Genomic DNA, 72,089 nt, shown 5'->3' on the forward strand with positions numbered 1-72,089 from the left:
TTGGCGCTCTTTTTATTTAGCGCATTTTTTCATATCACATATTGAGTAAACATCATAAATTAGGTATCATTTGCTTTATCATAGAAACTCAAAATTCTTTTAGCAGGCTCCTCCCCTAGGGGGTGGTGTCAGGTTTCATATCATCATCAAAAAAAACTACTTTATATTTAAAACTTTTTCTAATCTTGAAAACACACATATCGTCGGAAAGGTCTGAGTCTCAAGGTTCCATATTTGGTGATTGTTTTGTGATAGAAGTGACATTTGGATATAAATTTATAAATTTGTTACAGGAGAGTGCATCAAAAAATGTCAATGGAATGTGGGTGACACCCGGTGGATATTTTTGGGACAGTGCCTAAACAAAATCTCATGGGAACTTCAATTTTTGTGATATCAACTTCAAATTTGGAACAAAACTTGTTTAGACATATGGCTTTGATTTGATAGCAATTTTATAGTAAAAAATATTTTATAAAATATATATTTTATATAAAATTATATAAAAAGTAAAGTGCATTTAGTGTAGTACATTTGATTTACAGTAAATATAAACTTTCTGAAGGCTTTCACTTCAGGAATAATCTGCTGAGTGTCTTCTTTAAAATGTGACCAACCTTATGTCTATATTCCAAAGAATTCTTGAATTACAACCTTTTAGGTTTGGATAGTGCATTTTCATGTCTATGCTCAAAAAGGGGGTTGACAGTTAAGCAATAACATGAGAAGTGCTAGCAATACAGTTTCCGTTTCATCCACCAGCTGGATTTCCACTAGAGGGCATGCCTCTCGACTCCTGTGCTATCTCATCACAAACTGCATTTCCCATAATCCATTGCCTGGACTCATTATGTGTCACTACTTTCAGCTGTGTCTCATTACCTTGTTGACTCTGTCTTTATAAGCCATGTGTTTTCAGTCATTCTTTGCGAAGTCTTGTTAGTGTCGCACTACATTTCTGAGTGCTCTCTCGTCTCATGTGTTATGGTTATGGTTATTGTTTGCCCTGTGGTTTTGGCCCTTCACTTGTATTTTGGACTACGATTCTGGGTTACTCTAAAGGCGACGAAAGCAGACTGTGGGGTTGGCTCACGTCGGCAGTGTCTGGGTCCAAAGTTGCCCTGACACACCAAACCAACGCTCGACACCCGATGGCCAAGTAGCATGTTCATTCTGTGCCTGCGTAAGATGAAGTGCCTTTCCGTACCAGCAGGTGGCAGTAGCTGAACAGCCAATCAGAATGATCAGATGGCCAGACGGACCGACGAGCTCCGACGCCAATTCAACATGTCGAATCGGCCGAAAAAAAGCAGATGAGGACCAACTTCAGCCGACCGTCGGCTTGGTGTGTTCCTGCCTTAATAAAGCTGCATTTGGATTCTCAACCTGTGTGTGTCAGAGCAGTTTGTGACGGTTACAAACATTGTCCAGAAATAAATATGACTTGATTTGACAAACCGGGGGAGTTTTTGTTATGTGACTGTATCTCTGAATCAGAAAAGTTTTGATGGCATTTTCCTTTTATCTTACCTCTGAATAATGTGTCCTAAAGTGTTGTGTCCAAGATTAACCATGGTACCTACTGTATTTCTGCTTCTCCATAAACATCACCTACTGTCAAACAGTGAATTTGCATTTTTTTTTTTTTTTTTTTCCCAGCCTGTCTACCATTTTTGTTCAGACCAGTTATGTATACTGTATCATACATAATCATTTATAAGGCTCAAATGTGAGATTTATCATTTTATAAAACTTATTTATTTTTGTCAAAACATTTGAACTGCAAAGTTGTTTAAAACATCACTTTACTGGTCATTTTACAGTTTAGGATGTTACAGACATTGGTGTTGTTTCAGAACAAAGCTGCTTCCTAAACATGTTGTTCAATTAGAATTTTTCCAAAATGATTTCAACTGCTTTTCTTCTAAATTTTTAGAAGGAAAAATATAAAAATCACCTTTTTCGCCCATCTGATGTTTGCAGGTATGATTTATTAATTTCACAGAGTATGCATTAAACAAGATTAGTTTATTCTGATGAAAATGTGAGTTGTGCTCTAGTATGTGTCTATGCGGTTGCTAGGGTGTCCTTTGTGTTGCTAGGGAGTTACTAGTGAACCACATCCATGCCAATGTATAATAATCCCCTAAAAATGACAAATGTAGTGATGCTTGGCTTGACTTGGAACGCAGTGAATTGCAATGCACAATATATATATATATATATATATATATATATATATATATTAAATATTAAAATTATAAAATATTTTAAAACTGTAAGATTTCAACATTTACTTGGTTACAGGCAGTAAGAAGCACTTCAGAGCAGTTTGATCCCTGACTGCAGACTGATCTCCTCAAAATCTCCCACCTATTGTGCATCCGATCCTACACACCACAATCCTGCTGTATCCGTGAGTAGGAACATGATTCTCCTTACTGTTCCTGCATTCCTCTCACAGTTTCTCACACTCAATCACTCTCTGCTTTCTGCTTTGGATTCTTTCTCTATTAGAAAAAGGTTGAAAGAATACTTCACATAAAAAAAATAAATAAATAAATAAATAAATGACATCACTTCACCCTCATGTCATTCTAAATCAATGACTTTCTTTTGCCAGAACACAACCGGAATTTGTCCAGCTCTTTTCTATACAATGGAATTGAATGGGGATGGATGCTGTTGAGCTTTAAAAATGACAAAAAAGTACTATAAAAATATCATAAAAGTAGTCTAGATTACTTGTGTGCTATATTACAAGTCCTTTTTTTTAAAGACAAACCAAAATTTCAACAGCAGCTTAATGCATAGTGATTGGTCACATGACATGCAAGAACCAATTGTATTTGGTATCATTGTTATTGAAGTGAATTGAATCAACATTTAACTACATTGAGCTAAATAATGAAACGATTGTCTTCTGTAGAGCTGCTTTACAGCTTGAAATGAAGTTGGTTCATAATTGATTAATTTTGCAACATTAACACTGTTACTTTTCTGCTTAATTACGGTGAAGCTGCTTTGAAACCATCTGTATAGCATAAAGAGCTATTTAAATAAAGTGACTTCACTTAGTTAAAACCTGTCACGATGCATTTAGATGAGTATATATGATGGAGGGGAATTTTTGTATGAACTTCTTTAAAAGGTGCTTGTATTCATTTTTAAAGCACAACTAATGCATCTCACAATTACTGTAATTATAAGATGGCAACTCGTTCTTCGATTCAGAAATTGTTTATTTCTATGGCAACGCACAAAATGGATCCATTTTTGTCGGTAAGTGCAGTACATTAATTTACCTCCTTGAAAAACTCTGAAGAACAAAGAAAACACCTGGTAACACTGGCTAAAAAAAAGACAAAATGAGTAGAGATACTATCTATAGATGTTGAAGCTTCTGCCATTTTGTTTTTTGTTTTTTGTTGTCACAATAGTCAAGTGAGAGAATTTGGTGCTTTCATAGTTGCAGTTTACAGTTTTATCGAAAGACATGAATATTTTTTTAATTCGAACATACTGCAACATAAAGTTTTTGTAACTGTTTTACATTTTGGCGAATTGGTGGCTAAATCGTATGAATTCATACTATCTTATTTTCAAATCTTATTTCATGACAATTAGGTTTAGGGGTCGACCTTTAATGCTTCCATTTTTTTCTAAAAATCGTGCGCTTTTTTGTTGTATAAAATGATGTGAACTCACCACCCATGGGAATTGCACATTCCCATGTTTGATTGAGAGATCAATCAAAAAAACTTTGGAACATGTGCTTTTCCAAGTGCTAATGGTCTCCACTGGCTCAGTGCACAGACCTTACACTATATTTATTGAAAGTGTAACATAGATACAGCTCAAGAGTCCTGCTGTCAGTCAAGCTTTGTGTCGAGGTGCTGTGGAAGATCTCTCTCTAATTACACACCATGAGTGACGGGGAGACGAGAGGAAGGGTTAGAGAGGCAGAAGGGTGACTGCTACAGCGGCACAATTAAAACAAAAAAGGGGGAGCACACAAGATCTGCCGCTTCGACCACACACACATACACACATTCGCTCAATCCATCACTCACAGAAACCCTCACTATTCACTCCTTTGAGACCTTAGCTCTCAATGGCTGAAGGCTTTCTGTGGCTATGAGAAGGAAGACACCACCTGGTGCCTGATCTGACAACTTCCTCCACTCCTGAGAGTCTTCCACTTTTGATTGGATGGAAACGACAAGGGAGATATTGTTTTCTTGACATATGTCATGGTCAGGCACAAAGATATTTAATAACAGTTCTGTCCTGAGATCCAAAGAAACTAACTTTTGATATGCAGGTATTTTACTGTTGAATTCCTCCAAGATTAGAGTTTAAAAGACAGAAAAGATCAGGCATTTATGGACCTGTGGCATCGATACCTGGGGAACACATGGCACCAGGATGCACTATGGAAACAATGCGGAGGCAGTGTGATGCTTTGGGCAATGTTCTGCTGGGAAACCTTGGGTCCTGCCATCCATGTGGATGTTACTTTGACACGTACCACCTACCTAAGCATTGTTGCAGACCATGTACACCCTTTCATGGAAACGATATTCCCTGGATAATGCGCCCTGCCACAAAGCAAAAATGGTTCAGGAATGGTTTGAGGAGCACAACAACGAGTTTGAGGTGTTGACTTGGCCTCCAATTTCCCCAGATCTCAATCCAATCCAGCATCTGTGGGATGTGCTGAACAAACAAGTCTGATCCATTGAGGCCCCACCTCACAACAGGACTTAAAGGATCTGCTGCTAACATCTTGGTGCCAGATACCACAGCACACCTTCAGGGGTCTAGTGGAGACCATGCCTCGATGGGTCAGGGCTGTTTTGGCAGCAAAAACGGGACCAACACAATATTAGGAAGGTGGTCATAATGTTATGCCTGATCGGTGTATATTCATTGCTGGAATATATAAAGACCACTATTGGCATCTTTTTGTTCATCTCTGATGTTTTAATGTAATTGTGGGAGTCTATTTCTGAAGGAAGTGATCCTTAGCACATTGCAAAACAATACAAACACTACCATTACATCCTGAGATGTGTTTTATAGCACTATTATGAAGCCAACATTCACACTTAGGGTCTTGATGTGCTCACAGCCGAAAATTCTCTTTATTACCAAGTGCAATAACAGGAGGAGAAAAAATGAAGCCATGTGACAGAAAAACACATTAACTTCATAAATTAATCTCTCTCCAACCCATTTTAATGATTTAAATAAAAAGAGAGATCAATCTGCTAATGGTGCATAGCCATTTTTATTCATTATGGAGATTCACAGCAACAAAACAACACAGCCATCTTTCACTCTGACAATTAATCCCAATTTGGGACTCGGGGAAGAACAGGGAAGAAAGCCCCCGACCAACCCCATAACAGGGCAAGTAATAGCATTTCATTTGCTGTATAAATTTTATCCTGCGCGACAGCGTTTGCTCTCAGGTCTCTGATTACAGCCTGACCACAACGCCATAAATCTCGTTTGCACGTGCTCCCTATCAGCACTAAAATCTGTGTCTTATGCTAATGTATGGGCGGGGCTGAGGAATGAAAGTCTGGGTCAGAGACCTCTGGTCTCTTTCTGATTTCTGAATGTAATCTACTGCTCTGCACAGTGAATGCTAATTAGATTCAGTGTTGAATATACATGACAGGGAGTGCTGTTTACTGAGAGAGCGAGGGTCCGGTATTTAAATTCAGCTCACGTCGGTGGAGACAATAACACAAACACACACGCTCATGCGCATTTGTGTATCTTTCCCTATAATTTTTTGGGCAATTCTGTGACTGTAGCTCATTTGATGGAGTCATAGAGATGATTGGAGCTCAAACTGCAGTTTAAATGTCAGATACTGGATTTGACTATAAAACACCGTAGCCTATAGAGGCAGGATTCCAATCAACAAAGATGTCTCTATAAATAACTAATGGGTGAGCCATGGTAACGGCGTTCTGCAACTACTATCAGTTTTCTCTAAGGGAAATTTTCTAAAAAGCGAACGTTTATTGCTTGGAGGTTCCAACTGAAGGTCCAAGTGAAAATAGTTCCAAATGAAGGTCTTAGAGTAACACACAATACTGAATTAATCAGTGCTTTGAACAAATCTGTTGATTCAATAATTCATGAATGCATTCGAGGCACACTTGTTTCGTTCCTGAATGAATTGTGTTTTTTCCCATTGATGAGTGGCAGTAACGTTTGTACTTGACTTTTTTTGAGTTAATAAAGTTATTAAACTGCCCGAAAACAAAACAGGGTTCACAAACTGTCTAAATATGTTCACCGTGATCCATTTTTGTAATAAAGAGTATAAACTATCGCATCTCAGTAAGATATCTCAACATTTAAACTGCCTTATTTTTTTTTTTTTTTTTTTTTTTACATTTGTATCATTAACTATTAGAGTAAGTTGAAACCCAATACTTACGTTTAAAAGTGTAACTCAGCAATTTTTTAAAAACAATTCTGTCGTCATTGGCGCGAAATGAATTCTGGGGTAGGCAAGGCCGTGAAGGATCTGTTGTGTCCTTCATTGCATGGGAAACGAAGGATGTATTTGGAGGCTGCATTTGAGGGAGCCTTTGAATTGGGACAGCCTTTGTCGTGCCACGGTGATGCAATCGTCCTTCGAATGCAGCCTTCGAAGGATGGAGATCAGGGTTGCCAGGTTTTCACAACAAAATCCGCCCAATTGCTACTCAAAAACTAGCCCAATCGCATTTCAGGGGGGGTAAAATTCCTGGTAAAATTCACGTTCCGGAAGTTAAAATCAACGTTTTTGGCGGGGTTCCCCTGGTAAAATTCGCATTCCAGGGGCTAAATTTCATGTTATTTGGGGTCATTTCAACCTGCGGACATGAAAAACAACCCGCGATAACAGTGTTAAAGTAGCCCAATTCCGTGGAATAAAAAACGCACACTTTGGCAACACTGCTCCGAATTGGGACGCAGCAATTGACTCTCCAATATAAAACAGTCACTTCTCGCCACCTACTGGTGTATGTATGTAACCCGCAGAATGATTAACTGAAAAATCCCCACCAACACTCAAAAAAATGAATTGTTGGATTTACTTAAAAAAGAAGTGTCAAGTGGTTCCACACAACTATATTGAGTAATTTGTACAAATAACAATTTTGTTGTATGAACAAAAGAAATTTAAGTAAAGCTGACAAAATTTCTTTGAGTAAATACAAATAATTTGAATGTCACTGTCACATAATATTTATATGTGCAGTTTACTAAATAATGTTATGTTTATTACGTAAGGTGAACGCATTTATTGACTTAATGGTAATAGTTTATTTTAGGGTAGTTTAACTAGTTGCTTATTAGCATGCATATTACTAGAATATTGGCTATTTATTAGTGCTTATTAAGCCTATATTAATGCCATATTCTGCATGACCATGTTCTACATTCTTAGTCCTACCCAATACCTAAACTTAACAACTACCTTACTAACTATTAATAAGCAGTAAATTAGGAGTTTATTAAGGGAAAAGTTGTAGTTAATAGTTTATATGTGTTCCCTATACTAAAGTGTTACCAACTTAATTTACCTTATTAAATGAACTATTTTCTCTACAAAATGCACTCAAAAAAAAAAACCGCATTGAACAAACTCAATTGAATTGACAGCAGCAATTCCATCCTAAACAAATGTATATGAGTGTGCACAGCCTAAACAAAGGCGACACTCTTCTTCATAATGGTAACCACAAAATTAAAAAAAAACATTACAGAAACTCCTCTAAATGTCGAACATAACTGAACATTAAACACTAACATAAACTAACAACATCTTTCCCTTTACTGAAAAACACATAAAATAACACTTCAATCCCTAAATTTACTCTCCTAATGGAGTCCCTTGCAAAGCATGCTGGGAACTACGGATCCACTGCTCAGTTAGTTATGTCAACATTAATTTGTGCGTTTCACTCAGCAATGTTAAGTTGACTGAACAAACACTTACTAAGTAAAGCTGACAATACTCATTTTTAGTAGAAACAACGCAGTTAAATTACGTTCATGTAGTTACATGAGTTTTTTTAGTAATGAGGACAAGGGTGGTTTGAGTGAAACTAACAACAGTAAAAGTAATTTTTTTTGAGTGAATGCTCACATTGAATGTTACATTGTAATGAACTTGATCCAAACTTATTTTTGGCTGGACTAAGCCCTCTTATTTTTCAGCCTCTCCTTTCCAACCATGTGTTAGAGAGATCACTTTTCATAATCCAAACAACTCCCAATGAATAAAATAAAAGTAATTTTCTACATTTTATATTAAAATATTTTCTCTTATCCCAGCTTAGTATGCAAAGACAACAATCAATCATTTGTATTTATCCTCAGGGGAGATAAACATCTAAGTTTGGTGCAGAACTGTTTCCCTAACCAGTGACGGGGAACATTCAGGAAACCAGTTTGAAAACAGTCATCATTTTTCCATTTGCTGTCCATTTAATCTAATTACTGTTTAGAAGAATGTCAAACACTCTATCTTCCCCTCTTCTCTATTCTTGTCTTATGATAAACACACAAGCCATTTAGTTGGCCTGGGTACAGTAAGAAGACCAAAGGTCCCATCCAGCAGGGAATTGAGGGGAAAGGGTGGACAATATGACATATATCATAATCATATAGGGAAACAGCAGTGTCGTCCCATAGGAGCCATTTCTATTCCTCTCTCTAACACACATGCAGTTCTTCCACTCTGCCATTGAACAATTAGCAGAGATGGGTCACTAATGAGCCTGAACATTTGATGAATAAGACTTGTTTATGCTAATTAAAAAATGGCTAACGAAGCGACACAGCCAATTATGTACCGGTTCCCTCCAGTTCCTCCATCACCAGAAAAGAGACATGGGAACATGGCCCATTACCACAATCACCTAATGAGTATCTTTTCTCCCAGAGATTTATACTGTTATTTGCGCAAATGAAAACCCTGCTCATGAACATGCTGCACAAACACCCATGAACAAGTCGAAATAAATCATCACGCATGGTTACAAGTTCATTAATGATATGCCTTTAGATTTGAATTCAGAGCTACTCAGATGTACCCATGTAGTCAGTCCTAAGTGGCTGAAGTGTTTGTGCAAATTGTTTTTATCCAGCTCATTGCAAAGACTAAATTAGAGTGTTCGAAGTCAGCTTAAAGCTCCGTTATGGTCTTCTGTGCTCACTTTCTTTGCTCTGAAGTAGCCAAACTTTTTAAGAGCCCAGGAAAACAGAAGTGAAACTGCACGAATAATTATCTGTGGCCGAGGGCAAAAACACGAGGAAGGTTGTTCAAATGTATGGAGATCCTCTGGGGAGCGTAGATGATGGTCTCTTGTGGAACGTCCTCAGGCTGTGTTGTGCTCTCATTACATAATTTGCATGATTTTAAATGCTGTAGATATGTGGGATTCAGGCTGCAAGACTAGGGGTGAAAAAATGAGGACTAGAATATGCATAACATACATAACATATGTTTAGGGGTGCCACACGAGGGGAGTGAAAAACAAACATCAAACATGTTTATAATCAAACATGTTGATAATGCATGTCATATACATCCTAAAATAACCCAAAACACCAAGTTAAATAGCAAAAAACATTTCGTGTTCATTTATTTCTATCACAATATTCTTTTTTTAGCCTAACAGAAGACTGAAGAAATGAGTGGAATCTGCCCCTTTCACATAGAGATTCTGGAAAATACACTGATAATGTGTATTTTGGATCATTCACACTGTCAGTGATTTTCTGGAATCTGTGCATGCGTTCATGCACATCCCGTAAAGATCCTGTAAAGACACGAGACATCGGGATGTGATGTGTAATGTCTCTGCAGCGTCTTAAAGGGTTAGTTCACCCAAAAATGAAAATTATGTCATTTATTACTCACCCTCATGTCGTTCCACACCCGTAAGACCTTCGTTCATCTTCAGAACACAAATTAAGATATTTTTGATAAAATCCGATGGCTCAGTGAGGCCTGCATTTCCAGCAAGACAATTAACACTTTCATATGTCCAGAAAGCTACTAAAGACGTATTTAAAACAGTTCATGTGACTACAGTGGTTCAACCTTAATGTTATGAAAACAAAATAAAAAAACAAAATAACGACTTTATTCAACAATATCTAGTGATGGGTCATTTCAAAACACTGCTTCATGAAGCTTTACAAATCTTTTGTTTCGAATCAGTGGTTCGGAGCGTGTATCAAACTGCCAAAATCATGCCCCCCAGTGGTTAACCATTGAAATTTCGAAACATTTATGACATAAGGAAGCCTAGTTTACTGAAATCACGTGACTTTGGCAGTTTGATGCATGCTCCAAACCACTGATTTGAAACAAAGGATTCGTAAAGCTTCGAAGCTTCATGAAGCAGTGTTTTGAAATCGCCCTTCACTAGATATTGTTGAATAAAGTTGTTTTTTTTGTTTTTTTGGTGCACAAAAAGTATTCTCGTCATGTCATAACATTGAGGTTGAACCACTGTAGTCACATGAACTGTTTTAAATATGTTTTTTAGTAGCTTTCTAGGCATTGAAAGTGTTAATTGTCTTGCTGGCAATGCAGGCCTCACTGAGCCATCGGATTTCATCAAAAATATCTTAATTTGTGTTCTGAAGATGAACGAAGGTCTTACAGGTGTGGAACGACATGAGGGTGAGTAATAAATGACAGAAATTTCTTTTTTGGGTGAACTAACCCTTTAAGTTTGCTTATGATCTGCGATTTCTCTCTCAAGAAACCACGCTCGTGCATTTTTTTCCTCTGATTCAATCATAAACTACTACATCGCGAACCATTCCACTAAGCTGGTGAACAATCTCAGCTTTAGCGTCATCACTACGACGCACCCCTTACGTCATTGGTCCTGCCTTTTGTTCACACAGGGCATGTTCCGGGACTGATCCCTGCAATGTTACTAGGTCCCCATTCCGGGATCAATCCTGGGATGTGTTTGTGTTCACACAGCAGGCACTCTAGAAATTTTCTGAGATCAACACTCTGTGTGACTAATAAGTGCTGAATATTTCAGAGATGTAACTCTGAAAACAAAAGCAGATGGTGCTATGGGAATTTGTGGGCACATGTTTAAGACAAAAGCCTGGCCATTTGCAGATCCATTTGCAAAATCAAATCCAGCTATTTTTTTTTTTTTTTTTTCTAAAAGCTCTCATTGTAACTGTGTGCTAACATCTAAACAATACTTAAAAACCCCTGGGATGTCTTTCATCTAATCTATGTGCAATGTGCATGTGCATGCAATATGATAAATATTTAGATAGATAGATAGATAGATAGATAGATAGAGAGATAGATAGAAAGCTCTAAAGTGGTGAACATGGAGGGCAAATTATGTGCTGTAGTGAACATCTTTTTGTTTCACTCCCTTTATCTTTTTTTCCTTGGGAAAGTAAAACAGCAACCTCAAAGATTCTCCATTCCCATAGCATTTTTTTTTTCTTGAGAAATTCAGAGGTGGATTATACAAGCAGAGGAAGAAAAAGGCGAGGATGTGATTTGTGTTTTAATAGGTCTGTGCTGATGAGGCTGGTTTCTTTGAGAGAGTTTTAGGATTTTGTTTCTCCTGTGAGACGGAGCCTCTAGGGTGATGTAGTATTCTGTTCCACTGACTACACAACCGTACAGTATGCACACTCATCTCAGCCTCAGAGTTTAATAATAAAATGCTTCTTTTTCTTGTGAAAATACTTGCTTCTTTTAAGAGTTTCATTCAAGCAGGGTATTTCTGAGCTTTTAGCCCATAAATTTTAAATGAGCTGTGAAAATGCCATGGAAATTCCAATTGTTCAAGAAAAGACCTTCACTCATGAGTACACTTGGTTTTTATTAAAATGTGTTATAGTAATAGTCCCTCAAATTTTCTACACTTGTTGCAGTGATGTCATAAGTTTCCTCAACAACAGCAGAGGACAGCAAAATGAACATTACAAAAAATAAACCCTTCCCCATTTTTTTCTTGTGGTTTGCCACATGCACAGGGTGCATTTTCCTGCTGAAAGGATAAAGACAGATATATTTTTACTTTAAAAAGCTGTGTAGAGAAGCAGAAGTCAGCACATTCAGCCAGCAGACGCAGCACTGATGTGATCCCGGCCCGTCTCACAGCTAAATGAACACCAGAATGTGCAGCTCTCTGGTGAGTGGGAGTGGATGATGGTTTGGTGCAGTGATCTTTATGTAATCCTCTTCATATTACCTCTTATGAGGAAAAATGCACATCTAAAAGCCGTAATGGAAAGATATGATGGAACTGCAGAATCATGGTTTTTCTGGTGGTTTATGTGATCATATATTTAAAATAAAAAACTCTTGTCTTACCTATACAGCTGAACGTCTCACTCTCAATTTTTGTTTGTTTCAATTTTATTGGTTTGACAAAAACTGTGCTTTTATAATGAACAGTAAACAGTAAATTTAGCAACAACAGTAAACAAGAGGTATTAAGAATTAAAACAAAAAGTTATGAAACATGTTTTGAGTCATAAGCCATGTGACCATTCACTCTGTCCATTTCATTCTTTTAAATAAATAAAACAATCAGATAATAAAAATAATAATGCACCATCTACCAGCTGAGGCTAACTGACCCATGCTAACCAGCTAAACCTTGACCGGTGTAGTGACAATTTGGGACCCCAAAATCGGGTCTCCATTAGGATCCCACGCGATCCCATTGGTTCGAATTTCTTTTCATAGGCACTCTCTTTAGCGCCTGTTTACAATTCCTACAAAATCATCTTATTATAAATGCTGTTTCAACTACATTATAATGACCATTTATGTTGTATTATGTACAAGCGTGGCATACAGGACCGATTAGCATTATTATCATTGTTAATTTCAACTATCAGTATATGTTAATGGCTTGAATGTTAATTGTTGTTACTTGCAAACTGTTCATTAAAAAAAAAAAAAAAAAAAAAAAAAAAAACCAGATACCCGATTAGCCAGACAGCTTAGTTTATACACGCATTTGCACTTTCCCTACATGTATTTACAATCATATTTAAAGGATTAGTCCACTTTTAAATAAACTTTTCCTGCTGATTTACTCACCCCCATGTCATCCAAGATGTTCATGTCTTTCTTTCTTCAGTCGAAAAGAAATGAATGTTTTTGACGAAAACATTCCAGGATTATTCTCCTTATAGTCGACTTCAATAGCCTCCAAACGGTTGAAGGTCAAAATGACAGTTTCAGTGCAGCTTTAAAGGGCTTTAAACGATACCAGACGAGGAATAAGGGTCTTATCTAGCGAAACGATCGGTCATTTTCGAAAAAAAAAAAAAATGTAAATGTACATGATTTATATAAACAAATGTTCGCCTTCTAAGTGCTTCCGCCAAAACCGCATTTCTGTATTCTCCAAAAAGTTTACGCTGTATGTCCTACGCAGAGCCGTTAAATATTTCAACGGCTCTGGTCCTACGTCTTCCCTATTCTACTTACGGAACGAACGCAGCGCCAGTTACATTTTTTCCGTAAGTTGAATAGGGAAGGCGTAGGACATACAGCGTAAACTTTTTGGAGAATACGGAAATGCGGTTTTGGCGGAAGCACTTAGAAGACGAACATTTGTTTATATAAAGCATGTACATTTACATATTTTTTCGAAAATGACCGATCGTTTCGCTAGATAAGACCCTTATTCTTCGTCTGGTATCGTTTAAAGCCCTTTGAAGCTGCACTGAAACTGTCATTTGGACTTTGAAACGTTTGGCGTCCATTGAAGTCCATGGAGAAAAATCCTGGAATGTTTTCATCAAAAACTTTCATTTCTTCAAACCTTCAAGAAAGAAAGACATGGACATCTTGGATGACATGGGGGTGAGTAAATTATCAGCAAAAGTTTATTTAAAAGTGAACTAATCCTTTAATGTAATGATGTGTTAAGTTGTATAAGTGAATTTTCTAAGTAAAAAATGTTAAATGTCCAGATATTTCAGTTATAAATGAAACAAACAATTAACAGCTTATCAGGAGTAAGAAATTAAATTCATTTTGTTTTCTTATGCATCATACAGTAAGCTATATGGGTATTTTAAATTAATTTCTTTCATATATACTTAGGATAATCATTAACTGACAGTTTGGGGAGACTCGATTTCGAGGGAGGACCCAATTCACAGAATTGTCAAGTCTATATTTTTATGTGTGTCAGATTAATGCATGAGGTAAACCGATAATGTCATTGCATCAAAACGTCACTCAAAAACTGCACTGTGACATGCTCCTTTCTGAAACTTTTTTAAAGGATGTTTTAAAATAGCTTTGGAGAGTTGTGTGTCTCTGATATGCATTAATATGACATCCAGAGACAGCTGTAGTTTTTTTTTTCTCTCTTTTTCTTTCGTTGCCTAAACTCACTGCATTCTCCACTCCTCGTCTCTCCCCCGCAGGCATTCTCCTTTCAGCTGCATTCTGCCACACGGCCTGAAAACAACAGGCTCTTGTGTGAAGACTAAAGAACAGCGAGCATGAGAGCGCTCCGCTTTAGAGGTGAGAAGACAATCCTGCCTGTCAAAACACAGGTTATTCTGCACGAAGGAAGCGTGCTTTTGTGTGGCCTGAGGAGATGACAGGAGGGTGTGTTCAGATACACTAGATTTTCTGAAGAAAGTGTGAGTGGTGTTATCTGTGCACAACTCTGTCATAGAGCTGGAATGTTGTGGTTACCAAGGAGTTGCTATGCTGTTTTAAGTTTAAAGGCCCGTTCACACCAAGAACGATAACTATATTAGCGTCCACACCAGCGGATGATATCGTTCTGTTTACTTTAAGCGCGTGCTTGTCTGTCACTTTAAATGCTCGACCTCGTTACAGCAGGATGGATTCTGATTGGCTGTCAATTTTTTTATGGTTCATCAGCTGGATAAAATCGTTCTGAAAATGATTCCAACCAGCGATATCGTTTCTCTGTGCTGTTATCGTTATAGCTGTGGTGTGGACTGCTATTCTATAAGAACGATTTTTTTTTTAACTGTATCTTTATCATTATCTTTATATAGTTATCGTCTTTGATGTGAACGGGCCTTAAGTCCATAGTGTACGCAATGCTTGTCTTAGCAAACATTTTATTCATTTATTCATTTTTGCATACACTTTTGCAGATGTGGTGTTGTACTGAAAACAGTACAGCTGTCTTCTGATAACAACCTATCATTTATTGTATTCATTAGGGCTGGGCAATATGGCTGAAAACTGTATCACGATATCAGTGTTTCATATCGGTCGATATCGATAATTATTGATATTTTTTCGGACCCATTTAAAATAAGGACCAGGAGAAAAATATATTACATTTAAACATTTTTATTTTAAACTTAACCTTCCTCTGATCATAATCCCGTCAGTTATTAAGACAGAAATGTCAACAACTATGGAAAACTCAAATAATTAAAATGTTGTGCGGTGTTGCAGCTACAGATGTTGTTGGTTGAATACGGCTGTGCTCCAAAGGGTGAGCGCGGCTAAGGTGGTACATCAAGTTCGTGGTATTACCAGTCTTGGCGGGGACGACGGGTCTTGCATAATTTGCAGACGACATTTGTCTGACTACGGTCAGACTTATAATATCCAAAAAACTGCCATACTGGCGAGCTGACTTTTCCTCTTTTATTTACAATTTCCTCGCTCGCTGCGGCACTCATTTTCTGCTTATCAGTTGCCGGTTACTGAAGAGGAATCCAGCAGACCAGCACGAGACAACGATATGGCGCAACCATACATGATACTGTTACATGATTGGCTGTTAGCGTGTCACTCCCTACGTTGCTAGGTTACCAGAGAGCGAGTGCCTTTGTTAATGCAACCAAACTTGCTTCGCAACCTCTGTTTTCTTCCGACGAAGAATAAAAAAATATCGAACGTTTTATCGAACACATTTTTTATTGATATCGATCACGTGTCTATCGCGATACATATCGTTATTGTTTTATTGCCCAGCCCTAGTATTCATCCATTAAAGGGGCAGTAGGAGATCTGGGAAATGCTAACGTTAGCCTGCTAGCATTGAAAGCATACCATCCCATCCTCCCTTCAAATCACCGCCCAAAGCCACGCCTCCTCCAAAACACATGAAGGCACACAAAACACAGCTGCTCTCAGCAAAGCGTCACAAGAGATGGCAGTAAACTACCTTATGTCTCAAAGCACATAACATTACAATAACAATGAACGTAAACAACTTAGAGAGCTTGTACCTGACTGCTACAGATTCATTTTGGTGTTGATACTGTTGACATGGAAACGCATAATTTAAAGTCTGAGGACGTGAACAGCTCCGGTTAGAACGTCACAGGTTGCCATCTCTTAATTAGTTATGGTGTGAACGCAGCATAAGCTCGTTGTTTTGATTCGGTAGGAACTGTAAAAGGTGGCTGCTGTTTGTTTGGGTGCTCCGTGACTGACATCTGTCTACATAAACTCTGCATAGCATGAAACGTGCTGATGACGTATGATGTCTGTGTGAGGGTATGTAAAAACATACATTGACAGGCAGGTAGGACAATGTATTATTTTATTCGGACTGAATATAATGATTGGATGAACATTTTATGGTCCTACGCCTTCCACAGACGATATATATTTATAAAAATACATGTAGACTGTCTAACATAGTGATTGCTACCAGGATATGAGGAGACTTTCAACCAGTATAACAAAAAATGTTTCTGTAGAGAATCTCCTATTGAACCTTTAATATTTAATTTTCATCAGAATGACTGAATGAACAGTGACTTCTGGCCAGTGTGTCTGACATTCTTATTCACTTCTGTTTTGACATTTCTCAATAGATTGAAACAAAAGATTTAAACAATAGATTTACATGCATCCAACTCTGCTCTGATTGGTCAGATGACCCACTCTGTTGTGACTGGTCGACCGATTACAGCGTGTGTCAGAAACGAAACGCTCATTACCATATCTGAGTTTCATCTCCGGATCTTCCTCAGTGCTTGATACACAGTGATGGGAACAGTAATGATGGTGTCGGTTTTACCGTATTAATTCGAGCCTGAGTCCTCATTCTTTGGAAGTGCAGCAAAGTAGACATGTCGACAACACAAACCAAACTCTTCCAGGCCTCAGCTACAACTACAGTTTTTAAGGGGGAAAAAAGCATAATAGGGGCACTTTAAGAAAGCTTAATGAACAAGAAATTGTTTAAGAAAAATTATGAATGACATTTGCTTAATTTCCATGAAAATATTTTGCATAAAGAAGAGTAGTTTAAGACAGTTAACATTTTCTTTTTGTGATTATTTCCATGACAGTTAAGCACATATTTCAAAAAACAAAAATGACTGAAATAATAATCTGTCTTGACATTATCATTACTGTATTAAGTTAAATAAATAAATACTGGGTGAAATGCATTTTAGCTGCAAATTTCATTTACTCTGGTTTAACATTTATGGCTAATACTATAGGTGATGTTGAAAATGCATTTATGTCTGGATTATTTCTAAGAGAACAAAAACCGTGTTCTTTGCGTTTATTTACCCACACACAAACACACACACCCTTCGTGTAGTTCAGCACAGCTTTGTTTGACAGCATGTTATTGTCCAGAGATGGATCTCATCTGTCTGTCATCGGCTGCTGCAATCAGAGTCGTGTGTTATCAGGAGATGTCTAAACCCTGCTGCTGTATTTCTCATTGTCTCCAGGCGAGAGGTTAACCCCGGTTATTAATTCATCACTCTGGAGGGGATGTTTGTGCCTCTGCCCTTCACCTGTTGCTTTTAAAGGATAAAGTGGCATTAGTGAGGGCAGAGATGGCTATCAGCATTCTGTGTGTGTGTGTGTGTGTGTGTGTGTGTGTGTGTGTGTGTGTGTGAAGAAAAGTGAAGAGGACACAGAGTTTTGGTGGAGAAGATGCGGTGAAACGTTAATTAGCGGCATGATGATGATCAATATTGGAGAGTTCCGAGTTATGGATTAAACTTTGTGCATCTTTACTTGGACATTGGTGTTGTTAGCAAATAAAATAAAGCATGCATCTGTGAGAGCAGGTAAAGGTCACTGTAAATTAAGAACAAAAGAGGCTCTTTTCCCATTGCTAGTTTCACCATTGACATTTTAAAGTTATGAAAAACATTTTCCAGTCTTGATGGCAGCAGTGAAATGTGTCTTAAAATGTAAGAAACTGTGCAAAAGAGTCCCTCAGGTGACTTCTGAGAAAAAGACAAGGGCCATTTGAGGTGACAGACAGATTTAGTTTTATATCAGGCAGGGTGTGAGTCTGCTGACCATCTCAGTCACCAGCGGCTCTGTGGGGAAATAAACCATGGCTGTATAACCTTTCTTGTGACAGACCAGATCCCATCTCTCTCTCACACACACACACACACACACACACACACACACACACACACACACACACACTCTCACCCTTGTTTATACTACTTTGTGGGGTCCAAATGACCCCACTAAGATAGTAAGATGAGGAATTTATGACATTGTGGGATCCTTTAGTCGGACCCCACAAAGACAACATCTTAAAAATCATATAAGAATGTTTGACAAAATCTTAAGTCACTATAGTATGGCCTTTCCCTACACTATACCAAAACCTAATGTAATTTTAACATTCTTATGTTCATATATATATATATATATATATATATATATATATATATATAAAGAATGTTTTAACGTTCTTATAGAACGTATATAGGCCACGTACACACTGCAGCTAAATTCGGTTGTCAGTGCTTAATCGCGTTCTGTACACACAGTTCAGAAAAATACGGGAGTGACAACAGCCACATACACACTGTACGTTTCAGGAGTGACAACCGCATTTAAATGCGGGAGTGAATCCCTTAAATTATCGTTACATGTGTGTACGCAACACGACTCACTCTCGAAAATGCGATGATTGACAGCTTGGAAACCATAGCAACGTTCTGGCATCTCTCATGTTTGGTATCCGTTATCGTGACCGAAGTAATATTAAAGTGACAAAACACTCGTTATTTTCAGCAATTTAAACACACTAACACAGTCGATGGATGCGTCGTGTTTTGCTTGTACAGCCCATTTCACACAGCGCGCGCTCTTTCTGTGTTGCCATGGTCACTCACTATAAGCGTTTTTGGGCTTGTTGTTTAAGCTCGTTTCATAAAGCGAACGGGTTTATGTTGTTATTAAAGTGAGCAAACATGAATCGCGATTTTCAGCATAAAGCATTTGGATAGGCTTGTGCTTTCCCTATCGTTTATCGTCCCTATAATTTACTATTGTTTAAGGACGATAGTAAATTAAGTCAACATTTAGTCTCATATGAATGATTTTGTCCTTGTCCACAAAGTAATAAATACAAGTACACTCACACACACACACACACACACACTGGGACTTTCAATAAACATGATTTTTATACTGTACAAACTATATATTTTGTTCCCTAACCCTAAACCTACCCAAACTTTCTGCATTTTTACATTTTCAAAAAACATCATTCTGTATGATCTATAAGCTGTTTTTCCAAAAAACAAAAAAATGTCCCCATAAGGTCAAAGATTTCTGGTATTGCCATCCTTGTGGAGACATGTGGTCCTCACAACGTAGGGAATATACACACACACACCATCTGTCTTTTAGTATTTGCCTTTCTCTCATTTTCATTAGCATGAAAGGGTCAGTTTCACAAGCTAAATTTGTTATTCTTTCAATATAATGCAAACCTAATAAGAGAAATTTCTCATTTTGTGATGTTAATGTCAAAATTCAGTTATGAAACTACTTCAATTTCAGCTGTAAAGCAGAATAGTGCTCTTTCTGACTGAACACTGAAGTTTCAGCCATAAATTAAGAGACCCATCAGGTTGTCACGTCAAAAGAAAATCCATTCTTTAATAAAACTGCATGTCTCAATCCATACCTCTCAGAGACAGGAGGACAGTCACAGAGGCACAGGTGACTTCTTAAAAATCACACTCTTCTGACAAGTGGATGATACTTTATTTTTAAGTGAGAACTAAAAATATTGTCAAAAAATTTGATTGTCAAATAAAAAAAAAAAAAAAGTAATTTAGCAAACAATACAAGGAATTTAGTAGCTCTCTGCACAAATGTTTGCAAGACAGGTTCTGCACTGTAGGAACTTTTACTCGCCAGTTGCATGTTTCCATCAGAGTTGTGAATTTCAAATTATGAGAAAAATAAAATCCAAAAATCAATTTGCAAAGTAATCAGCATAGTCACATGGCAAAGTCACATGACTTTAAGAATAGAGCGCTGCAGCGATGATGTGTTTTTGTAGGTCAAGACTCGGAAATGAGTTAGCTGTTTCCATCATCCTGAAGTCAATGGGTTTTTGAACCCTATAGGTTAAGTGCCTGAAACAATGTCTGTGGTGAACACAAGCTCAAGATATTGTCACGTTTTATTCTACAACATGAAATACATCAGTAATACCCTCTTAATTGTGATTTTTAAAGCTTTTACTTGTCTAGTAAAAGCTGGTAGCTAACAAGTGGCTAAATGAGACTCCAGAGGTTGTCGAGGACATTAAACGTAATCAGCCAAACAGGTAAACTCATCTAGTCACTAGTCACTTTCACAGCCTCGTTGTTTATATTCATGCTCTTGCAAACTATTCTAACTCAAACTCAAAAATGTTTTTTTTTTTTTTTTTTTTTTAAATTAAGACTGGAAGAGTTGTCGGGAGCTTAAAGGGAATAAGAGCCCAAAGATGAATGAAAGTCTTATGGGTTTAGAACGACATGAGGGTGAGGAATTAATTACAGAATTTTTATTTTTGGATGAACTAACTCTTTAATGGTAGTGATGCTGAAATCATGTGACCATGGTGTAGTTTGTTTATAGCCCACATTTAGATTTTTACTTCTGCCGATTGTATTTAAGCTTCAAAATTCATAAAAGTTGTTCATTTGTTAAGATGATAATGAACAAAATGTGTAAAAAAATAAACTTTTGTTGGTCACATAGCTTATTTTCAGCAAAAATCCAAAAGCCATTGAAAAAAAAAAAAAAAATCCAATTTTTTTTGTAGAGAGAACCAGGGTTGGAAATCTGACTTCAAGGTGAGTTATATTGCACTTTTCTAAGGAATTTGGAAATTCCAACTTTGAGTTATGAGAACGAAAATAATGCTGATTTTATGAATAACACTAGTTACATTTAACCATTTTCTGAATTAGCCTGGTTCTTTCTGCCTTTCTTTTATCTACAGGATATTATTGTTGTGCTTGTCTTGTTGCATTAATCCAGACTTTTTCTTTCTGTTTTCTCAGTCCCTCTGTCTATATGCTATAATCTTTATCACTTTGCAGCAAAAAAAAAAAAAAGCCAAATGGCTGCATGAAATATAAGACTGTAAACATCTGATGCTCTGATAAGGAGCTGACTCTCCAGAGAGACGCCGTAAGAAGATCCTCCCGCTGTGGGTCCGCGCGGCCGACCACCCATCTAGAGCTCAGAGAAAGACTGAACGCGTTCACTCATCCCTTCATTATGTAATGCTTATTGCTTTGTTGACAATTCTATTCTTACCCTGGTGTTTCTCTACAGCACTCGTGCGACTGAACACTGTTATCCTACAGTATAACACTGTGCGAATCGCAGTGTTTTGATCACTTCAGCAGTGCTGTGGTTTGTGCGTTTCATGGCCAATAGCTCAGTGCACGTCGGGCTTAAATGAATCCTGATGGAAATGTCTCGACTGTTTTAGTCCCCAAACAAGGCTGAGCTTAAAAAGTGATCACCCAGTGCAGCTGCTAAATGAGATGGTTATAAAAGAAAACCTGATTAAAACTGACACTGCAGCGCCACCAGATGTTGAGGGTTGGTACAGCACACATAAAATGCATCACAATCAGTGCACAAACATTTTTATTCTTCCCAAACATGAGTTTTAGCAGGACATCAGTTCAAAAAGTCAGCATGAAATGACCTTTGCAACCAATTTTAATCAATAAAAGGCTTGTCAGCTTTTAAAAGGGAGGAGAAAGCGATTCTCTAATCTTTTGTCATTGACGTCAGAGGCCGTCAAATCAAACTCAACACAGACTTTTTTCCACTTGAACTTACCAAACTATTCAGATGCCAACATGGACAGGTTGTGTGACATGACAAATTTTCAAAAACTACACAACAGTCAAATAAAACATGACCGTCAGCCACTAACGTCTTTGTTGAGAAGTCACGAAAAAAAAAAAAAAAATCAGCATTACTAAACTCAGCCTAGAAGGCATGTGTTTCTCCTTTAATCTTGGTTTCAGAGTCTATTTTTTCATCCTCCTCTCCGTCTGTCACTGATGAATAGATTACGTCTTATTTTCGGCTGGGTGGTCATGATTGAGTCCATCATGATTGTGAATATGTGTGTGATTTATAGTCCTGAACAGCCTTCCTCTGTCATATGAGCGACAATAGAGAGAGCAGAACAACATGATTGTGTCGAACACTGAAGCTGCTTTCATATGACTGTGTCTTCATGTTCCCTTCAATAGAATGTGAATCAAATCAATTTTATGAGTTCCTCCTATCACAAATATGTATATTTCAATAGCACCTATCAAGTACCCAAGGACACTTCACAATGAATGATAGGAAACAACTGGAACTGAAATAAAGGAACAAAAGCCTAACAAAGAGACATACTACTTGAATACAAAACAAAGACACTTTATATAACATCTGAAAAACATAGGAGTAGTAGGGCACTTTTTGCCTGGTAAGTGTATGACAATAATAAAATGCTTTCTGAATCCTGGAGCAATATCATTTATGTAAAAACAAATGGTAAAATGATTTGGGTTTTTTAATTAACATTTAAGTAAATACTTTGAGAAGAAACCCTTTCAGTGGAGGGTTATATAAATCACTTTTGGAATTTCATATCTCTTTTTTGTATTATCTGCCTTCTAGTAAACAAACCTTTTGGTTCTAGGACAAGCATAATTTCGCAAATCTCTATTGTGTTTGGATCAGTTGGTGTGGGCAGACTTTGCATGTCTTTGATGCATCCGTTCCCCCTTTCTGGAAAAGGCTTGGGAAATGATTTATTGCAGTAGATTTGTTATGCCTTTTTCCACTGTTTTCCTAACAAACGTGGCATGAATTGATGGCATTCAGAAGAAAGAGCCAGATTGCATAAATATTTCAATATTTGAGTAACATATGGGTTTTCAACTGAGTTTAAGGAAGGGAGAGATGAAATTTCATTGGGAGAGAGAACACCCAAAAGAAAACACTCTGAAATTAATTTAATAAACTGGCTCTTAAGGGGGAGCAGAATAGTATGCTGAACAACATATTAAAGAAAATGTTTCTTCTCTTTTCATATGAAAAAGCAATATTCTCAGTCCAGAGGTGACTTTTTTTTTTATACTGTATGGTGATCAGGTCACCATTTTTCTAGACTGCTAGTCTTTTCTTTCTCCAACAATCTGCATTCAGGTCATTCAGATTGACATAACATGAGGTGGAGAAAACTCCAAGAGAAACCAGTAACAACCTCAAAAGAAAGTATTTTCCTTAAAGGAACCTTCCACTTTTTTTGAAAATAGGCTCATTTTTCAACTCCCCTAGAGTTAAACAGTTGAGATTTACCGTTTTTGAATCCATTCAGCCAATCTCCAGGTCTGGCGGTACCACTTTTAGCATAGCTTAGCATAGTTCATTGAATCTGATTAGACCGTTAGCATCTCGCTACTAAGACCGACAGAAAATGAAAAGTTGCGATTTTCTAGGCCGATATGGCTAGGAACTATACTCTCATTCCGGCGTAATAATCAAGGAACTTTGCTGCCGTACCATGGGTGCAGCAGGCGCAATGATATTACGCAGCGTCTCTCACAAATGTCTCCATGGTTGCAAAGCACGCTCCCTGTGCAAGCAGGGGGTCACAGGCGCTGCGTAATATCATTGTGCCTGCTGCACCCACGGTATGGCAGCAAAGTTCCTTGATTATTACGCCGGAATGAGAGTATAGTTCCTAGCCATATTGGCCTAGAAAATCACAACTTTTCATTTTCCGTCGGTCTTAGTATACAATGTAACTACAGAAGAGGCAAGTTTTAAATAGGAAAAATATCGAAACTCTTTGGTCATTTTTGAGCGAGATGCTAACGGTCTAATCAGATTCAATGAACTATGCTAAGCTATGCTAAAAGTGGTACCGCCAGACCCGGAGATCGGCTGAATGGATTCAAAAATGGTAAAACTCAACTGTTTAAGTCTAGCGGAGTTGGAAAATGAGCCTATTTTCAAAAAAAGTGGAGTGTTCCTTTAAAGGTGCTGTGAGAACACAAACACCCACTGGAGAGCCCAAAATGAGGTCCAAACTTTAACCACTTAATACAAAACCCCAGAGAGTAGAGTGATCAAAGAAGGAAACATTATATTACCAGGAGGAAAATATATATAAAGCATGAGGAAACTGAATCTTAAGAATCAATCTCCTATAAACACTGATCCTACTCTGGAGCTTTATAAGCTCTCTAAGAGCACCTGTGGTCAATGTGTACTCAAGTATTCTGATTGGTGCAGGAGGGGGAGGAAACTAGAGCAATCAACCAATGAGAGAGTGATTATCTCTCTCACTGGATGACACAAAACTCTCCCTCTCTTCAAAGTGAACATGTGGAATAGTGATGCAAAGTCCGATTCATTTCCACAAACCGGTTCTTTTCGGACAGTTCTGCTCAATGAACCAATTCAAAAAAACGATTCATAGGTTCCTGATGTCATAAATGATGTCACTATGCATTTATTTTCTAACAACTCACTGTCATGTTATATCAATAAAACATTCAAATAAAGTCATTTGTGTCAACGCTTATTGAAACATTCAAATAAAAAGTTATTTGTGTGAACACATATTGCTGATTATTGCCTTTCATTCACTTAATTGTGGTTACAGTTTCATTCACGGATCCTTTACGTCGGATATGACTGACCATTATTGAGTAGCCTACATCTTGGATAAGATTGCAACTACAGCACACATTTGATGCACAGACGGATATGTTCTACATGTCTCAAGTATAGCCTATAGAAAGAATAAACAAGTCTTATAAACTCAATAATTTTGCTTAACAACTTAAAATATAATCTTCATGCACAATAAACCATAATGAAATTTATTCACATCTCTTGACAGAAATGTTTTTGCAAGTTTTAATTAAATGTTATTTAATATCAGTAGTCATAATAAGCATATTTCCAGTGCGTGCCTCAGGCTTGCATTGTATCGTCAACACTCAACAAACTCCTTGGTAATCCTCGGCAAACTTCGACAGTCAGTTGGACGGGCTCATTCTGTTCTTTTTGAGTCCTCGGTAATCCTCGGCAAACTTCGACAGTTGGTTGAACCGGCTCATTCGGTTCTTTTTGAGTTGGACGTGCTACTTCGGTTGTGCGTCTTGCGTCATCAACCCAGAACTAAAGTTCGATTCAGTTCGATTAGTGAACCGGCTTGACCGGTTACTTCCTGAGAACCGGCTCACAAGAACGATTTGTTCAAGAATCGAACATCACTAATGTTGAACAATGTAGCATACTGTTTACTATAATGGAACAATTATTTTGAAAAATTGTTGGCAGTATATACTGTACAGTGTAACACTAAAAATATAAAACTGAAATAATGATCACTACCTGGACTGTGTTTTTAGACCAAATAATTCCTCAAGTGCTTTAGAAGAATGAGAATCTGACCTGCTGATGGCAGTTGCCTTAAACTTCATAAATATAAATAGCCTACTTCTAATGTTCATTGTGACTGTATGCAGGATGAATGTTCCCCTTGTTTTCTCACCCTTAGACCCTGAGAGATAGCTGTCTGTCTCCTCCTCTCTCTCTCTGGGTGGAAAAATAAAAAGCTCTTGACTTTCAGCAGTCTGTTCTATATATAGATACCATGTCATGGCCTTCATCTTTGAACTCTCTTCAGTCTTGAATAATGCTGTGCACTCGGAGCACACACTCAGTGCCGTACCTACTGGATCTGATCTCTCAGTCAGAGCTCAACCAGTGTGGCCTCAACTAACGCTCAACTACTCTCTTAAAAAAAAAAAAAAAAAAGAGTCTTTTTTGGCATCTTTCCACTGCACAAAAGGTTCTTTATAATGGAAAAGGCTTTTCAAATTATTAAAAGGTACCCACTATGAACTATGACAGAAAGGTTCTTTGGGGAACCCAAAATGGTTCTTGCACTCTTAAAAATAAAAGTTCCAAAAGAGGGTTTTTGGTTCCCCACAGAACCTTTCTTTTTTTAAAGAACCAAGTGTAAAGAACAATGTAATAATCTGAAACATTTTCTCCCCTTTTGGAACCTATATTTTTGAGAGTGTAGTAGGGTTTACTAATACTAGGGTTTGGTAAAGTAATTAGATGCATTTGTGCATAATTACATCTGTCGACATACAAGGATACTTAAATATGTTTATCTGTAATTAAGCAACTCTGTTTCCTCTTCCAAATATGTTTTGAACAGGTCTTGCATCATAGTGCCTGAAAATTGCAAATTATTTAAACGTAAAACATTACATGAGCTTTTAATTTTGATATTAGACTTCTGCATTCATTTATCTTTGATGTTTCTGTTTACAATAGTTGTAGGAACAATCATCACTGAGCTGGAAATACATGTCAAAACACTGCCTTGACAACCAGGGAGGATACAGGGACATTACAGCCGACTAGAGTCCGCGCAATGTGATTCTATATGGGCTATTTCACAGTTTCAAATGTTTTTGCATATGCTCCCATCAGAAATGTAGACTGCTAGTCATTCGTGGTCATTAACAGAAGAAGGACCTAAAATAAATACATTTATTTTAGTGCATGGGAACTTCCTTTTTTGCATATACATGAATGCAAACATAGAAAATATATTGGCTACATATAAAATTATATATAATTATTTACATATTATCAAGCGGTAATAATTTAATAGCATTAAAACTGTACAGCAGTATGAATGCATTAAAGAATGTAGAAGCAAAAGAATGACATTAATGGCATTAAACGGGTCATGACGTGAAATCAAAATTGCCTTGATCTTTTAGCCTTAGTACCATTATAACATCCTGCAAGTTTCATAGCTTAAAATGATTCATTATAAACAATCACATCACAAACCATAAGTAGCCTAAATTATTTCATAATACTTTGTCTGATTAATGCTTTTTGTGCAAAAAAAAAAAAAAAAGATTAACATTATAAGTGAACCTTAAGGAACATATTAAATTAATAATAAAATAATCCATGTTGTGACCCCTTTAAATAAATTGTCAAAATGAGTATGGCCCTGCTACCATCGTCTAAAGATGCATTTTTGATGAGCCAATCACAATGGTCAGGGCTAAATACAGGTTGAAAAGGTCTAAACCATTTTTTGATATGATCACTGAACCAGTTGTGAAGAGACACATGCGACCACATTTGTAATGGAAATGCGATGTGTGCTGAATGCGTCGCGGACCGCTGTGGAAGCCCACAAGCATTCATCAAAGAGTCAAACCAGATCGCTGTGAGCAGGATTCGAACCTGCGCGGGGAAACCCCATTGGATTTCGAGTCCAACGCCTTAACCTCTCGGCCATCACAGCTGGCTCTCTTTATACTTGTAGACTTGGTGGATTATGGGGTCATCAATATTTCATACAGTACCATAGAATGAAACAGAATGAGAATGAAACTGAGAATGTCTGACTTCAGACATCATAATAAATCTCAGTTATTAAAGCCCACAGACATCAGCAAAAACCCAAAGGCCCGAACATCACTCCTTTACAGTAGCATTACTAAGCCTTTTACCTTCAGCAGCACTCTTTCAGAAGAGAAACATAAATTCATTATCAATACTGATTAATCTTTAAAAAGAGCTGAGGCAAGAACACTGGACCTGAACGCACGATCTGGTTAAAAACATGTTCTTTTCGTTCTTAAAGGGATAGTTCATCCAAAAATGAAAATTATCCCATGATTTACTCACCCTCAAGCCATCCTAGGTGTATATGACTATCTTCTTTCAGATGAACACAATTTAAAAATATCCTTAGTCCTCGGTTTATAATGGTTGTGAATGAGGGGCTGCGTTTTGAAGCCAAAAATAATGCATCCATCCATAAAAAAAGTAATCCATATGACTCCAGGGGGTTAATAAAGGCCTTCTGAAACAAAGCGATGCATTTTTGTAAGAAAAATAGCCATATTTAAAACTTCATAAATTCAAATAACTAGCTTCCGGCAGGTGACCATACGCAGAATCCGCAGAATGCAAATGAGAAGCATTAAAGGTTTAGTTCACCCAAAAATTAAAATAATGTCATTTATTACTCACCCTCATGTCGTTCTACACCCCTAAGACCCCTTCATTCATCTTTGGAACACAAATTCAGATATCTTTGATGAAATCCGATGGCTCAGTGAGGCCTCTATTGCCAGCAATGTCACCGAACCTCTCAAGATCCATAAAGGTACTAAAAAGATATTTAAAACATTTAATGTGAGTTCAGTGGTTCAACCTTAATATTATAAAGCAACGAGAATACTGTTTGTGCGCCAATAAAAATAACGACTTTTCAACAATATCTAGTGATGGCCGATTTCAAAACACTGCTTTGGAGCTTTACGAATCTTTTGTTTCGAGTCAGTGATTCGGATCGCGTATCAAACTGCTAAACTGCTGAAATCACGTGACTTTGCCGCTCCGAACCACTGATTTGATTCGTAACGCTCCTAAGCATTGTTTTCATCACTATTGTTGAAAAGTCGTTATTTTTTTTATTTTTTTTTGGTGCACAAAGTATTTTTGTCACTTTATAATATTAAGGTAGATCCACTTTACTCACATGAATTGCTTTAAATATGTTTTTAGTACCTTTATGGATCTTGAGAGGTGACGGTGACATTGCTGGCAATGGAGGCCTCACTGAGCCATCGGATTTCGTCAAAAATATCTGAATTTGTGTTCCGAAGATGAACGAAGGTCTTACGGTTGTGATGAATGACATGAGGGTGAGTAATTAATTACATTATTTTCATTTTTGGGTGAACTAACCCTTTAACGCCGACGCCGTTTGAATGCAGCATCACACTGAGATCCTGCTCCGGTAATTTGACGGGACATTCAAAAGTTGAATTCCGCCATCCTGGACGATGATAATTATGATTTATCAGCAAGACTTTACCCTCATATCAGAATTGATATTTCATCTTTGATGAATCTCTTTCACCCTGTGTGGGCCGAACGCCAGCGTCACTTTGCGTCAAAAACTTAGCATCGACAGCGTTCCATTACATTTCTGACGCGCATGCTGCCACGGAACATTCGCTTTGACGCGTCCAGTGTCGCGTCGTGGTGTATGGGTGTCTCTCTTCCTGTCACACTCACAACCCAGGTGACTGTCCAAAAAAAAAAAAAAAAAAAAAACAACAACAATCCAATAGAAATATAATAATGTATTTATTATAATTTGACTATATCTCTTGTGTGCCCCCAAGCTATCTATTAAACAGATATGATCTTAATCTTAATATCCATAACTGCTGTTGTTGCCTGGCTGATGCTATAAGTGAGGGCATTATTCTCCCAGCATTATATGGCTTATATTATTGCATCTACAGGCTACTGTAATGCAACGCTATATTGACTGTAGCAATGGCTGCCATATAGCCTACAAAACACTGAAACTTTCTTAGTTAGTAAACTGAATCCTGCTCAGTTAAAGTTGGCATGAAACAGAATCTGCAATAGTCACCAGCAAAAACAAACAAACAAACAAACAAACAAACACATCTGCTTTAAAACATAAAATTTAGGTTGTTATTTGCTGAAAGTCTTGATGAAAAAGTGGGTTTAGAATGACAAAAGGGTGGGCAATTTATGACAGAATTGCAGAATTTTTGGGTGAACTATTCCTTTAACAATTTGTGGTCTTCAATAATAAATGTCAAAAAGTCACCATATAAGCAATGCAACCGATGCCCTCATTCACGTGCCTTAGTTCCTTAACATCACAGTTAAATCATTAGTCAATTTCAACAGCCGGAAATTAGAAAGCGTAACACGTTTTTATCTCTACCAGAACATTTCCCTTCCTCAATCACTGATCTGAGGCTGTACACTTTAATTTGGATGAAATGAAGAACAGATCATAAAATATGTGTTACTGAAACTGATGTGGGTTTTATTTCATTAGACCACAACGACGCTATTGATCAAATAAGAGCATTAATGGCAGTTAGCCTCTCTCTCTTCCTCTCTCTGTGTGTCGTATATCTTACTCATTTTGGTTTCCCTTCTGAGCGTGTGTTGCTGGAGCTGGAGCTGCAGACAGGAGAGAAAAAGAGCAATTTATTTTTACCTCAAGGCTCTTTCCCCTGGGCTGATGCTTTCATCTTGTGAAAGAGACAAAATCCCTGTATCATTGTGCTTGTAAGAAAAGAGTAAACACTATGACCTCCAATCGATGACCCTCAATAGCATGCAGAATAAACTGTCTTTAACTGATTTACACAAAGTTAGATACTATAATCGAATATTATATATATGAATACATCTGAACATTTAATAATTCATTATAATATTTATTAGCTTTGTAGCATATAAAACTTTTTAAACTCTGTGGATGTCCGGAGATATTGGCGTCCATGCACTTGTTTGATGATTCAATGATTTTATTGTTGAAACTATACTGCCACCTGCAGTTTAATTTGTGCCATTACAGTCTGTGTAGCGCCATCACTGCAAAATCTGTTCAGATCATTGACATTTTGACTCAGTCTGAAAGTTATTAGGCTATTTATCATGAAAGAAATCCATGGAAGGTCAAACTATTACTGCCAATTATATATATAGCCTATAATTTTACAAAAAAGTTTGTTTAATATGAGAAGTTTAATAGCTATTAATATGAGTTAATGTGGCAGGCTATCACAAAGTTTGTTTATTAACCTAGAAATATAGCAGAATCTTAAATAGCCTAAGTTTTTAAAATATTTGTTTCACATTTTTCAAAATACTGAAAATCTATTTCCAGGTTTAAATTAAAGGGGTCATATAATACCACTTTTACAATATGTAAAATAAGTCTCTGATGTCCCCAGAGTGTGCATGTGAAGTTTTAGCTCAAAATACCACACAGATCATTTTTTATAGCATGTTAAATTTGTCACTTTTTAAGGGTGAGCAAAAATGCTCTGTTTTGTGTGTGTCCCTTTAAATGCAAATGAGCTGCTGCTCTCAAGAATAGGGATGGGCAGTAGAGATGGGCGTAAACATTTTAACCATGTGTAAACAAAAATATAATCTAATAAACTGCAATTAAGGCATATTGAATTTAAAATGCCTTTCAAATATAATGTTATGTGGGTATCATAACCCGTTTTACTCTTAGTAATTCAGTAATTGAATAAATGTTAAAATCTATAAGTTCATATTAGAGGTATCATATCAGTATCGATATCGGTGATATTGGCCTTGAAAGTATCGGTATCGTATCGAAAACAAAATAAGTGGTATCGCCCATCCCTACTCAAGAAGAGGGCGGAGTCTCAAGTGCTCCAGAGACTCAAGAAGAAGTAACAACATGTAGAATGCAACAGGACGTTTCTGAATGGTTAGTTGATTAATTTATGTAGCTGATATGGAGTTAGCTATCTTAAAGTCATTGATTAGCTGCATATTCTGTCATGATAATCTATAAATCGCTCGTGTGGAAACTGTTGTAAGATCCTACAGAGCCAGAGAATATATGCTGCATGCAGATAGAACAGGTATAGTTTAGTTTAATTATGGTTATAACTTATGTTGTCATCTTGCTTTTATGACATGCTATTGCATTTGTGTGTACTGTATTGCATGTGTACATGGCCTCACCCCCTTTGTTGAGTGTTCTCAGGAGCAGGGTTTATGTAAATTTTAGGGTTAGTGATGTAAGTTAACTAACCGGTAAGAAGCTTGTTTTAGCCGTTTGTTGTAGTGCTTAAACAGAAATTCTTTATATTCTTTATATATATAAACTAACCCTTTAAGTTAAGTTTGTACTGTGAATTTCTGGCAACCAAAGCTGCCTTTTTTTTTTTTTTTTTTAACAGTGTTTTAGAGTCATATTACTATTCTAACAATTAATGTATGCTAAAAGTAAAAGATTTTATATGATTATGAGGAGATTTTGTGAAGAATTACTGTAATAAACAGTTATTATAGGATAAGAAATTACTGTATTTTTACAGTTTATCTATGTTTTTTATTCTGACATTTTTTTTTGTTTGTTTGTTTGTTTTTCTTCACTAGTTTGGTATCACTAGTTAGATAGAAGAGTAAATGGTTATGAAGTAGCATAGAAAACTATAGACCTATAAAAAATAACAGTCTTTGCTGTAGATTCACATGACGTAGAGCTATTATTTCAAATATTGTGATGGAGTGGTTGAGCTTGCGCACTGAGAGATGTAGACGTATACTGCAAAACGAGTGTAACGTTACTTTGAAGACACCAATACGCACGTCCATACGCACGTAATACCGTGTCCGCAGATGTGTACTTTGTACTTTAAGCCCATAGATGCTGACACTGACTTCCTATTTCGATTTTAATCCATAATAAAAACACAGTTGCACTTTTATACACATCCACACCTGAAAAAAAAAAAAAAGTATGTTGAGCTAAATATATTGACGCAATGTTGAGAAATATTATATTTAAATCAAAATGCATGTAAATGTACAGGTGCGCCTGGAATTTTACCCTATCAGGAGTGGGCCCCCCTCTTATTTGCTGGTTTCTAGAATGAGTAAGCCATTGTTTTTGGAATAAACAAACAACAAAAGTGAATTGCATCATACTGTATTTTGCACTGTAACACAAAGCAACAAAGATGGGACTGTTTTAGTTTTATCACACTAATGTGTAATATGTGACAGAGTTTAACCATGAATAGTTGTGTTTGATTTTGAAAAAGAATTATGTATTTTTTATGCAGTTTAATACTGCAGGATTGTACTGATTTATGACACTAGATGGCACCACAGTTGTAAAAACATATATCACAGAACCCACACATTTAAAAAACAATTCATCACGCATATTAAGCAGTGCCTTTCACATTATTTATCTTATTTTCCCTGAAAGGCAATAGCCATGACTCACTTAGCTGAGTTATTTTTGCTTTGGACTCTATTTTAATTGACAAAGCAATTAATAGAAAGACAAATGTATTAAGAAGGACCACTGTATCCTTTCAAATGGCTACACTGTTGTCCACATTTTTGGGATTCAGATAAGTGTAGGGAAGCTCCAACTTCTTGTTCCGCTCCTCGATGAGTTCTGACAACTTCTTCAGATCCTTTTGAAAATCTTCCATGAGCTTGCAGGGGACGTCTTCATCAAACAGTGTTTCTGGGAAATGTCCCAGAGGGTACTACGGACAGGGTATCAAGATTGTAATCATAAATAACATGTTGATAATAAACATGTTAATAACAATGTTTAACACACTACGTATGACAGCACACTAATATTCTGTAAGAGCCCACTGCAACACAATGCTTACAGTTTGCTAAATGCCCTTTGTAATGTAACAGTCAGGTGAGGCAAACCAGAGGAATGAAAGCAGTGTAGGTAAGCCACTGTCACCCAGAGTAATATGATGGCATATACAAGACAGCCATTCAGAATTTTCACTTTTTCATAGCAAAATTGAATTGCAGTCTTTAACATGTGCGACGATGAAAAAACTCACACGGTCTGCACAATCCCTGCTCAGCAGTTTCAGGACAGCCATCCCATGCACCGTCGTGCTCACATCAGGTAGGGTCTCCAGGATCATTTGCTCAGTGGTATGGCCTTTCTCCTTGGGAGGGGGCTTTCTGAGGGCAGGGGGGTAGTTAGGCATCCAGCCGCCAAAGTCAAACTGGGGGAAAAGAATTGGTGAAAAATGTGACATATAAGCCAAATATTCAAAAAGAATAATAAAGAGCACATAATTAACATCACTTAGGCCATGGAAAGTGGATATGGACAGTTTTTTCTTGTCATCATGGCATGGGCTACTTGCTTTAGGGGGTTAAAGGGTTAGTTCACCCAAAAATGAAAATTCTGTCATTTATTACTCACCCTCATGTCCCTTCGTTCATCTTCAGAACACAAATTAAGATATTTTTGATACAATCCGATGGCTCAGTGAGGCCTGCATTGCCAGCAAGGTAATTAACACTTTCAGATTCCCAGAAAGGTACTAAAGACATATTTAAAACAGTTCATGTGACTACAGTGGTTCAACCTTAATGTTATGAAGTGACAAGAAAACAAAATAATGACTTTATTCAACAATATCTAGTGATTGGCGATTTCAAAACACTGCTTCATGAAGCTTTGAAGCTTTACAAATCTTTTGTTTCGAATCAGTGGTTCGGAGCGTGTATCAAACTATCAAAGTCATGCCCCCCAGTGGTGAACCATTGAAATTTCGAAACACTTATGACGTAACAAGCCTTGTTTACTGAAATCACGTGACTTTGGCAGTTTGATACACGCTCCGATCCACTGATTCGAAACAGAAAATTCGCGAAGCTTCATGAAGCAGTGTTTTTGTCTTACAGGTGTGGAACGACATGAGGGTGAGTAATTAATGACAGAATTTATTTGTTTGGGTGAACTAACCCTTAAAAGCAGAGTCTGCAATTTGGTTCCGCGAAAGGTTGTAGATATTTGAGCTCAGTAGCCAATCAAATAAAACCCCTCCCCTTCATGCCAAAGCTTGATTGGCTGGGATTGTTTATGTCTTGGTCCAAACCACTATGTTTGTTTCCCATTCACAGCTCCAGGACAACAGAGGATTTTTTTAAGCACAGTCACTGAACGAACAGCTAGAGGAATGTGTGGTAAATTCGCTGGATTTAGGAAAAAAGTGTATGAGATTAGGACCTCGGACTGCAGCTTTAATGGCTTTGTGTGACTGGAAGTGAATTGACTTGTACTAACTGACCTGTCCATTGTTTAAAGCTGCATGTTGGGCTGATGCAGTGAAGATCGCCATGGTGACAAACTTGACAAGCTCTGTCACGGTCTGAAAAGATGATGGTATTCCTGGAATGAAGAATGAAAGGCTGTTTCTGTAAGGAACTCAGTTTAGGATGTTTATTAGAGTTGGGGTACTCGAACTCGGACTCGAGTCCAATTTTCAATGAACTCGTACTTGTCACGCACTCAGGAGAATTTGTACTCGGACTTGACACGGACTTGGACATTTTGGACTTCCCGAGTACAGTCGAGTCCGGACACTGAAGGATAGCATTATTCAAAAACGAAACGAAACTACTTACATTGAATTGTTGCAGTGTTGAGCATTGTAGCCAATCGCAGACATTTACGTTGAGCGCGTAAACGCAAAGGCCCATCAGAGGCGTTCTGGAGTAGCCATGCGGAGAATTTGCTCAAAATGTATGTGTTCAGAATCAGCACAAGCTTTATACTTTCGCAAACCCCCTCATAACCAGCAACGTCTACTCTAGACGCGATGTAAATAAGAGATGACAAGTGTTTTCGTGAGAGTGCAGAACTTGGTAAGCGACGGCTTAAAGTGAACGCTACTGACAATCAGAATAATAGTTTTGTTGCTAGAGGACCAGTGGTTACGTTCACACTGCAAAGTTTTAGCAGTGATAACTGCATTTAAATGTGGGAGTAAATCCGCTAATTTTTTGTTCTGTGCGAGTCATGAAATTGCGACGATTGACATAGTAACCATAGTAACATTTTGGCGTCTCAAGCCTGTTAACAAGAAACATGAAGGCAACAGTTTGGATGTGTAATCTACATAAATCATGACATGCATTAATGTAAATCCTATTAACCAACATTATTAATTGCATTGACATTATCATGGAAAATAATCAACAATTATTATTATTTATTTATTTATTTGTCATCGTTCTGCCCTATTTTACATATAGCCTGCTTCTTTAGCACTTTTTTTTTTTTTTTTTTTGATAAGCTATTTCACATAACAGATGTTTATTACATATAGCCTAGTCCACAAAAATACAAAATACAAGACAAATAACATACACTTGTTTTATAATATTGTGTCACTACCTGGATGGTCCACGGCTGTTTTTTGTTTTGTTTTGTGATGGTTGTTCATGAGTCCCTTGTTTGCCCTAAACAGTTAAACTGAGCTCTGTTCTTCAGAAAAATCCTTCAGCTCCTGCACATTCTTTGGTTTTCCAGCATCTTCTGCATATTTGACCCCTTTCTAGCAGTGATTGTATGATTTTGAGATCCATCTTTTCACACTGAGGACAACTGAGGGACTCAAACACAACTATTACAAAAGCTGCAAACATTCACTGATGCTCCAGAAGGAAACTTACATTAAGAGCCGGGGGGTGTAAACCTTTGAACGGAATGATCGGTGTAAATTGTTCTTATTTTGTTTAAAAATTCATTCATTCGTTTAGTACTGCCCTTCAGAGGCTAAATAAGATATTAACATGTAAAAAAAAAAAAAAAAAAAAAAAAGAAAGAAAGAAAAATGTACACATCACCATTATCTTGTTCAAACATTTACCCCTGGCTTTGAAAGGGTTAGTTCACCCAAACATGAAAATTCTGTTGTTAATTACTCACCTTCATGTCATTCCAAACCCATAAGACCTTCGTTCATCTTCTGAACACAAATGAAGTTATTTTTAATGAAATCCGAAAGGTTTCGGTCCCTCTATAGAGATCCAATGCAACCACTACTTTCAAGGTCCAGAAAGGTAGACATCTTTAAAGTAATCCATGTGACTACAGAGGTTTAACCTCTGTTATTATTTTATGAAGTGACACGAATGCTTTGTTTGTGCAAAAAAAAAACAAAAAAAAACAAACACGTAATTTACCACTTTATTTACAAAAATATTGATCTGCAATGTGCATTCACAAGAGCATCATGACATGTGTGTTGCGTTCACACAAGAGCTGACATTGTTGCGTGAACACGTTTTGGATAATATTATTTTGTAAATAAAGTGGTAAATTGTTTTTTTGCGCAAACAAAGCACTCATGTCGCTTCATAGAATTGAGGTTAAACCACTGGAGTCACATTGAGTACTTTAATGATGTCTTTACTACCTTTCTGGGGCTTGAAAGTGGTAGTTGCATTGGATCTTGGATTTCATTAAAAATATCTTCTTTTGTGTTCTGAAGATGAATGAAGGTCTTATGGGTTTGAAATGACACGAGGGTGAGTAATTAATGACAGAAATTCATTTCTGGGTTAACTAACCCTTTAAGACATTGTTTTGCCTTCTTGAGGACATTCTGCAAAGGTGTACAGTAGGTAAACTTATGACTGCAACTGTACATTGCAATCATTTTGGTTAAAATATTAATTTAAGAGCTCAGTGTTGAGTTTTTGTAGTTTTGTGTACTTTTTGTAGTTCTGATGTTTTGATGATGTTTTGTAGTTCATTCATGTTAAATTCATGCTGTAACTAGAAGAGATGATCAGTTTACGTGCTGCTTGAACTGAGGTGCTACACATTAAAGTGCCACAAAACGGTATTTATTGTTTGAATTTCTTAAAAATGACAAAATTTGAAGGCTAAGACTTTATTTCATATCAAAAGTAACATGCTCTGTCTTGTCTGTTGGTGCGTTGACAGTTTAGGGGAGGGTCTTTGCAAAAGGCCAGTTGCAATTTCAAATAATTTAAATCTTTCTGGACTCGGCCGGACTCGAATGTTAAGGACTCGGACTCAAGTCCGACTCGGCCCCTTTTGGACTCGGACTTGGACTCGGACTTGATTGGTTAAGGACTTGGACTTGACTCAGACTCGACAAAGGTGGACTCGGACCCAACACTAATGATTATACACACACACACACACACACACACACACACACACACGTGCAGCATTGATTCGGAGAGGAGGGGGGCCTTGGCGTAAAAAAGGTTGGGAACCACTGGTCTAGACGCATTTTTATTCCAACAGAAATTGCTTCATCTTCAACTGATAATGGACTGATAACAGACCTGAGCAATCTCTTCCCAAGAAGCCATTGTTGAATATCTCACTGATCCACTGCTGCAGCTCTGTGTCCTTTTGCACGTGTTCATCACATTGATAGTAGTGTGACAAGAAAGCCGCAACAAACCTGTAAGCAACCTCACAGTCAGATGTTTTACAGGTTTACATATTTACAGCTTTTTTTTTTTTTTTGTAGATTTGCTTTGCATTTATTTCTTAAGCAGGAATTAATTCAAAGTGACTTACAACACTGTACATGTACAGCATGTGCTTACTGACTATTCAAATCATGAACCTGTACAATTGACACTGTATTTGTTGAAATATATATAAGAAAGTGCACCAGGAAGTATTAGTTCAGCCCTAAAAACTGGGTGTATTATGTAACACACACACAGAGAGAGAGAAAGAGAAAGAGAGAGTAGAAAGCATAATGTCTATCAATAAACACTAGACTAAACTCCACTGGTAGTCTTACTTCTTGATGATATTCCACAGTTCCATCCCATCATCTCTGTAGTAGTAGTTGGGTACATTCTCCAGGCCTCTCTCAGAGATGTTATCGGGAAGACAGAGGGTGCTGTAGGTCAGGGAGGCAGTAGCACGCTTCAGCAACTTGACCAATGACTCTCCACCTACTCCTGCATACTAAGAGTAGTATCATTAATAGAGAGAAGACACATGACATAAAGTTAGATTAAAGGCTATAAAAAAATTCTGGTACCACAAATCCCATAATATTTTCCCCAAAAGTTAAATAAAAAAAAATAGGAATAGGAATAAATTTAGGAAAAGAGTAGATTGTTCAAGAAGTCATTAAAGAAGACATTAGAGAGCCATTATGCTGATTTTTTTTTTATACCAATCTTACAAGATATGTTTGCAGGTACATAGGATTTTGAGGAGCAATTTGCTGAATTCAACAAAAAAGTGTATTGGATTATTATTGAAGATTGAACCTATAGTGCCTCTTTAACCATGCCCTATGCATACCGTGTTAATATCCCCATCCTTGGATATCAGCTGATTCCGGGCCATGATGTTGATCTGGAGCGTGAATCGGATATGGGGAAAGAGGAGCTACAGAAGGAAAAGTAAGTAAGAGATTTGCATTCACCTCCTTCACATTCTTTGAAGATAAAATATATGAATGAATGATGAATTTTAATTTCTTGTGTGTGAGTTATTGCATGTGTATGTGTGTGTACCTGTACCTGCAAGCCTTCTTTTGTAGGTGACTCCCTACATTCCATTCCTTCAAGTTATTTTTTAAATGAATTACAGAATGATTCCATTTTTTGAGAAGTTTGAGTAAGACATTAGTGACCCCTCATGTACCTAACATTCTGTGTAGTCTGTGTCCAAAGTCCAGTCCTTGCTCTCCAAAAGGCTAATACTGAAGGGGAGGCTTTTTCACAAAGCAACTCTGAGGTGAAATAGACAACTGCGACCACAGACTACAACTGAAAAACTCTCCTACCGTCAAATAGAATAGAAGTAACATACATTATTTAACTCACTATCATTTTCTCTCTCTGTCTGTGGATGTGGGCATGTCTGGTTTGCTAAGAGCCCTCACCATACACACATGTCAAACTCAAGCGTGACAGATTCAATACCTTGAAGAGAGGGTGTGGGGAGGGAAGACTGCGCAAAGTCGCCACGGTAAACACCTCTGCCAGCAGGTGAGTTCTCAGCAGGTGAAAGTTGACCTCGTGAACGGCAAACTCTGCATTTCGTACGAAAATCTTGGCCAGTTTCCAGTCGGTCTTTGAATCCGTTGGGAGAAAGATGGGATTCTCTTTGCTGGGCTTTTGCCTTAACTGTGCAGATTAAATTTGAACATGCGTGAAAATTGTGCAATCGGTTTCTGAGGGAATCTGGGTTATGAAGAAAATGACAAAGGCATAATTCATAATGTCACCACCCCCCACCACCACCACCACCCAAATAGACTGCTGCACTTCAGATGCAAGATACTCACCTGAATGGCGATGGGCAGCATCATGCCATGGGGGTTGCAGTACAGCAGGACCAGGGGAGCCGTGAGATACTGCTGCCGGCCATTGACTTCATTTCCCACCAGCCCGTCCAACATCTTATAGTCAGACAGGAAGATGTTCCCTTTCTAGGTGTGGGGATAGATCACAGAAAATAATGAAGAAACACAGGAAATCAGACAACACCAAAGCAAACCAGACCCAGTCATTCCAAACCATTGCCAGTAGCAAGTAGCGTACCTTCAACTCCTGCTCCAAGCTGCTTTCTCTTAGAGAGTCTTTGACCATGTCTTCTGTTACTAGGAAATTCTCGGGCAGCTTTGAGCAGCGCTGGATCATCATGGGATTGAGGCCATTCAGAAACTGGTAGCCAAAGAACTCGTCTTCATCCCAGTGCTCCTGAATGTATTCTGCAAAGCATGCTATGTCAGAACATATGCTACGGTACAGACAGTACTTTATTTGCAATACAGTCATTTTGAACAGTTCATTCGTTTAAGATGAGTACCAATGGTTTTCCCTCCGTGTTCACAATGGATTGCTTTCAGTTGGCTGATGCTTTCCCATGAACGTCTGCTGTCAGCTAATCCATTTATCTTCAGAGCAATTAACCTACACACACAGAATACACAGGTACACAGTGCAAACATTAAAGGGTTAGTTCACCCAAAAATAAAAATAACGACTTTTCAACAATATCTAGTGATGGCTGATTTCAAAACACCGCTTCGAAGCTTTACAGTGATTCGGAGATTTTGTTGAAAAGTCGTTATTTTGTTTTTTTGCAGCACAAAAAGTATTCCCGTCACTTTATAATATTAAGGTTAAACCACTGTTTGAACTGTTTTAAATATGTTTTTAGTATCTTTCTTGTCATCTGAAAGTGTTAATTATCTTGCTGGCAGTAGAGAACTCACTGAACCATCGGATTTTATCAAAAATATCTTAATTTGTGTTCTGAAGATGAACGAAGGTCTTACGGAAGTGGGACGACATGAGGGTGAGTAATAAATGACATAATTTTCATTTTTGGGTGAACTAACCCTTTAAAAGTGGAACTAACCTTGATATACCACCTATGATCCATCCATATTGTATTATTACTGTCTTCGATATGACAAATCAGAATACATTGATTCAGTCCATTGTCCAAACAATATTAGTGAAATGTGGCCCACTACTAATGAACTCTCTAGGGTGTGTTTACACGACAGGCAACACCATTGTCAAAACGATCCCCATTCATACGAATCCATGAAAACGACTAAAAATGCTGTATTCTGCTGGCAGGCCATTAGATGGCGATGAAACAGACTGAACATGTAACGTGCATGTGCATGACGTCATCGTTTTCACAGATTCGCCTTTTTTATTGTTTACACAGAGACTGTTTTCAAAAACTTGCACTTTGAAACCCTTTTTCAAAAGTTATGTTTTCAGGCCACCAAAACGCGTTGTCGTGTAAATCAACGGCCAAAACTCATAAAACGTTTTCCGTTTTTAGTTGAAAACGGTGTTGTGTAAACAGCCCCTAAATGCATCTCTGGAGGGACATTGGGAAGCCTACTTTTAGCTGAGTATACATGGCGAATCCTTGAAAAATTATTGCAGTTCATTTCTGAATAAGGGATCCTCCAAAGTAATAGACTGACATTTCCTCTACGCAAAGTCCCTTTAAGACAAGTCATTTCACTCGGCGGCCATCTTTGAAACGCCTCTCAGGCATGCAAGTGCAGCTCCTCTCTCTTTAAATGGGGAAACATCAAATTCTCCAAAGCTGTTTGCCAAGCTTTCGATTAAATTTCATATTTGAAATCACCAATGAAATCTGACAACAACTGTCTCATAAATTTTGTTTCTAAACGTTCGAATCATGACAAAAAAACTGTATTTTTCAGGCTGGATCAAGCTAATGCGCACGCGCAGTCCTAAATGCATGTCTCTTGTGTCTCATTTCGGAGGCGCATCTGACTGTTTCTACAGGAACCGGAGCTTTTAACGGCCGCTGCAGTGATGTGATGACTTTACCAATCAGCGATTGGCTCTTATTTAGAAGGCGGGACTTATTCCGCCATAATGCGCATTGCACTTTCTCCCATTCAAAACAATACGAGTGATGCATCTTGTGTCTTTGCTCTACGTCACCAATATAACTTATCTCTCCCATGGTGCTTGGGTTTGTGGAACCCGGATGCAAAAGAAATGTATAAATCGTAGGTGAGAGAAGGCAAACGTGTTAAAAAATAGTTAATCTGATGAAAAACAGATGCTGTGCAGTGTGTGAAACTACACCAACACTCAGTTGGAACAGTGATATATTTTAAGCACGACAGTCGGTCTTCTCCCTCATTAACGATAATTGCGATCTGGAAGAGGTAGCCTACATGGCAAAGATTAACCATGAATAGGCCTACTGTCCTTATTGCTTGTAATTAAAATTAAAATAATGTCGACACCTGTTCAGTTGTTTCCCTAAATTCTTATGTTTGTGTTGTTCTAAAAACCCAATCTTGGGTCCAGCAAACACTGTACAGTGTGTAAGTAAGAGACACAACACTACAGGAGGGTTAAAAAAAATGATTTTGTCACTTACTGCTTTCCAGAATTGAAGAGAAACTCATTTTGTTTTGTAAAAGAGAATCGGACTTCAGCTGGCAGAGCGAGGGCAGTGTCGCAATCGATAACTTGGGGCATGCCCTCAGCATACACGCGCCACCTGGGAGTAGAATATTCATCCGTATTTCACTGGAAGGAATTTAATTTCACTTAATTTATTTTAACATAACACAGACACTTCACTGTAACCCCTGCCTTGGATTGGCGTGCTGCCCACAAACCTATATAACTTTTGTTGCTCTTCTCGCTGTCTCGCCCTTTGTCTTTGGGCTATTAGGTTGGTGTCCTGGAACGCAAGTGAAGCTGAAATGCAAATGCCAACATTAATTCACAATCTAAATATGTTTATTTCCGCAACCGAAAACATTTTTGAAAGAAAAAGAAAAACGTAGACTATATTTTGTATATATCATTACTTAATCATAGGACGATGACGTGTGTGTGTGTGTGTGCACATGCAGTAAATTTGCAAGACATCACCACTGAACTTTCAAGTACACCAGTAAATGTGAATTTTGGCCATGACCTGAAACAGGAGTGCCTACCTTTAGCAGGTCTTAAAACGAGCTTCTCGTTACAGTCAAGCCAACAGTAGCACGGAAACAAAATCTTGTCACCTTCTGGCGTGTTGACCAAGATCTTATCGCAGAACCACTGGTTGTGAAGAAGACCCATAAACGGCTTGGAGGAGAGCTTGACATCTATGAGCTCTCCCAGGGGTGCCTTACATTGTATCTTAAATGCTCGCTCCTGTACAGACATGTGTACAATGGTGTATTAGGGCCATTGTAGGTAAAAAATAATAATAATATGGAGAAGAAACTCAGAATTTCCTTGAAAAAACACAGATATTCTGAGATTATAAAATCACAAATTTGCTTGGAAAAAAACAAAAATTTGCAAGAAAAAACTTGAATATTCTGTCATTATAAAGTCACAAATTTGCGAGAAAAAAAACTGTTTCAAGGAACCACATCGCTTTATACTGCAAGGATATAGCCTATCTCATCACTCAACAGACGCCACCATTGAAAGGATTAGTTCACTCAAAAATGAAAATAATGTCATTAATTACTCATCCTCATGTCGTTCTACACCCGTAAGACCTTCGTTCATCTTCAGAACACAAATTAAGATATTTTTGATGAAATCCGATGCTCAGTGAGGCCTCTATTGAGAGCAAAGTCACCGTCTCCTCTCAAGATCCATAAAAGTTCCTAAAAACATATTTAAAACAGTTCATGTGAGTTCAGTGGATCTACCTTAATATTATAAAGCGACGAGAATACTTGTTGTGTACCAAAAAACCAAAATAACGACTTTTCAAAACACTGCTTCATGAAGCTTCACCAATCTTTTGTTTTGAATCAGTGATTGGGATCACCAAAGTCACATGATTTCAGCAGTTTGGCAGTTTGGTCTGAACCACTGAAGCAGTGAAGCATGCAGTGAAGCAGTGTTTTGAAATCAGCCATCACTAGATATTGTTAAAAATCTTTTTTTAAACAAAGATTTTTAATTTTTTTTTTTTTTTTTTTGATGCACAAAAAGTATTCTCCTCACTTTATAATATTAAGGTTGAACCACTGAACCTTACCTTACCTTACCTTGAACCTTACCTTTATGGATCTTGAGAGGAGATGGTGACTTTGCTCTGAATAGAGGCCTCACTGAGCCGTCGGATTTCATTAAAAATATCTTAATTTGTGTTCTGAAGATGAACGAAGGTCTTACGGGTGTAGAACGATATGAGGGTGAGTAATTAATGACATTATTTTCATTTTTGAGTGAACTAACCCTTTAACAGGGATCCCACACGCACTTGTTAGTGAGGATGTGCAACTAGTATGGAACACTGAAATGTTCCTGGCCAATAAAATAACCACATCGCTTCACTTGCATCGCATTCAACCTGAACCTGATCCATAGCCCATGTCACGAAGGCATCATCCAGAGAGCGCTCAGGGTCAATGTTAACTGTGAACCAATTTCTCAATGGCTGTGAGGCAAGCTGTGAATGGAAGAAACAGCCTATAGCCTGCCCATGCAATTAATCTACTGACACTGTTTTGCTTCGGATATTCATGATAACCCGCTATGAATTTAATGTAATAACTAGACTTTTTTACTGGCCAAGCACGTTTGACAGCCATATGTTCCATAGTTGCACTTCCTCACTAACGTGCATGTGGGATACCTGTTTATGGTGGAGAGGTGTGATGAGGTACAGCCTTGCAAAGTGAAGTGATGTGGTTCCTTCACACTATTTTTCTGAGTTTTTTTTTTTCTTCTCACAAAATTGTGAGTTTTTGTCCCGCAAATTTGTGACTTTATAACCTCAGAATTTTCGAGTTTCAATTCCGAGTGTTTTCTCTGAATATTACAACCCCATCGTATCACATACGTATACGATGGTGTATTACGGGGTAATATTCCGAGATAATACTCAGAATTTCCAAATATGTGAGGAAAAAACCTGGACTACTCTGAGGTTATAAAGTCACAATTTGTGAGAGAAAAATAGTGTGAAGGGACCACATCGCTTGGCTGTATGTCATCACACCATGAACAGGAACAAAGTGCCTGGCCAGTAAAAGACTATTAGGCCTAAATTAAATTGATAGCAGTTATCATGAACATCCAAGGCAAAAGAGTGTCAATGGATTGGTTGGGCTATAGGCTGTTTCTTCCTTTCACAGCTTGCCTCAGCCATTTTGGTTTTAAGTTTTTGACGCTCTCTCTGAAAGATGCCCTCGTGATGCAGGCTTAGGAGCAGGTTCAGTCTGAGTGCAAAGTGAAGCTTTGTGGTTATTTTACTGGCCAGGCATGTTTGAATGATCCATAGCTCCTCACTAACATTTGCATATGGTGGTGTGAAGGTGGAGGTAGGCTGTGCAATGTGAAGCGATGTGGTCACAGAATATTCAAGTTTTTTTCACAGACATTTTAGTTTTTTTTTTATCATTACTCCATACAAATTTTATACTCACTCTTTCAAATATCTTTCATTAAATGTAGCTTTCTGACGGCCTGTTTACACTTGGTCACTTCATGCGTTTTCTCTGATCGAATAGCGATCTGATTTATAAAAACGATTGCATTTACACTTGGCCACATAAATGTGTCTCAGCAAAACGGATATAAATCCGGTCTTCAATTCCCACGCTATATGCAGATTATAGAGTTCACGTCACCGAAAGCAACAAATATGAGCTTCATTTTATTGATCATTGGCTAATTTCAAAATCAAAGACCACTGCTCATATGCGGTGATGCGTGATGCAGTAGCGCTGTCATATCTGGCTATAGCATGTTATTTAGCCTATAACGCGCTCACACGTTTATTGTTTAGTATTTTTGGGAGGAGTTAAATTTACAAATGTGGTTTCAACAACCAGATGCATTTAGACCTGTTCAGTTTTGACTGGAATGCGTCCCAGACCACCTCCTGAAGTGGTTTGAGCGATCGGATTTAAATCCGTTTCGAATGCGTTTCGGAGGGCATTTAGACCTGGTCTTTTCACGATCGGATAGCTATCCGATCAGTGAAAACGCATGAAGTGTCCAGGTGTAAACAGGCCCTGACTGATGGTTTTTGGACCAAAACTCCTTGGTTTAATTGGGTGCACTTACCGATCCTTGCCAAAACCATTGAAAGCTATTTAGATTCTTCTCCTCACTCTCACCCTCAGTACCATGCAGTTGGATGTAGATATGGCTAATGGTGCTTGCTAAGAACCGGTTTCCTGTGTACACCGTTACTGTGTAGATCACCATGGCTGTTCTGCGAAGTAATGGACAATGATTTTTAACAGAAATTATAAACACGATGAGACCACCAAAGAATTTCACATAAAGTCCAGAGTGGGAGAGAGAGAGTGTGTGTAAGTAAGTGAAAAAAAGAGTGATTCTCACCTTTAACTGTAAGAGAATTCACAATGTTACTGTTGTAAGAATTGTTGTAACTAGACTGATTGTGAAGAGAGAGCAGTTTATGTCATGGAAATACCACAAAAATGAAATGCATTTTAATTGAACACTCCATAGCAAAGGTCTTGAAGAAAATAAGTTTTATTACCAGGTTTTCAGCAAAACAAGGACCTTGTTCCTTTCAAAATGACCTGAACAAGAAAAGGCCAAGAGCAGAAGACTCCAAGCATTTTATGTCTTTCTTGTAATGTATTCATTTTCGTCACTGTCATGACAAATGAATACCTCCCTTGTCCAAATAAGGAAAAATCTTTAAACTTAACTTTATGATTGGTTGCAATGCAAGGGGCGAGGCATTTTCATACATACCTTATCTCACCTATGATACTTGCACTATCAGTCTCCAGACTGAGGAAAGGGCTGGGGCTTTCCTTTTTTTTTTTTTTTTTAGAATGCAAATGTTTTCCTCTCCATCTTGACTCAGAGATAGCAGGAGGAACTTAAAGTTGCTAACTGTAACCTGTAATAATGATGGTAAAATCTCACTGCTCACTGCCCTAAGATTCACACAGCTTTCATTTACCAATATTAAAGGGGTGGTTGATTATGATTTCACTTTTTTAACTTTAGTTAGTGTGTAATGTTGCTGTTAGAGCATAAACAACATCTGCAAATTTACGACGCTCAAAGTTCAATGCAAAGCGAGATATTTTCTTTTAAAGAATTCTCTAAGAACTACAACAAACGGCTGGTAGGGACTACAACGAACTTCTTCCTGGGTTACTGACATCACTAACCCTAAAATTTACATAAACCCTGCCCCCGAGAACACGCAACAAAGGTGGTGAGGCCATGATATTGCAATACAGTCCGTAACACAAATGCAATAGCATGTCATAAAAGCAAGATGACAACATAAGTTATAAACGTAATTAAACTAAACTATGTTCTATCTTCATGCTCTGGCTCTGTAGGATCTTAGAACAATTCCCACATGAGTGATTTATAGATTATCATGACAGAATATGCAGCTAATCAATGACTTTAATATAGTTAACTCCACATCAGCTACATAAATTAATCAACTAACCATTCAGAAACGTCCTGTTGCATTCTACATGTTGTCACTTCTTCTTGAGTCTCTCCATCATTGTCCGACTCCGGTTTGAACATAAAAGACTGAACAGTTTCTGACATGTTCAGTGAGTCCTAATCGGAGCTGAGTTCATGAAACTCCGCCCTCTTCTTGAGAGCAGCAGCTCATTTGCATTTAAAGGGACACACACAAAAATGGAGTGTTTTTGCTCACCCTCAAAAAGTGACAAATTTAACATGCTATAAAAAAATTATCTGTGGAGTACTTTGAGCTAAAACTTCACATGCACACTCTGGGGACATCAGAGACTTGTTTTTCATATTGTAAAAGTGGCATTAAGCGTTTTCAACCCAAGCCGTCAAACTGACGTCATCAGAGAAGGAACACCATTCCAGAACGGAAGTAACTTTTTAGATTTTGATTAAAGATTACCACGACAAACATTTTTTTTCTGTGTATTAACTTGCACTGATTAATTGTTCACCACAAGACTAGTAATATGCGCTAACAAAGTAAATAGGGTTGAGAAAATGTTGAGTTTCTGATAGCGATTCCTATATAGAAAAATCACTTCCTGCCCTCCAGCCGCATTTTGCTCCACAGCAATGATATCATGTGCAAACAACCTATGGGAGAAACTGCAACGCACAATATGGCGATTTAGGTCCCGCCTTCTAAGGAAAAGAGCCAATCGTTGATTGATAAAGTCATTGCGTCACTACAGCTGCTGTTAGAAGCTCCGGTTCCCATAGAAACCTGAGACTTGCGCTTAGGACTGCACACTTTCTAATATGCCCGACTATATGTTAAGTTAATCATGAATTACTATTGTGTTTGTGCTTAACTAATGCATAATTGTGAACAAGTAAATCATTAATTGCTAGTTTATTTATGCTTAATTAATGCATAATTCAGGACCCTTAAAATACAAAGTTAATCATTAATTACTGTGTTCCTGTTTAACTAATGCTTAATCGTTAATTAATACTTAACTAATGCGTTATTCTGGACCCTTAAAATAAAGTGTTACCCAGAATTTTTATTTTTGAAGCTCACTGGAAACTCTTTTACATTTAAAACAATACAATATTAAGTTGATTTTACATATTGAATGCATTTTATTTTCTAAGTATTGCAATAAAAATGCTCAAAGCAAATAAAAAATGTTCAAAGCAAATGTATTATAACCACTTCATGATATCTTATGGCTGTTTAAAAGATGACTTAATTTTTGTTACTTTACTTAAAGCAGACAAATACCACTTATAAATATTATGAACGCATTATAAAGCACTTTAGTTGTTTAAAAGAAGACTTTGTTTTTGTCATTTCATGAGATGATAAAAAATATTGGTAACACTTTAGTATAGGGAACACATATAAACGATTAACTCTGACTTTTCCCTCAATTAACCCCTAATTTACTGCTTATTAATAGTTAGTAAGGTAGATGTTAAGTTTAGGCATTGGGTAGGATTAAGAATGTAGAATAAGGTCATGCAGAATAAGGCATTAATATGTGCTTAATAAGTACTAATAAATAGCCAATATTCTAGTAATACTAATGCATACTAATAAGCAACTAGTTAAAAGACCCTAAAATAAAGTGTTACCAAAATATTATAAGGGATTATGTGTGTACTATAATGCATTAAGAATACCCTTATGATGCATTATAAATACGGGCTTCATCTGGTGTTATAATGAATTGTACTCTTAAAAGTCATAACCACCCTCATTGGTACTGCATACTGTAAGAAACTCTTTAAACTGGTTTGTGACCGCAGTTTTCCATGAAAAATGCCACCAATGAAACCTGAACCAAGAGATAGATGTAACCTTGCAAGTGTCTTGGTGGAGGAGTGGAGTAACATCTCACAAACTCTGAGACATACTGTCAGTGAAATTTGTTCAGTTTATGTCTCAGTTTTTGAATTTTTTTATGTTTATTCAAACATTTAATCATTAAGAAATTTTCTGGAAAAAAAAAAAAAAAAATGTTGAAAATGATAGTACATTCACATGAGTTTACCTTCGTTTCTTATGAGGAAGTAACACAAACTTTAAAAATGTCATGGATTGATGGGGTTTCAAAACTGGTTTAACCTGATTGTTGTAAACATACAACGGTTTTATAGTTCGTTTATTTAGCTTGTGGGCATGGGAAAAAATTTGGGGGAATTATGAGTAAGTTTTGATCAGATCCAAAACTTTGAGAAATGCTGCTGTAAGCTGATGAGTTGATTCATCTGTGTTTTAATATGCTGTCGTTCATAGAGATTTTTAGATGAATGCAGAGGCTTTTTAGGTCAGGTAGAATCTGCGATTCTCTGACACAGTTTGTTTGCTGGTTTCAATGGCTGCAATACCCGGTGTTTTCCGCCAACTGTCAACCTGTGATGTCGAAATACTATTAGATAAACTGGCAGCATGCGGTTTCGCACAGACCAAAAGAAAGACAGACAGTCTGACACTGAACGCACTTCAAAGTAGAATGTCTGGCTGTAGCATTGTTTTTCTGAGAAACAAGTAGGTGAACTTAGCATGTTTCCTAAATATCTGCAAACATATTGGGGTATTTTTATGCTTTATTAAAGTGAAAATCTTACATATAGCCCCTTTAATGACTAGTGGTATTTAACGACTCGTTAAAGCAGTTCAGGATCAATTCTTTCTTTTCAGAGACAATAACTTTATTTGCTCGTTAAAATAAAACGTCTGGAAATGGCAAAAACTGCAAAAATATTGCAGAAAAAAGTCAAAATATCTCATTTCCTGTTGGGTTTTCAGATTTTGCACCTAGAGACTTTTTTGTAGCTATTGAGCTGTTACATGTGTCTACCGAATTTCATACCTGTACGTGAAACGTAGCGCGAAGGGCGCTTAATTGAAATTTTGTAGGTGGCGCTATCGAGCCATTTTGCCACACCTGATTCTGAAACCCATATCAGACGTACATTTTCACCACTTCTGATGCGTGTGCAAAGTTTCATCAGTTTTTTGAACATGTTTAGGCCCTCAAAAATGCGATTCATTTCGGAGAAGAAGAAGAATTGACTGAGCAATCACAATGGGGTCCTCACACCACACCATTGGTGCTCGGGCCCTAATTATTCAACCCCCTTAACCTGCAAGACATTTTGCTGCTGAGAACAAAATTTTATTTTTTTATTTTATATTTGCTTTCTACAAATGCCACCAAATATTTTCAATGAGATTTCAAACTGAAGACTGTACAGGCCACTCAAGAACATTCCCGACTGATCCCTGAACCAAGCTTTAGTAGACTTTGGGACGGCTGTCCTGCAGGAAAGTCCATTGATCGTCAAGCTTCAGTCTCTGCACCGAAGGCATCACCATCTTTACCAAAATGGCTCGATACTTCAAAGAATTCATGATGTCATAATGTTCATAATCTGTAAATGTTTATTCTGACTAAACCTATTTTTATTCTTAGATGTTTTATGTGTCTTGTTATATTTATATGTGTGTACTGGAAACTTCAATACCAAGGTAAATTCCTTGTGTGTGAAAGCACACTTGGTAATAAAGCTCTTTCTGATTTTGATTCTGATTCAATTTTATTATCTCTAGACTGGTTAGCTATTAAGTTCCATATCCACTGCTCCTGCTCCCGGTGTGAATGCACTCATTGGTTAACATGCACGTGTGACGGTCTCGCCTGCACTGTAAAAAATGACCGTGATTTTAATGGCAAAAAAACGTAAAAATGCTACGGTGAAAAACAGTTAATTGGTTTACAGAAAGTTTCTGTACTAAATACGGTGAATAACTGTACTAGATCTAACGGTACATTTAATGTAATTTTACAGTAAAATACTGTTAAATTTACAGTTTTTGGAAGTGAAAAATAACAAGTTATTGTATAATTTACAGTGAAAAACCGTAAATTGACATTCCCACAATTCCCTGTGTGACACTTCACATTTGATGTATTTCTGTTGAAATAACTCTGTTTCTTCTTAGTTTTTTATAAACTATGTACATTAGGGTTTTATGTTACATCTAATGTTGTTAAATTAATGTTTATTGCATTTTTAAAATTTCATGTGTGTTACCATGGTGATGGTGTTTAGTGTTTCTGTGAATGACACTGTGTGCACCTTCTATATTAGTATTGTCCTTCTCAGCTTGTGGAAAAGCTGCTTGTGATGAACTTTGATTCATCATGTGACTCTCATCACCACTGTGATTGGTGGTTGTCAGTGTATTACAAAGGTACAAAACAGATATTAGTACTTCAATAGGTTGATAAATTAACATTATATCAGTTAATGAAATATGTTTTTTTTACCGTAAATGTAACGGAATATTTTTTACGTTGTTACCGTATTTTTTACGGTAAAGTTCTGGCAACCACAGCTGCCGTTTTTTTACCTTAAATTTTACGTGGATTTTTTTACAGTGTGGGTGGTCTTGCTGCTCAGTGAAACTGCACAGTGGAGATACTAAATGTGGAAATAAGGGAAAACTGCATGGAGAATAAATCAGTTAAAACACAGGCAATGCACAAATGAATTACGACTGGGCCTTGTTGTAATACAAAGTCATAATAATAAAATTTAATTTTAAAATAACACATTCAATGCCAAACACATATCAACAGTTGCCTAACAAATTCATTGCTGGATATATCCACGATAATGCAGTTATTTACGCGTTTTGAACACTTTTAACTGATAATGCTCTGACTGCTCAAAACGTACAACTTACCCACAGCATGTCTCGTTATCTCTGCTGTGGGCGGTCCCTATTTCACACACTAAATGCCATCATGCACCAGACAGATGGCGCTGTCCCTATTTATGAATTAATTTAAAGCAATAGTTCACTTTCAAATAAAAATTTCCCGATAATTTACTCACCCCCATGCCATCCAAGATGTCCATGTCCTTCTTTCTTCAGTCGAAAAGAAATTAAGGTTTTTAATGAAAACATTCCAGGATTATTCTCCTTATAGTGGACTTCAATGGTCTCCAAACGGTTGAAGGTCAAAATTACAGTTTCAGTGCAGCTTCAAACGATACCAGACGAGGAATAAGGGTCTTATCTAGCGAAACGATTGGTCATTTTCTAAAAAGAAATCAAAATTTATATGCTTTATAGGCACAAATGATCGCATCACAAGTGCTTCCACCAGAACGCGATTCCGTATTCTTCAAAAAGCTTACGCTGAATGTCCTACACCTTAAACCAGAGCATAAAGAAGATTTAGATTGTATTTTAAGCTTTCAAGAAGTAACTAAAGCTGTGCAAGAATTATCAACTGGAAAATCCCATAAATTAGATGGTCTTCTTTCTGATTTTTTAAAATATTTTTGGGAAATTATTGGAAAAGATTATTATGAAATGATTTTATATTCAATACAAACAGGATTACCTATTAGTTGCAGAAGAGCAATTCTTTCTCTGCTGCCAAAAAAAGGTGACCTTATGCTTAAGAATTGGAGGCCTGCGTCATTGACCGCTGATTATAAGATTTTCTCTAAGTGCATTTCTAAGAGTCTGAATGAACATATGGGTGTATTAATTAAGGACCAGTCTTATTGTACAAAAACAGGTGCATTAGAGATAACTTGTTCCTTATAAGAGATGTCACTGACTATTCAATGTTAAACAATATTGATCTAGGAATATTATCCCTAGATCAAGAAAAGGCTTTCGACAGAGTGGATCATTCTTATCTGTTTGATGTTTTAAAGCATATGGCTTTGGAAATGAGTTTTACTCTATCAGATTACTCTATGAAAAAGCAGAATGCATGGTAAAAGTGCCTGGAGGGTTAAGCACACCTATTAAAGTCCGAAGAGGAATAAGGCAGGGTTGCCCACTTTTGGTTTAGTTTAGTTATTGAACCATTATTGTGTAAACTAAGAACTTCATTAAAAGGTTTATATATTGAAGGATCATTTAATAAACCCATTGAACTTTCTGCTTATGCTGATGACCTCACTGTGACAGTTAAGAATAAAGAAGATATACAAAGTGTATTGAATTGTATTCAGTGTAATGAAAAGGTCTCTTCAGCCAAAATAAATTGGGGGAAAATGCTCAAAGACTCTTGTATAAAAGGTACATCAGCTGGGCAGATGTAGCCTGTGGATTGTTGAGAAAAGGAGGACAGTTGGGCCTTCATCAACACTTTTTTTTAATGGATCTCGATGGAGTGGACTTAACTGGTCTAACACCTTTTTATAAGACAAACTCTCGAAAACAAGGATTCAGGGGAAGAGAAGAACCCATAATGTATAATCATGTGCTATCTGTAAAAAAGTTTAAACTCTGTATCAATGAGAAATGCACTTGTAAGAGCAGGTCTCACCAAGGTGTCTAAGGATGGGTGGTTAGCCTCAGAAGATATTGCGATAAAGATTGGTGTGAAATCCTTACGTTTTTCTAAAAGACTTTTCACTGAAATTGTGGCTGCTGTACCCTCTGAATTTAAATGTGCTCTGGATAAGGAACTATTAACAAAATGATGATAACAATGTGAAAGAGTTTCCAGAATTGGAATTAAAAGTTTCTGTGGACTTATGGCAGGAGGTGGAGGGAAAATTGCTCACTTTTAATTTTTTTTTTTCATGAGGTTGGCATGAAATCCATGTATCATTTTTCAAGATTTTTTTTTTTGCTTTCAAGAAGTATGTGAGTCTAAATGGCAAGAAATATTTGGTACAGATCTCTCACCTAAAAGTAGCTGGAAAACTTTATATAAGGTTCCTACTGATAAGAGAACTGGCGATTTACAGTGGAGGATCATACATGGAATATTAACTACAAATAAACACAGATCTGCTAAACAAACATAAAGCTCACTTAGACTCTAGTGTTATTTGGCCATTTTGTTCAGAAACTGAAGCTGTTTTTTTATTTACCTTTTAGAGTGTAATAGAGTAGAGCCACTTTTTGAAGTGTTAAAAGAATGGTGTGATATATTGGGTCGTGTTTTTAGTCAAGAAGGTTTTATTTACTGTCCTAAGTATCGATATAAAACAAGGAATGTTAATGTATTTCTGAATTATTCGTATGGACAAGGCAAGCTAAATTAAGTATATGGTTGACAAGAAAAGCTAAGATTATGGGAAAAGGTTTCACCAACATTGTTTTAACATACAAAGGTTTGGTTTCTGCCCCTTTAGTGGTTGAATTTGCCTATTATAAGCTTATTGGAAAATTTGTAACTTTTGAGGAAGCTTTGTGTTTAAATTGAATTTTATGCATGATGGTTGTTTGGAAATTAAGTTGTAATTTTGGAAAAAAATTTCAAACTCTTGAAAACAAGGGTCTGTCAAAGGTTTCAGGGGAAAAGAAGAACCCATAATGTATAATCATGTGCTATCTGTAAAAAGTTTAAACTCTGTTTCAATGTGAATGCACTTGTAGAAAATGTGTTAAACATAGAAGTGAGTTTTATTCCTCTAAATCCTTTATGTAGGATGGATAGAAGGGCAGAATGACTGTGTTAATAAGAGCGGGTCTCACCAAGGTGTCATGTTTTCTGAATAAGGATGGATGGTTAGCCTGAGAAGATATTGCGATAAAGCTTGGTGTGAAATCCTTGCTGGAGCTGGAGCTGCAGACAGTAGAGAAAAGAGCAGTTTATTTTTACCTCAAGGCTCTTTGCCCTGGGCTGATGCTCTTATCTTGTGAAAGAGACAAAATCCCTGTATCATTGTGCTTGTAAGAAAAGAGTAAACGACCTCCAATCGATGACCCTCAATAGCATGCAGAATAAACTGCTTTTAACTGATTTTCACTAAGTTAGATACTATAATCGAAGATTATATATATGAATACATCTGAACATTTAATAATTTATTATAATATTCTTTAGCTCTGTAGCATATAAAGGTATTTAAACTCATGGACGCCGGAGCTGTTGGCGTCCATCCACTTGATGATTCATTGATTTTATTGTTGAAACTATACCGCCACCTGCAGTTTAATTTGTGCCATTACAGTCTGTGCAGCGCCTTCACTGTAAAATTGTTTCTGTTCAGATCATTTACATTTGTCTGAAAGTTATCATGAAAGAAATCCATGGAAGGTCAAACTATTACTGCCAGATCGTAATTATGGTGCTACATGAACAGGCAGGAAAGAATGAATGGAGAAAAAATGAATGGCTTTGATCCACTTCAAATGTTGACTACTCTCTCTCTCTCATATATATATATATATATATATATATATATATATATATATATATATACACACACACACACAAAAAGTTAATGTTTAATATGAGAATTTTAATAGCTATTACAGTTTTTTTTATTATTATTATTCGCTTTGGTACTATTTTCACAAGTAAGGTGTACATTTTCAAAACTCTTAGTACAAAACTCCAAACTGATCACACTTGTAACACAGCTAGTCATTCTTTCAAAACTTGATCTCATGCTTTCATTCTAGCTGTATTTTCATTATATAATCACTGTTTCAACTACAAGATTATTGTAATATGTAATGAGAACATTTGGTTTAATCACCGAAACACAACAGTATGTTCTTCTTTCAGTTTAGTACTTTTAACAATCAGTTCATTCAATAGCAAACAATGCAAGATACATGTTTCAAATCACCCTTGATGCTGAAATAATTACAGTTACACAGGCTACAGATGCCACAATTAGAAAATACACTTACATTACCTAAATTACACAATTGACATAAAATCCATAATGTTTGTAATAGTATCTATTCAGTGTGTTATCAAAAGGTGTGAACAGTTTGCTAGAACAGAGTTTGCTGCCAATACAGTAAATGTTCTCACTGTACCATATGACTGAATCTAACTGATCTTTACAGATGAAGGATGAGTTACAATAATGTGTCAGTCTCTACCATGGTAATGCCTTTTACAGTCTACACTAGCACATAGCATACTGTAATGTAAAACAATGCCATCTGTCTCACTTCTTCTCAGTGGCGTGCACAGACCTCCGTGAGGGTAGGGGTGCAATACAGTTATTGACTGTTTCTTTCCCCTTGTACTCTGTCCTGCTCTGTTCACAAATTTCAAATTTCTCTGTATCTGTATCTCTCTCTCTGTCACACACACACACACACACACTGGTATACGTGGTTTACAGGGACTCTCCATAGGCGTAATTATTGTTATTCTATCCCCCTACACTAACCCCACCTTTGAATTATCCATATCGGAAATTGCTAATAATTTCTATAGAAACTATGCCAAATCAATATCTATAGAAATCTATAGGTGTACCAAATAATCTATTGATTAACCATTAAGATCAGTTAAATAATTAAATAATAGACAAATGTATTAAAGAGATGCAAATGAAAAGTTTGATAGTAATAGCATTATGAAAGGCAGTTACTGTGAATGAAACATTTATATAGATGAAACACTTATTTTGATTTTGTATATTGTACTAACACAATTAAAAATATGCTGAAATGTTTGAAAAAAGTGCACTTTTGATGATCTGTTGTGATATTAGTACTAAGAGTTTTGAAAATGTACACCTTACTTGTGAAAATAGTACCAAAGTGGATAAAAAAACTGTGAAGGTAATAAGAGTTAATGTGGCAGGCTATCACAAAGTTTGTTTATTTGAGTAGTAATAGCAGAATCCTAAATAGCTTAAGCTCCCGAGTCCTTCACATAATAATTGTTCTACAGGCTTTCAGACAACCTAGGGAGTCGGGGAAGGTCTCGTTTTCAGTTTCATTCACACGTTGGCAATAAAGAGTGATTAATACATGACCATTTTTACAGATAGGCTAGTCCCTTTAACAGAGCAAAGTAATGAGAAGAATATGGAAAAATATGGAGGAAAAACTCCAAAAATAACTGAAAGAAATGACTATGTTAAAAGTGTTGACAACAAACCACCAGAGAGCCCTTTCTGTAAAGAAGCCTGAACTAATAATGAAAACCAAATATAACCAGAGTAAAAACAGAAACAGAAAAGGTGTGAGATTAAAAAGAAATTAAAATACCATTTTTAACTACAGAAGAAAAAATACACAAGACAAACTTAGGGGAAAATAATATACCATACACCCTTGGCCTGTTGCACAAAGCCGGTTTCAGTTTCTATCCAGGTAAGTTCAAGATTAGTTTGAGCAAAGTCTGGTTTTTCGGGCTCATGAAGATGGATTGTTTCATTGCTATGGTAACTTACGCTTATTCTGAGTTAGAGATCACAAACCCAAACTGGACCAATCAGCTGTGAGTAAAGTGACATGTATCTGATGCAATAAAGCCACTCCCCCTGTATCTCTCACTCCAAATTAAATCAGTTTATACTGAAAACATTTTAGAGACAAAATTGCTCATCTTTTGCTGCTAATTATTCATTATATTTATATTAAATAAATTAAAACTATGAATAATTCATATGACATATTCATATAATTAGGCCTATTATAAAATTATATAATATAATTGACAATATTAAACTTTGCTTTTAAATTAAAATAAATATAATAGGTACATGCATAATATATAAAGCTTTTAAACAGATTAAGCTTACATGTGTTTTTTTTTTTAGCTCTTTGTGAAACTATATTAATTATTTGGTCTATTTGTTTGATTCGCATGCATTGATATAGTCAGATATTTTCTTTCAGCTGCCTTCTCAAACTTTCACTGCATCAGTGTTTATTCCTGCTTTGTAAATGCGCTTAATTTCAAATTTTTCATAACGATCTCTTAATCTTCGGAAGAGACATGAATTGCGCGGCTCTCTCGCGAGAAGTGAATCAAACTGACGTTCTCCTTGTTCCGTGATTGGCTGTTTGCCGCACGTGTCACACTTTCAGTTGACAGAGAAAGTTTATACCGAGCGTTGTGCAACAGTTGATCCTGATCTAAACCAGGTTGGATTTATCTGGATTTGTCAACTCTGAGTTTGTTCAACTAGCTTCATGCAACAGGCCACCTGTGTCCCCAACTGAAACAGACCAACATGTAACATCATATTAATTTTCCCTCACAGAGATGCAAACAGACAGGTGTAATATCACTATTTGTTTATTAGCAGTCAGATCTAACCCGAGGTCTTATGTTCTGTAGATTGGATAATAAAAACAGTAATTACGTTCAGTTCATCTGAATTATGACAGGTTCATCACAAACAATCAGAATTGTAAAAAGAAATTTAAAGTTCCTCCAACACAAGGAAACATCTCAACAAATTGTGCAAGTTTAAGCTGTTGAAGAGTTGGGAAGCGCTTTGGAAATGTGAATCCAGAGCCTTTCTTGGAATGTTCAGCATCTATTTTATTTTCCTTAAATTGAGAACAGCCAATATTATTTCAATACACACTTCTCATAATGCAAAATAAGGCCTGGTAACAGTGTTTCCATTTGGGAATCAGTTAAAGCTACTAACCCTGTGGTCATTTACATAAATATGCCACCATAAACACACAGATGGGGCTGCATTTTCAAATGTCATCATTTCACAGACCAGCTACATGTTATTTACAATCACTTGTACCTATTTAATTCCTACTGGTGGACAAACATTCATGTATCTTTGCAAATGTGCTCCCAAACTCTTCAAACAGGACGAGTTACATGGTCAACAGACTCAAAAGAAGAGGGGTGGGGGGGGGGGGAAACAACAACAAACACTGCATTAATCATACATACTTTACATTCTGATGACATGAATACATTTCTTTTGAGGTGTGCTGGTACAATAAGAAAATAACATGACATGATTGTGCTGTACAGAAGCTCTTGTGTGCGCTGATGTTCTACACATCAGTCCTCAGAGACCTACAACTAGATTACAGACGCCGTCGCGTCAGACTCGAGTCTCCACTACTCTTAAAGGCCTTTAGTGTCTGCTTTACAATCCATTATATACAGATCAGAATTCATGAAAACATTTAAAAGCATTAGGTTCAATTCAGAATTTGAGGGAATTATGGGGGTCAATGGAAGAGGTTGTTCATCCTGTTAATGGCAGACAGAAAAAAAAAAAAAACAAGATGCTAATACCATTAGCAATTAAGTCCCTTGATGTTCCGCTGTAGACCTTAGTCAGGTTAGACGCCATATTTAATTTTTGACAGGAATAAAAACAAGGCTCTGAGGGATAGAAATACAGTGCGTTTAATGGACCGTATTGTTTAACAACAATTCGATTGTTCAGCTGACAAAATGTCTTTCTGAGAAAAACTTTCAATCAACAAAAACTCAATATAAGTTTTGTTGCGCCAATGTAAAGACATCTATCCCTCACAGCCTCTTTTAAAATAAAATTAAATGATAAAGTATATATATATAAAATCTTAATATGGTGTCTGTATGGTCACAAAAATATGTTTGGGTCATATTTCACCCCAAAATTAAATCGGAAAGAAAAAAATAATAATATCATATTATAAAAGAAAATATAAGCATATTTTTGGGCCATTGTGATTTTGTGAAATGAGACATTTCACATCACAGGAAAAACAATAATATGTTATATATAGAATAAGAATTCATGAAAATATTGTCACAATCTATGCCAAAAACATGCCATATTTTCTTTGTGCGAAATAATATTTCTTTGACTTCATTGTGAAACAACTTGTACATGTTCCCAAAAGATACGCACACCAAATCATTGATCATTTTTTAGATACAGTAAGACACCATGAATTCATTCAATAACATCAGGATTATCAAAACCAGAGGTAGAATATGACGATCCATGTTACACCATGAAGTATTTTCCCTCTTTCTGATCCATTTTGGATCTGAGTTTAAAGAGCTGGCTGTTTACACTAGCTATTTCCAAGAAGTGTCGACCAGAAACCCTCTGACCCACAGACACATACAGGTAGATAATCAGTGACTATTTCAAAAGCACTTATGGAATTTAAATGTGTTCCAATGCATTTTGTTTACTTAAGGAAGAAAAATTGTAGTCAAAAGGTCTTTTGCTTCAAACTGTCTAGTATCTCATATGCATCATACCATTCCCTGACAGTCACACATCTGTTATACCACATAATGTCTGATATGAGTGTTATCATATTAACCATGCAAAAGAAAAATTATGATGGTTCTGGAAAACATTTGTGGCTTTTGAGAAATGTCCCTCATCTTCTAAAATTGCACTTGATTCAGTTCTTTAATGAAAACTTATGAAATAAGGCTGAACGAACGCAAGACATTTCTCACCCAGTTATCAAATGAAACGAATAAAAATAAATTAGAGCTGCATCTAATTATTCAAAACCAGAGCAAATTAACCCATGGTACACAAATCGTAATGAATCTGTGACCTAATAGAGTGAATCTCATGAAACCGGTCACGAACATGTCCAGGTCATATTTCATCCCAAAAGAAATTATATTTTGCATAAAGAAAATGAAGCATTCTGTTAGATCCATAAAGATTGTGACCACTGAGCACATTTCCCACCCACTTCTCATTACCATAATGCAAAAAAAGAAGCCACATTTAAATTGAGTAATTTATATACATCATGGCTGCATTTATTGTATCGACTCTAATTTATGCTGATTTAAAAGTTTGAAATTCTTGTATCACAGTATTTTTATTGTAATACTATGGAAGCTTGTTTCCACCACTGAATAAAAGAAAAAAAAGGTAATTGCGACTTTTTATCTTACAATTCTGACTTCTTTTTCCTCAGAATTGCATGAGTTATAACGAGTTATAAAGTCAGAATTGTGTTATATAAACTCAAAATTGTGAGTTATAGTCAGTATTGTGTTATATAAACTCAAAATTGCGAGTTATAGTCAGTATTGTTATATAAACTCACAATTCCGAATTAAAGTCCAGTTCTAAGGAAAAAAGATTTTTCTCAGAATTCCGTGTATATATTTTGCAATTCTGACTTTATAACACGCAATTGTGAGAAAAAGTGAGAATTGCGAGAGAGAAAAAAAAAAAAAGTGAGAATTGCAAGTTTATATCTCACAATTCTGACTTTATTTCTCGCAATTGTTAGTTTATATCTCAATTCTGAGAAAAGACAAAATTGTGAGAAAATAACTCGCAACTGAGAGTTATAATGTCAGAATTGTGAGATAAAAAGTCACAATTACCTTTTTAGTTTTTTATTTAGTGGCAGAAACAAGCTTCCATATAATACAGACATCAGTAAAAATACTGAAAATAAAAATTACATCAAAATAAAACATACACCAAAGTGGTGAGAATGTCAATGCTAGCAAGCTATATAATATATATATATATATATATATATATATATATATATATATATATAAAAAAATGGTTTTTTTTTGGGATAAATTATGACGATTTTCATGATATTCACCCAATGACAGAGTACAAACCATAAAAAGCATTTCTGTTCCTTGTATTTTCTCTCACACTGAGAATTAGGAATTTCATTTAATACATAAATTTGAACTGACCGTCCGCAGACACATCACACTGAATTGGAATGAGGCATTTGAAATTGCTGTAGTCTCACTGTCTCTTGCCGTACACTATCTCTCTTGCTGGTCAGAGCTGGCCTTATGCTCTGCCTCCTCAGTGGGCGTGTCCAGTACTGGATTAACAAATCCCTCAAAGTCCTCATCGCCATGGTCACCGTTGTCCTCAGGATGTGCGCTGACAAAGTCGTTCTCCCACTCCAGAGCGTTGGAGTCCTCAGAGGTGGAGGTGGGGCCGCTGTCCAGCTGTTTCCCGCCAGGACGGAGCGCCGCCCGTAAAATGTCCTCCTCTGTTTTGGAACGCTCCCACGCAGGACCCATTCGGTTCATTCCTGTGTAATGCCACAAATTAATTAATTACAGTAAAGACGCATGGATTATATTAACCCTATTTGCTCTGTTAATACATGTCCCTATGCATTTATCAGTGCATGACATTTAAAAAAAAAAATAAAATGATTGTGATTATTCCTTAAAAAATAAAGTTTTAATAATTTATTATTATTAGTGTTAGCATTATTATTACATTGAGATGTAGCTAAATTCTACTGTACAACAGTAATATATTTCTGTCACAATTTTTTTAAGTTAAACCGAACTTTTATTGTTACAGGTTGCCGTGAAGACCTTTGGGTTTTTGCGTGCTTATGATATGACAACAGTTTTTCTCAAATGAAACAGTAAAATGCTCATGAAGTGACTCTCAGTGCGGCTCTGGAGATGAAGTTCATGCATTAATGTCCTCATATAGTGAGGCGGCAGAGGCTGAAAACACTGCGTGCCTCAGTGTGTGTGTGGTTCATTCACACAGAGTTGCAGAACAAGCAGGATTCATATTTAAGTAGTCTTTTTGCGGTTTAATATTCACAGACACTAGTCTATATTGTGATGTGATTTAAGTGTGCTGACCTAGTTTTTAATTATTCACCAAAAATTTGACAAATTCCTTGACATTGCGCATTATACAGTAAATTCCATTTTTATGACTGGATTCCGCGATTCCGTCCGCTTTTCCCGAATTGCGGAAATCATAAGGCCTTATACATTACACACTCCATGAAAGGTAATAACCTTAATACGAGCACTTTAAAAATAATACAGTGGTTCATTGTTTGTTCATGTTAGTTCACATTAGACACATATTTTGATTTTATAAGTGTATTTGTAAATGTTAACCAAGATTAATAAACACTCCAAAATGTAAGTTAAACCCTTACTTGGATGTGGCTTTTAAAGAAAACAGTATCAAACAGCAAAACATCAACATTCAAATGGGCATTTTGTGACTTGACTCCTTTATAGTGTGTATAGTGCTCATAAATGATTACTGAATGCAGGAAGCAAATGTTATCACAGTTCTGTGCAGTCACTCACCCTCCTCATCCTCCCACTCCAGGTCCAGTGATGTGGCGTCAGTCTTACTGGTGAAGTCCCAGCTGCTCTCGGTGTTTGGGGTCACCACATTCGTCTCAGAGCTGAGTCCTTAACACACAGACACAGTTGATACAGATTTTAGCATTTAATATTTTCCTTTAAATTAATGTATTCTAATTTCAATGTGTTAAAGGGAACTGACTGTTTCCGCGAAATGCTTCAGATTGAGCTTTCACACTCTGCAGGTACACCTCGAACTCTCCATCCGACGCTTTGCTGGAGAAACACACACACAGTTACCTCATCTGTCTGCAAAACACTGTTAGGTACGTGCAGAGCATGACAGTCTGATGAACCTTTTATTACAGTAAAACTGTAGAAGTGAAGATTTTGTCAGATGTATATAATGAAAAAATGTTGGCCAAATTATGCAGCTCTACAAACAAACACAGCAAACCTAGTTTTTTTTTTTTTTTTTTTGGCAATCTTAAAAAAAAAAAATGGCAAAAATGGAAGATATTTCTAAAGAAAAGTCTTGCTTCATTTGTTTCCACATGCCACTTGGTTTGATATTCCGTGTCTAATGTAATGACACTCATACACTGTTAAAGGGATAGTTCATCCAAAAATGAAAATTTGATGTTTATCTGCTTACCCCCAGGGCATCCAAGATGTAGGTGAGATGAACCGTTGCGGTCTGTCAGTCATAATGCATGTCAATGGGAATTCCATCTATAAGAGTCAAAAAAAACAAAACATGCACAGACAAATCCAAATTAAACCCTGCGGCTCGTGACGACACATTGATGTCCTAAGACAAGGAACGATCGGTTTGTGCAAGAAACCGAACAGTATTTATATAATTTTTTACTTCTAATACACCACTATGTCCAACTGCCTTGAGCGCATGCACGGCATCCGGTGTGTGAGGTCTGAATGCACTCTGATGCCGGAAGTGATCGCTCGCACTCATTGAAATATACACGCGAGAGATCACTTCAACAGAGCGCGTTTTTAGACCTCACCAACCGGATGCTCAAGGCAGTTGGAGATAGTGGTGTATTAGAGGTTTAAAAAAAAAAAAAAAAAGATATAAATACTGTTCAGTCTCTCGCACAAACCGATCGTTTCGTGTCTTAGGACATCAATGTGTCGTCACGAGCCGCAGGGTTTAATTTGGATTTGTCTGTGCATGTTTTTTTGACTCTTATAGATGGAGTTCCCACTGACATGTATTATACGACTGACAGACCGCAACGGTTGGAGTTAAAAATCATCATTTGTGTTCTACTGAAGAAACAAAGTCACCTACATCTTGGATTCCCTGGGGGTAAGCAGATAAACATCAAGTTTTCATTTTCGGGTGAACTATCCCTTTAAGTGTGATGTAAGTGTTCAAAATCTTTTTGGGGTTTGCATTCTTTTCAGGGCAGAATGAACTTACGGTTTGTGCCGAGGGTCATTGCTCTCTGGTTCTGATCTGGGTTTGGTCCTCTGCGGTTGCTGCTTCCCCTGAAAACAGGACATTTTAAGAATGACGACTGACTCACTTCCACTAATGTTTCACCAAATGCTATGGTACCACTCAGATTTTCAAAAACAGCAACAACAACAAGGCTAAAATTATTTCTAACTGTTTGTGCCAAAGTTTAGTGCCCTACTGGGAAACAGACACCAAATGTAATATTAGCAGATGGTCAAACACACAAATCATGGTGGAAAGCAAAATTAGAAAAATAAAAATGAACAGAAGACATGAGGGCAAATTAACAAGAAAAGTGCTAATAAAAACAGTGGGAGATGAGAGGCATTTAGTTTAGGATAGTTAGTTTTAGGTGGAGAAGGTTTTCTTGGAAGCAGATCGATTTTACTTTTATCAGCATTAAGTGCTGGGTTTATTCAGAAGAAGTTAATCAATATTTGATGCTGGACCAACATTAAGAGCCTTCAATCCTGTTTATAAGTCCCTGATCTCAAATATTCATTGCGCTATCACAATCGATATACGTTTTAAAGATGAGTAATTTCAACAAAAATACATGATATACAATGCATAACTTTAAAACTCATTCATTCATTTTATTTTCCTGTTCAAATCAGAATTTGTTACATATAGATTAGACAGAACTGAAGGCATGTCATAAATGAGAAAGATGTGGCTGAAGGTAAGTGGGCGGGGTTAAGAGAAGGGCTGGGCGCGCTCAGTGCGAACGCCTCACCTCCTTTAGCTTTCGTTCCTTAGCGAGCCGCGCTGCCTCGCGCTGGGCTGCAAAAACAGCCTCCTCTTCTAGCCTTAACTTCTCCTCTTCTGCCACTAACTGGGCAGAAATCACAACAGGAAGGGAAGGTTAACTAAACTCAGCAGGGGTGAAAACCAAAGCAATGGAAAACAACAAATAAAAGCATAAACTCAAAGTAAGCTCTAACTTAAAGGTAAAAACATTGTTTTGTGGCAACATGTTTTGACCTCAACCATATTATATTTAAAGTTAACATAAGATCTTGTTTACATTATAAACAAGTTTCTGGTCTTATTGTGAACGTTTCATCAGGGCACATGTGATGGCGGTACGGATGTGACCCGCTGTACCTCAGCATTCAGCTTTTTGTCGATCAGAGCTTGTTGGTCTGTGATGGCAGCATAGCGTTGTTCTTTCAAGTGGCTGATCTCCTCTTCGCTAATAGGTCTGGACCAATAACAGAAGACAGTAGAGTTCAGAGTCTCCATCAGCCAATCAAAATCTATGTGACCTCATGCCATGATGTGATGTACTGATCTGAGAGGAATTTGACTAATCACAGTCCATAAAATGGCTAGTCTTGACTGTCTGGTCAATTTTAGTCTATCTAGGAAAAGGAAAAGACAGTTTGACCATCATTGGCCATCCATAATTTCTTTGAGTGACTTTTAGAGACATACTATCCATAAACAGTTTAAAAGTTAAATAGTTTATGCTCAGACTGATGCAACAAAATTGATGTCACTGTCTTCAAATCAAAGTCATCTTACGCTAATATAGGTATCTTTTCCTTGCTAATCAGACTTTTTGTCCTAACCAGCAACAAAGGCGATACGCAACAAGCGACAGAGCATCATAATTACAGTAGTTACCATGTTCTGAACATCACATCCTTTGTTTTTCCCATCAAATGTAATCTAACTAGGTGGTTGAATAAAAATATTTGGACTCTATATTCAAAAATTACCTCAAGTTAGCATCAGCTAGCTAGTTAGCTAGCCAGTTAGCATCAGCTAACAATATTATTCAAATAGGCTGATTTTCAGCATCGTTCATTAATAAATATTCATATTTATCTACTGTTATTTTGGCTTGTCTTTTTATTTTTAAGCTGAAACTGCTTGTACTCTGATTTTGGTGCAAATGTATAAAGCAAATTGCTTTGTCAGAGAGGGGGCATTTTACCAAAACGCCCCCTTGGTACAAATTTATTTTTTGTTAAAAATCTAATAACTTGAAAACTCTGGACATTTGTTCATACTTGGTTTATAATTTATATCATTGTTTTAATTTATTAATTTATATCAGTTATGGTTTTTTTATAAGTTGAATACGGAAAGCGTAGGACATAGCGTAAGCGTTTTGAACTGCGAGACACGTTACACTTTCTTCCCAAGTTCAATATGAGGGCAGTCTGGCGGAAGCTAGATATTTTACTTGTTAAGATATGGATATTTTTCTTACACAAACACATCGCTTCGCTTCAGAAGCCCTTTATTAAACCCCTGGAGTACGTTTATGTTGGATGGATGCACTTTCTTCAGCTTCATACTCATTGGTCCCATGCACTGCCACTATAAACCTTGGACGCATCAGGATATTTATGAATATAACTCAGATTGTGTTCATCAGAAAGAAGAAAGTCATAAGATACACCTAGGATGGCTTGAGGGCGAGTAAAGCTTGGGGTAATTTTCATTTTAAAGTGAACTAATCCTTTAACACGAGTTTGAATATCATTTTGTGCGACCTTTATAGCCATAATGAAAGCAACAATGGATAATTCACCTCAGATCTTGAAAACAAATGAAAGGAAACAAGAACATTCAAACTGTGAACAAACAAGTGTATTCTATGACAAACAGTGTTTCAGTCACTCAGTATGTATTTTTAATTGCGTTAAAAGGGTGTAATATTTATGATTATGTGCTTATCAATTTCGTTGCGAGTGCAGCAAGCTTGCAGAGAGAGCTCCGCCCACATGCTCTTCTGATTGGCTGTGATTTTTGATTAATTCTATTGCATCTCGTAGTCGTAGCGACTGATGTGGATAGACAAATCGTCGCTGGAATCTTATCACTTCACGTCTGGTTAGGACCCCGTGTTATGCAGCAAAATTATAGGATTATGAGGAGAAAATGTTCTAGTAAATGTTAAAAAACTGTTCACAGCTGCCACAAAGGAAATATGAATTAACATGAAACCAGTCAGTCAAGTGACCTTACTCTAAAGCTCCAGTCAAGTCAAGTCAAATTTATACAGTCACACAGCCAAGTGTTGCTATAATATATATATATATATATATATATATATATATATATATATATATATATATATATTTCTTTACATCAGTTTACTATATGTACTGTATGCTGGAAAAGTTGGATATATTATACAGTATATTCAGCTTTTAATATACTGAAAGGTGATAGTTTATATTTTTCAATGATATAACAATCAAGCTGTTGAGATTTGCTATATAGTACATAGTACTTAACTTGAGTGTACTGTATGTATCCAGGTGGTAAAAGTAAAATCCAGTAAAAGAGAGTCAAAATTAAATAAGACCATACCTGGGGCAGCTTTGCGAGCTCTCACCCTGAAAAAGAAGGCAAAATTGTTGATGTCTAAACAAAGAAGGAATATTATAAGAACACGAGTGTGTTTCTGTAAATGTGTCCTTACCTCGTCGCTCTCCACAAGGTTCTCAAACTGTAACAGAACGCATGGATGTCACTCAAACTACACAGCGATGACAATGTATTTATATACAGTCAAACCAAAATTTAATCAGACACCTTGAACATTTCATTCATTATTACAGTTTATTCACTATAGTTTAAAAAAAATGGTAATAAAATATGACAAGATCTCAGAGTTAAACTGTGTCAGAAAAAAAAAAAAAGTTATCTTAATTTTGTCAGATAACATAAGCAAAACAAGGTCAGGTCAAAGTGTCTGAATAATTTTTGGTTCCAAATTATCAATTTTACTGGTGATCCACTGTATGAAGAATGTATGGGTATAATACATAAATGAACTATAGTGTCCTGCACCCACTAGTAAAAATATATCAAAAATGTCTGAATAATTTTTGGTTTGACTGTATAATTTTCAATTTCAAATAAATTATGATGGCTGTACCTCAATGGTATAATGTTCCCCAGCAGTGGTACTTCTGAAGTACTTAGACCTATTGGCAATAAATAAATAAATGAAATCACCAGGCCAGACTGGTTTATATTTAAAAACATGATTTAAGTAACAACACTGTCCAATATTATCATCCCTTATGGTTGAAAAAAAAAAAAAAAATCTGAGATTTTGCTTCTCAAAATAGTAATAATCTAAGACTTTATAGACAACATATAAAAACAAGCGAGTAACCATGCCTGGTTTAGATCCAAGAAAATAAATTCAGATATAGATAAATTACACAAAGCTGATGTCCCAGGGCGGATTCACAAGAGGACTCTGGGCGGGGTCCAGAGATCAGACATCAACTAATGCGGAAACTAGAGTAGCGTTGATGAGTCGAGTCATTCAGGCGAGTCGGTTCGTTCGGACAGTTCGTTTAAAAAACGGATTCGAATCATTGCTCAAAAGTGTGAAATAGAAGTTCAAATGTGTCATTCATCGCTGCGCATTTTTTATGTATCCAGTAAATATTATAATGATTAAATACTTAATTACATCCCTTATCAAAATATAAATCACATATGTATTTTCTCCCCGACAGTGAAGAGAATCACAAACACGATGCAAATCGGCTCACATAAATCATTCAAAAGAACCGTTTCAAAGGAACGATTCGTTCGCGAAATGAACATTGCTAGTGGGACTGATATCAGTTGGATTCAACCTAAACTCCGTGTATTTAATGTAACAGTTAAGCAGTACTAATATATAGGCTTAGCCTATTCTTTTGTACATTCCTTTATAAAGATCCAGAGATTTTTCACTGTTCACCGGCTGTAGGAGTGTTCAATGCAATGCACCTGACAACAGGCGAATCATGCTGCCAAAGATCACAGGATAATATTTTGTTTAAAAACTTCATATTAAAGCCCCATGAATGACTCACCCTCCTCCTCTTTGTATCCTGTTTGCTTCCCTTCTAAAGAGCCCAAAACATTGAGCCCAGCAGTTCCCCATGGCATGCACGGATCAGGTGTACTCAGCTACTCTTCCATTCCTGATCCGTATCCTGCTTCTTTACTCATTGCTCCGGGTACGAGGACTGTATTCTGCATGACTCGTATAAGCGCGGGCACGCGACCGGTTCGCGCAGGTGAGTCACCTGCGGACACTTCGCTCGCGCAGCAGCATCATTCATCGCCCATGGGTCGCGTTCTCGGCTCTGGCCTAAAAACCTCTATTGTTTCTTCTTCCTGACAACTCATACATGTGATTAATGTTTAAACTACGGCAAGTCGCGAGGCTCAAGTGCTGTAATGACGTTTCCGAGACACTGGGGGCCGACAGAGATCATCCATACCTAAAATTACCATGGTAACCACAGTTTCCACTAATAAATCATACTTAGGCAACTGGAATATAACTGTAGTATAACCAATAATAATTGAAAATAAACTAAATCGGCATATTAGAATGATTTCTGAAGTATCACGTGACACTGAAGACTGGATTAATGATGCTGAAAGTTCAGCTTTGCGTCACAGTATTTTAAAATATATTCAAATAAGAAAAAGTTATATAAAAATAATATTTACATATTACAGTTTTTACTGTAGTTTTAATCAAATAAATGCAGTAGTGAATATAATTAAATTTAAAATGTATAATTATAATGTAAATGAATACAAATCTAAGAGATCTTTGGATATCAGACACGTACATATGGAGGATCATCTGCGTCTCCTCTGACTCAGAAACAATGGGGTCTCATGTATTACTTCATCAAAACCAGACCCTGCTGGTTTTTTAAGGTCAAGGAGGATTAAAATCATATTAGACAACGTACTTTGACGCTTGATTTCAGGGAGCGCAAATTGCTCCTAACAGCAGGTAAAGCCGTGCGCCCAGATTGCACGCCAGGTATGGCGACACCACCTTTATGGGCCGTCGATCTGAAACCTTCACGTATGATTACGCTCCTACATGTTTACACGCACATGAACGTACAGATAAAGCCACACATACACCTGCTCCTATCAGCAGGCCAGTGGGGCTCTTAATGAAAAGTAGATTATACCTGTAGACAGAAGACCGCTGTACTCGTGACACAGGTGGGACGACTGTTGTGATCCAAATGCTTGGCAAAGGTGCTGGAAAAAGAGTGTCAGTTTTACGGATGTTTGTCGAGGAGGACATCATTACCCATGGTCATTTACCATGAAGGTTAACCTTCGAACACATAAAATGACTCATTGCTTTCTGCCGTATAGAGCTAATGCTCTCCATATGGAAGCATTATGAAGCTGTTTGTTCAACTGGATTTGCTAAATGTCTCTAATTCTTCACAGACACAAACTAAATGTGTCTGCGGGCATTAGAGCATGTGTGATACATTCTGCAATTGGTGAAACGTTTAACCTGCAAAGACAAATGAGACCTTCCTCAGTTATTGAGCCTGCGGCCGTATGCTTTTTCATCCTTTAGATTCTGTGCACTGCATCTTAGGCCCTATTTACACCTGGTATTAAGATGCGTTTTGTTCGATCAGATCACAAGTTGATGACGCTAAATAAAGGTGTAAACGGGGTCTAAAATGTTTTGAACTTATCCACTTTTGACCATTTCCAGAGGTAGTTGAAAAGACCAGATTGCTTTCGTAGTGTAAACGCTCATGTGGTCGAATGCGTTCGAACCATAGACTGTAAAAACGATGGACGACGCACCTTCACACTCTTCCATTGTAGTAAGTGAAGCCGCCAGTGTGTCAATACGGCGCTGACATCTTGAGTCTCGAGTCTGTAGTAGTGAGCGCAAAGTGGAGCCAGGATATCAAGGTACCGTCCACACTCCCGCAGAATTGGTTAATACAGCAGAACAACTCATTATGTAGGTGTGAAATAAAACAGTTCTGGAAATGTAGAAATCTCCAATCTCCCCCCGAAGATCCAGAAAAAAATTCCGTTGGTGCTTCAGTGACTACTTCACTCAGAGAAGCTGTCAATCATAATGTCAAAACCCATTTTTTATAGCATCAAATAACTAACTAAAACAAACTTATTTAAAGAACAAACACTTTAACTAACATCAGCATGATAAAAACTGGCTAAAATATGTGTAATTTGACTGTTTAGTTTGTCTCACTCACGTCCCATTACATTTATTTACATTACATACATGGAG

At 36.9% G+C, this 72,089-nt stretch overlaps 2 protein-coding genes and 1 non-coding gene across 5 annotated transcripts; all 3 read right to left on the reverse strand.

The window, feature by feature from the left end:
- Positions 1-27,586: 27,586 nt before the first annotated feature.
- trnas-cga (transfer RNA serine (anticodon CGA)) lies at positions 27,587-27,668 on the reverse strand. Its single transcript has one exon. It is a non-coding gene; the product is annotated as a tRNA-Ser (tRNA).
- A 5,228-nt stretch (positions 27,669-32,896) lies between these two features.
- On the reverse strand, positions 32,897-46,857 carry LOC127494873 (hydroperoxide isomerase ALOXE3-like). 2 transcript variants are annotated; one of them, XM_051861067.1, is made up of 16 exons: positions 46,779-46,857; positions 46,616-46,670; positions 46,334-46,484; positions 43,246-43,450; positions 42,922-43,003; positions 42,678-42,800; positions 40,593-40,696; positions 40,325-40,494; positions 40,069-40,212; positions 39,704-39,907; positions 39,078-39,164; positions 38,563-38,732; positions 38,090-38,211; positions 35,053-35,153; positions 33,808-33,978; positions 32,897-33,486 (listed from the first exon to the last, which is right to left on the reverse strand). In XM_051861067.1, exons 3-16 carry the CDS (start codon positions 46,475-46,477, stop codon positions 33,307-33,309), a joined length of 2,007 nt encoding a protein of 668 aa, XP_051717027.1. In that variant the 5' UTR covers positions 46,478-46,484; positions 46,616-46,670; positions 46,779-46,857; the 3' UTR covers positions 32,897-33,306. The 2 variants fall into 2 exon arrangements, with proteins under 2 accessions (XP_051717027.1, XP_051717028.1); XM_051861068.1 differs by lacking the exon at positions 46,779-46,857 and having other exon boundaries at positions 46,616-46,759.
- Positions 46,858-58,739: 11,882 nt separating this feature from the next.
- On the reverse strand, positions 58,740-70,177 carry ap1ar (adaptor related protein complex 1 associated regulatory protein). Of its 2 annotated transcripts, XM_051860041.1 has the most exons (10): positions 69,856-70,177; positions 68,916-68,964; positions 68,457-68,483; positions 68,345-68,370; positions 66,122-66,218; positions 65,751-65,849; positions 64,976-65,043; positions 63,734-63,807; positions 63,532-63,639; positions 58,740-62,489 (listed from the first exon to the last, which is right to left on the reverse strand). In XM_051860041.1, the coding sequence occupies exons 1-10, from the start codon at positions 69,924-69,926 to the stop codon at positions 62,212-62,214; spliced, it is 897 nt and encodes a 298-aa protein (XP_051716001.1). In that variant the 5' UTR covers positions 69,927-70,177; the 3' UTR covers positions 58,740-62,211. The 2 variants fall into 2 exon arrangements, with proteins under 2 accessions (XP_051716001.1, XP_051716002.1); XM_051860042.1 differs by lacking the exon at positions 65,751-65,849.
- Between the last annotated feature and the right edge of the window lie 1,912 nt (positions 70,178-72,089).

This window comes from Ctenopharyngodon idella, chromosome 14, assembly GCF_019924925.1.
Source record: "Ctenopharyngodon idella isolate HZGC_01 chromosome 14, HZGC01, whole genome shotgun sequence".
Lineage (NCBI taxonomy): Eukaryota > Metazoa > Chordata > Actinopteri > Cypriniformes > Xenocyprididae > Ctenopharyngodon > Ctenopharyngodon idella.

Bases quoted from the DNA above. Each gene is read 5' to 3' on its own strand.
- LOC127494873 (XM_051861067.1), bottom strand. From the start codon at position 46,477: ATGGTGATCTACACAGTAACGGTGTACACAGGAAACCGGTTCTTAGCA. The intron at 43,451-46,333 runs GTAAGTGCACCC...ATGTCTGTACAG, and splicing joins AATGGTTTTGGCAAGGATCG to GAGCGAGCATTTAAGATACA. The intron at 43,004-43,245 runs GTAGGCACTCCT...TTTGCATTTCAG, and splicing joins CGTTTTAAGACCTGCTAAAG to CTTCACTTGCGTTCCAGGAC.
- ap1ar (XM_051860041.1), bottom strand. From the start codon at position 69,926: ATGGGGAACTGCTGGGCTCAATGTTTTGGGCTCTTTAGAAGGGAAGCA. The intron at 68,371-68,456 runs GTAAGGACACAT...CTTCTTTTTCAG, and splicing joins ACCTTGTGGAGAGCGACGAG to GGTGAGAGCTCGCAAAGCTG. The intron at 63,640-63,733 runs GTCAGTTCCCTT...CTGTGTGTTAAG, and splicing joins TGAAGCATTTCGCGGAAACA to GACTCAGCTCTGAGACGAAT.